The sequence below is a fragment of the Grampus griseus genome, assembly GCF_964374135.1.
Source record: "Grampus griseus genome assembly, chromosome: 12".
In the NCBI taxonomy this organism is placed as follows: Eukaryota; Metazoa; Chordata; class Mammalia; order Artiodactyla; family Delphinidae; genus Grampus; species Grampus griseus.
In genome coordinates, this window is record NC_139006.1 from 50,381,648 (window position 1) to 50,453,736 (window position 72,089).

Sequence of the window (72,089 nt, forward strand, 5' to 3'; positions counted from 1 at the left end):
AATTGATATTTATAGGACATTCTATCTAAAAACAGCAGATTACACTTTCTTCTCAAGTGCACATGGAACATTCTCCAGGATAGATCACAACTTGGGTCACAAATCAAGCCTCAGTAAATCTAAGAAAATTGAAATCATATCAAGCATCTTTTTTGACCACAATGCTATGAGATTAGAAATGAATTACAGGGAAAAAAACATAAAAAGCACAAACACATGGAGGTTAAACAATACATTACTAAATAACCAAGAGATCACTAAAGAAATCAAAGAGGAAATCAAAAAATACCTACAGACAAATGACAATGAAAACACGATGATCCAAAACCTATGGCATGTAGCAAAAGCAGTTCTAAGAGGGAAGTTTATAGCTATACAAGCCTACCTAAAGAAACAAGAAAAATCTCAAGTAAACAATCTAACCTTACACATAAAGGAAGTAGAGAAAGAAGAACAAACAAAACCCAAAGTTAGCAGAAGGAAAAAAATCATAAAAATCACAGCAGAAACAAATGAAATAGAAACAAAGAAAACAATAGCAAAGATCAATAAAACTAAAATCTGGTTCTTTGAGAAGATAAACAAAATTGACAAACCATTAGCCAGACTCATCAAGAAAAAGAGGAGAGGACTCAAATCAATAAAATTAGAAATGAAAAAGGAGAAGTTACAATAGACACCGCAGAAATACTAAGCATCCTAAGAGACTACTACAAGCAACTCTATGCCAATAAAATGGACAACCTGGAAGAAATGGACAAATTCTTAGAAAGGTATAACCTTCCAAGACTGAAGCAGGAAGAAATAGAAAATATGAACAGACCAATCACAAGTAAGGAAATTGAAACTGTGATTAAAAATCTTCCTACAAACAAAAGTCCAGGACCAGATGGCTTCACAGGTGAATTCTATCAAACATTTAGAGAAGAGTTAACACCCATTCTTCTCAAACTCTTCCAAAAAATTGCAGAGGAAGGAACACTCCCAAACTCATTCTATGAGGCCACCATCATCCTGATACCAAAACGAGAGAAAGATACTACAAAAAAAGAAAATTACAGACCAATAGCATTGATGAATATAGATGCAAAAATCCTCAACGAAATACTAGCAAACACAATCCAACAACACATTAAAATGATCATACACCATGATCAAGTGGGATTTATCCCAGGGATACAAGGATTCTTCAATATACGCAAATCAATCAATGTGATACACCATATTAACAAATTGAAGAATAAAAGCCATATGATCATCTCAATAGATGCAGAAAAAGCTTCTGACAAAATTCAATACCCATTTATGATAAAAATTCTCCAGAAAGTGGGCACAGAGGGAACCTACCTCAACATAATAAAGGCCATATATGAAAAACCCACAGCAAACACCATTCTCAATGGTGAAAAACTGAAACCATTTCCTCTAAGATCAGGACCAAGACAAGGATGTCCATTCTCACCACTACTATTCAACATAGTTTTGGAAGTCCTAGCCATGGCAATCAGAGAAGAAAAAGAGATAAAAGGAATTGAAGTGGGAAAAGAAGAAGTAAAACTTGTCACTGTTTGCAGATGACATGATACTATACATAAAGAATCCTAAAAATGCCACCAGAAAACTACTAGAGCTAATCAATGAATCTGATAAAGTTGCAGGATACAAAATTAATGCACAGAAATCTCTTGCATTCCTGTACACTAATGATGAAAAATCTGAAAGAGAAATTATGGAAAACACTCCCATTTACCATTGCCACAAAAAGAATAAAATACCTAGGAATAAACCTACCTAGGGAGACAAAAGACCTGTATGCAGAAAACTATGACACTGATGAAAGAAATTAAAGATGATACCAACAGATGGCGAGATATACCATGTTCTTGGATTGGAAGAATCAACATTGTGAAAATGACTCTACTACTCAAAGCAATCTACAGATTCAACGCAATCCCTATCAAACTACCACTGGCCTTTTTAACAGAACCTGAACAAAAAATTTCACAATTTGTATGGAAACACAAAAGACCCCGAATAGTCAAAGCAATCTTGAGAACGAAAAACGGAGCTGGAGGAATCAGGCTCCCTGACTTCAGACTATACTGCAAAGCTACAGTAATCAAGACAGTATGGTACTGGCACAAAAACAGAAAGATAGATCAATGGAACAGGATAGAAAGCCCAGAGATAAACCCACGCACATATGGTCACCTTATCTTTGATAAAGGAGGCAAGAATATACAGTGGAGAAAAGACAGCCTCTTCAATAAGTGGTGCTGGGAAAACTGGATAGCTACATGTAAAAGAATGAAATTAGAATACTCTCTAACACTGTATACAAAAAGAAACTCAAAATGGGTTAAAGACCTAAATGTAAGGCCAGACACTATAAAACTCTTACAGGAAAACATAGGCAGAACACTCTATGACATACATCACAGCAAGATCCTTTTTGACCCACCTCCTAGGGAAATAAAAACAAAAATGAACAAATGGGAACTAATGAAACTTAAAAGCTTTTGCACAGCAAAGGAAACTATAAACAAGATGAAAAGACAACCCTCAGAATGGGAGAAAATATTTGCAAACGAAGCAACTGACAAAGGACTAATCTCCAAAATATATAAACAGCTCAAGCAGCTCAATATTAATAAAAACAAACAACCCAATCCAAAAATGGGCAAAAGACCTAAAGAGACATTTCTCCAAAGAAGATATATGGATTGCCAATAAACACATGAAAAGATGCTCAACATCACTAATCATTAGAGAAATGCAAATCAAAACTACAATGAGGTATCACCTCACACCAGTTAGAATGGGCATCATCAGAAAATCTACAAACAACAAATGCTGGAGAGGGTGTGGAGAAAAGGGAACCCTCTTGCACTGTTGGTGGGAATATAAATTGATACAGATAGCCACTATAGAGAACAGTATGGAAGTTCCTTAAAAAACTAAACGTAGAATTACCATATGATCCAGCAATCCCACTATTGGGCATATACCCAGAGAAAACCATAATTCAAAAAGACACATGCACCCCAATGTTCATTGCAGCGCTATTTACAATAGCCAGGTCATGGAATCAACCTAAATGCCCATCGACAGATGAATGGATAAAGACAATGTGGTACATATATACAATGGAATATTACTCAGCCATCAAAAGGAACAAAACTGAGTCATTTGTAGAGATGTGGATGGATCTAGAGACTGTCATACAGAGTGAAGTAAGTCAGAAAGAGTAAAACAAATATCGTATATTAACGCATGTATGTGGAACCTAGAAAAATGGTACAGATGAACCGGTTTGCAGGGCAGAAGTTGAGACACAGATGTAGAGAACAAACATATGGACACCAAGGGGGGGAAACCACGGTGGGGTGGGGATGGTGGTGTGCTGAATTGGGCGATTGGGATTGACATGTATACACTGATGTGTATAAAATTGATGACTAATAAGAAACTGCAGTATAAACAAAGAAACAAACAAACAGAAAAAGCAACTAATACTAAACTTTCTTTGGGTTATTTGTATGGAAATATGTTAATATAACTGTTTCAGACATTACGTGAAAATTCTAAAAATCTTATATGTTCTAGTATAATTTTATGTCATAATTCTAGTTATTACTTTAAAATGTATATCTCAGAAATAACTAAATTTCCTTGTCAATTGCATTATTATGAACTTTCATCAAATCTTTAACCGTGGTCATTCTTAAGTCTTTTGTCATTTACAGACAGTTCTGGGTGTACTCTGATGCTTTTGCAAAAATGTTCCTATAAGAGGGTTTCATGTTCAAGGAATTCATGGAAAAGACTGACAAGTACAGGTTTCTGGTAACTGACTATATTGCTGAACTGAATGAATAAGCATTTTCAGAACTCTAATGGAAAATTGATGAATTCATAAAAGTGCTAACAAAAGATCAAGATAAAAAAAAATTAATTACATGGGACCGAGTGAACTGATGAGGATGATTATAATTTTTGTGACTTTCTGTTTGAATATTAAAAAAAAACATTCCACAAGGACTCAGAAGCAAAAAATATACAAATCAATTTTCACTGCAAAGTAAAGGAGCTGTTACAGTGGAGGATTACTGGACTGAATGTCAATATTATGACATAGTATGAGTGTTTCGTGTTTGGTAATTGGAATCATTGTTGATTTTGTTGTGGTCATCCATTTACAATGCTTGGTGTCTGTTTATTTATCTCTTGTAAAAATAAAATACAGTGTGTGTGTGTGTGTGTGTGTGTGTGTGTGTGAAAAAATCTGATAGCCAAAAAGAAATAAAGGATACAGGTATATGTATAACTGAATCACTTTGCTGTACACCTGAAATTAACAAAACATCGTTAATCAACTATACTCCAGTATAAAATAAAAATTATAAAAGACAAACAAAACAAAATCCTTTAGCCAAGGTGAGGCTTTCTTTGACTGCAGTCACCTCACTTTGCAGATGCCTGGGCCTCATCCCAGCCTGAGCTAGAAACTTGTGGGTGGGGTTTTAGATCTGTAAAACATTCCGCAAGTGATTCTGTTGTGTAGGCAGGCTTGAGAACCCTGGGCCAGTCAAGGAGTCATGAGAGACACAATGAAAGAGAATTGCATTCCTTTCCCTCAGAGCACCTCTCTCATTTTGTCAGTATATATACTTCAGTAGGACTATTGGGGTAATATATATCTTCTCCATGATTAGATTGTAAGCTACACCAACATTTTTGCTCACCACTGTATCACCATCACCCAATCCAATATGTGGTATACACCCAATCCAATGTGTGGCATAAGTTGACTGCTTTGGACCAGAAGTGTGGATTTAAGTGTCAGTTGTTTATGGAGTTGTCTAGGGAACCCAGTTGGGGGGCTGGAAGCACCTCTGGGAGATAAGATCCTGGTTCCAGTTACCTCTTAGTCCATTCAACCCAAGAACCTCCACGGCACTTTTGGACAATCCTGCTTACTGCAGTATAATGTATCTGCATTGTCTGCTTACTTAAACACTAATTGAGCTTTTATTATAGTCAAGTGCTGTCTACTTGTTTTAAGTGTCTTCATTTCACCTTCATAGCACTCTATGCTCTACAGTTTTACAGAAGAGAAACAGAGAAGTTATGTAATTTGTCTCAGGTCACATGGCTAGTAAGTGATGTAGTCTGGACTGTTTTGAAACCACATGGTCTGACTCCAGAGTCCATACTCTTGGATGTGTTCTGCTGAACAGCCCTTTCACATCTGCCTTCCCCCACCAAACCAAGAGCACTTCTAAGGACAGCCTGTGGTTTTCGCACATTTCTCTAACAATATTTATTGAGTGTCTACTTTGTGCAGGCACTGTGCTAGGCACTGAGCAAAGAGTTATAAACAGTGTCCCTGCATTACAGAACTTAAAAATAGTAAGGAGAAGCAGATGTCAAACAAAAATCGCACGGAACTACTTGATTTAATCGTGATAAGAACTACAAAAGGGAGAGCAGAAAGTGCTCTGAAAGTGGTAAAAAATCTAACCTAGACTGGGAAGTCAATAAGGACGGCTGAGAGCGGACTCAAAAGCGATCTCTGGGCGCGTGAAGTGGGAGGAGAGATTCCATTAGTGCCTCTCCGACTCCTCTGCTAGCGGCCTGGCACACAGGAGGCGCCCGGTAAGTGCTTGTGGAGTCAGTCGACGCAAGGGCGGGTAGATGAACCGGCAAACGGACAAATGCATGAAAGATGGACGGACGGACTGATGGGCTGATGGACAGATGGGCGGACGGACGGTAGCATCGAGGGGCGGCCACCTGGTGCAGCCGCAGGCTCTGCCCGGGGCCGAGGAAGGCCGAGGCCGGTCAAGGGCGGTTTGGGAAACACCCAGGGCCGTGCTGCCGGACCACCACACTCACCCTTCGCTCCGCGGGCTGCGGGGACCGACCCCAGGCGGGGAGCAGATCGGCCTCTGGCCGCGCGCGCCGGAAGTGAGAGCGGCGCGCCCCTCTAGGCCGCCCGGAGGACTGCAGCTCTGTGGCGGGCGCGCGGCAGGGTTCGGAGAACCGGTGCGGGGTCCGGGAGAAGCAGCGCGTCTCTGGGTGGGACCTGGTGGGGAGAGCACCAGGTCGAAAACGGTTGACAGGCGACTGAAAGAGGAAAAAAGAAATAGAGATAGAGGTTAGTATAGCATCGAGGAGATAAAAATAGAACCCATCATCTGTAAATTTGGGGAGGAGGACCAGATCACATTCACACACCACAAACACGTTGACTGTCTGCAATGACAGTTCTAGAAGTTACGGGGATGACTGTAGGGAAAGAGGCTGTACCCTGGCATGGCGAGGGGACAAGGCGGAGATCAACCCTACCGTCGACTGCAAGGGCGTGGGGACCCGGGCCGAGCCAAAGAAGGTCAGTAATTTCCCGTAGAATGCGGTACCCAAGCTGAGCCTTACCGACCGGCTAAAACGGAGATTTGGAGGAGCGCAGGTTTCCCAGGTAGGGAGCGGCAGGAGCGAGAGCCCAGCGGTGGGACGTACAGGGCACGCTGGGGAGTTAGCCCAGCATCTTGGTTGGCCGGAACCTAGGCTAAGGGATTGGTTGGGGTCAAGTTTGGAGAGTTTCAAATGCCAGGCTAAGGAATTAGGAAAGCATTTAGGAACGGTGCAGACCATTTATATGTGAGATGGCCAGAACTGTACTTCAGGGCAGTATCTGACAGTACTTTGTAGAAAGGATTAAAGGGCAAAAAAGAGGAGAGGCGGTTAAAAATGTGAACTTAGCAAGATTTGCTAGTATCTGAAAATATGATTGAAGATGGGCAAGGGAATGACATTACCAAGGGAGATCTTATGGAAAATAAACAGGGAATTATGAAATACTAGTACCTGGGGGTGGGAAGAGGAAGAGTTGGTAAAGAAGAGGGGCTTCTCAGAGAAGTTGGGCCCAGCTGGTTCAAACATCAAAGCCAGGAGAGCATCTCAGGAGAGGGAACAGGTGACTAGGAGTTGTGCCAGAGAGCTGGAGATGATGAGAACTAAGGTGATGCTGGAATTAAGGCGAAGGGCAGAAGAAGGGTCAGAGAGAGATGTTACCTGAGGAATGTCCTTGCCAGGGGTTAAGAAGTGTATGGTAAGGCCCTGAGAATAGATAATAATTCCTTTTAAGAAATGTGATAATGCAGGAAGGAAAAAGAGAGGACACTGGTTGGTCTAGGCAACAGGATTGAAAGGTGTTTCTTTGTTTTCTGAGGAGGGTAGAGACCTAATTATATTTGTAGAAAAAAGGTAAAGTGTGAATGGGGAGAAAAATTGAAGATAAAAGAAAAGAGGAATAGCTGACAGGGCGAGAATAAGACTGGATAGGTCTCAGAAAATAAGATGAAGCATTATAATAAAAAATGGTGCATTTGGTCTATGTTGTCATGCTTTGAGTGCAGACCAGCCAAGTAGTATCAGTTAGTAATGCTGATTTTACCAGTAAATATGTGCATGTACCGTTTGTTGAATTGTCACAAACTGAACACACTCATGTTACTAGCACTCAGATAAAAAAACAGAATATTATCAGTCCTTAGAAAACCCCCTTGTGCTCTCCTCAAGCCGCTACCCTCCTCTAGCCCTGAAAGATAGACTACACTGAACATTGAGCACGATAGGTTGGCCTTGCCTATTTTTGTATTTTATATAAATGGAACTCAATATGCACTCTTTTAAGTCAGACTTCAACATTGTTTGTGAAATTTGTTCATATTGTTTTATAGATATACACTGTACATTTTCACTTCTAATAATATTATATTGTGTGATTATGCCAACACTCAGACATTTTATTATTGGTGAACATTATTCAGAGTGAAGTATTTAAGTCTCTAAGTACATTAATTTATTTTTGAATATTAAACCAACCTTGTATTACTAAGATAAATTCTACTTGATTATGGTGTATAATTTATTAATATATTAAGGAATTTAATTTACTATTGTTTGATTGAGATATTTGTGTCCATATTGTTAGAGGTATTGGTCTGTAGTTTTCTTTTCCTATGATATCTTTGCTGGCTTTGGTATCAGAGTAATTACTGGCCCCACTTATTTTCTGGGAGAGATTGTGAAGGATTGGTATTATTCTTAAACTGTTTGATAGAATTCACTAGTGAAGTCATCTGAGCCTGTGCTTTTGTGCTTTACTTTGATAGAAAAATTTTTATCACTAACTCAATTTCTTTACTTTTCATATATTTATTCACAGTTTCTATTTCTTTTCAGTTTCAGTCAGTTTTAGTAATTTGTATATTTCTAGTAATTTGCCCATTTCACTTATGTTGTGTAATGTGTTGGCATAACAATAATCCCTTTAAATCTCTATAGGGTTGGTAGTGATGTCCCCTCTTTTCGGATTTTGTTAATCTCTCTTTTTTCTTCGGTCAGTCTAGTAAAGGCTTGTCAATTTTTGTTGGTATTTTCAAAGAACCAAATTTTGGTTTGTTTTTTTAAAATTGTTTTTCTGCTTTTTATTTCATTAATTACTACTCAAATCATTATTACTTCCTTCCTCCTGCTTGTTTTGGTTGTTGTTAAGTTTGCTCTTCATTTTTAAGTTTCTTAAGGTGGAAACTTAGGTTACTGATACGAGATTTTCTTTTCTAATATAGGCATTTCAAAGCTAAAAAATTTCCTCTAAGCACTGCTGTAGCTGCACCCTATAAAATTTTATATGTTGCATTTCATTTTCATTCAGCATAAAACATTTTCTAATTTCCCTTGTGATTTCTTCTTTGAACCATAGGTTATTTAGATATGGGTTGTTTAATTTCTAAATATTTTAGAGTTCCCAAATTACTCTGTGGCTTGATATGCCCTCTGGGTCAGTGAAAACACTATCAACCCCAGTCTCTGGGCCACATAGGTCCCATTGGCCCCTGAGCCACTCTCAGCTGAGGTGGCCTTGGTGTCTCAGCCCTCAGTAGTGGACCCACCCTCTGGGTAGTCCATTCCCTGGATGTAGAATCCCAGAAGTCTGACAGCTTTCCTTTATTTTGTCCTGTCTCTGTCAGGAATTTCCCTGGTTGTCCAGTGCTTAAGACCCTGCGCTTCCACTGCAGGGGGCGTGGGTTCAATCCCTGGTCAGGGAGCTAGAATCCTGCATGCCCTGCAGCACAGCCAAAAAAAAAAAAAAATTCGGTCCAAGATGGCGGTGTTGTTTCTGGTGCTATAACATTCTCAAGAGCCACGTTGGTCTTCCATGGATATCAGGGGATCCACACAATTGGATACAAGGGTCCTCCACAGATCCTTCCTATGGATAACCCCATTTCTATTCCTGGTTTCTGTTGAGATGGTTGATTGGATCCATGAATCACACATCCAACCTCTTCACCAAAAGGTTGTCCAGCTACACTTATGGCCTTGTCTCCAGAGCATGCTATCTGTGTAGGCTGAGGATTTTCCTAATCATCAAGTACTGATTCCTTTTTGCTTAACAGTTCCTTCCTCAATTTATCTCTTCCTCTCACATTTTACTATAATCAGCAAGGAAAAAACATCAAGCCCCACTTTACACATTTTGCTTGGAAATATCCTCAGTTAATTACCCAAGGTCATCACAAGTTCTGTTTTCTGTCCAACAGCAGAATATGATTCAGCAAAGTTTCTGCTACTTTCTAACATCTATCACCTTTCTCCAGTTTCCAGTAATGTTTTCTTCATTTCTGCCTAAGACCTCTTTTTTGGCCACGCTGCGTGGCTTGTGGGATCTTAGTTCCCAGACCAGGGGTTGAACCTGGGCCCCAGCTGTGAAAGTGCTGAGTTCTAACTACTAGATTGCCAGGGAATTCCCCCCACCAGAAGTTTTTTTTTTTTTTTAATTTTTATTGGAGTATAGTTGCTTCACAATGTTGTAATAGCTTCTACTGCACAGCAAAATGAATCAGCCATACATACACATATATCCCCTCCCTTTTGGACTTCCCTCCCATTTAGGTCACCACAGTGCATTAAGCAGAGTTCCCTGTGCTATACAGTATGTTCTCATTAGTTCTCTATTTTATACATAGTATCAGTAGTGTATATGTGTCAGTCCCAATCTCCCAGTTCCTCCCATCCCCCCTTCCCCCTTGGTATCCATACATTTGTTCTCTACATCTGTGTCTCTAGTTCTGCTTTGCAAATAAGGTCATCTATACCATTTTTCTAGATTCCACATATATGCAGTAATATACGATATTTGTTTTTCTCTTTCTGACTTCACTCTGTATAGAAGTATTTTTTTAATGCTCATTATTTCTAGCAAAATTCTGTTCATGACAATATATGTATTCTCTAAGATGACAGAGGATTCCTCTACTGTCCTTTTCACTTCCTTCTGAGACCCTGCCAAAGTCACCTTTAATGTCCGTATTTCTACCAACAATCTCTTCAAGGCAACCTAGACTTTTTGTATCATGAGCCTCAAAACTCTTCTAACTTCTAGCCATTACCCAATTCTAAAGCCACATCTACATTTTTAGGTATTTGTTAAAGCAGCACCCCATTTCTGGTACCACAGACAGAGTGGTTTAATACAACAAAAATTGATTCTGTCACAGTCTGGAGGTTAGAAATCCAAAATCAAAGGTGCTGGCAAGGGCCATGCTCCTCTGAAGGCTCTGGGGAAGGACTGGTTCCATGCCTGTCTCCTAACTTCAGGTGGTTGCTGCCGTCCTTGGCGTTCTTTCCCTTATGGACGCATCACTTCAGTCTCTGCCTCCACATTCACATAGCATCCTCCTCTCTCTGTGAGTCCCCTCTGTGTCTGAATTCATCTCTTCGTATATGGATACCAGTCATTGGATTAGGGCCCACCTTAAACCAGTATGACTTCATCTTTACTTGATTACATCTGCAAAGACCCTATTTTCAAATAAAGTCACATTCTCAGGTAACAGAGGTTAGGAGTTGAACATATCTTTTAAGGGGGGGGGGACACAATTCAACACAACAGTGTGGTAAGTACAAACTAAGAGTTGTTTAAACCACTGTGACTTGGTTTTGAAGTTGAAGACTTCAAATTGTTGCCAATGACCTCATTTGATTGAAGACAAAAGAAATGATTTGATCTGAATTCAACACTAAAGGTCTTGGAGAATTCTAGTGTTTCTGATACAAGCCTACCCATCTCTGCAAAGTGAACCTAGGGAACTCTGATTATATTGGCCATTATTTCCCCTTCTGAATCTGAGTTTTCAGCACTTGTTCTGTTTTTGAAAAGTCAAAGTCAATTGGACACGCACATTAACATTTCAAAGGTGTTGTATTGTTGTAATTCAGGTGTCTTATTCAAAACAAACAGCAGCAGCCTACTCATTAATACATACTTGATCAAAACGAAAGTTAATTTTTTTAAATTTGCCTTCACAATTTGGATTTATATCCCTTTTTTACCTAAACCTAGAGATTGAGTTTTAAGTTGAGGTTCATTCTTTGTGAAGATTGCTTATATAGTCTAAGTATCGAAGGAAATTAATTTCCAATGCAATGTAATACATGGTAAGCAAAAGTTCTCATGTAGGTCTTCATGTTCAACTTTCTGAGGAAGAGGTCCATAGTTTTTGCCATATTCTCAAAGGAATTATATTATCTCAAAGATTAAGAACCACTACTCTACAAACCATGCCTAAATCAGACATATGTTAGTTTGGCCTAGTTTCTCCCAAGAGGAAATGGAATAGGAAATAGAAATCAGGTAGAATATTGGGGGTCGGGGGTAACATATCAGTTTCATTCTTGAGGCTCTGATATCATTTTCATGCCTGTATTACCACCCTGATCTCTCTGGAAACCTCTGAATGTCTTTTACCTTACTGAGATGAGCCTCTTCAGTGTCAGCTGGAGTGGACCACAGTTGGGTCTAGGTTTGTTCTGGCCAATCCATCGAACTGTTGAACTCCAAGCTGGTTTCTCAGACTCACTCACAGAATGTAACATCTCTGGTAGGACTCCACAAAGCAACAAATCTAGCATAATCTGAAAGAACAGTTTGGTTTTCTTGGTTAAACACCCAGAAAATTTATGTTCACTTCATTACTTCTGGGTAAAAGATTAACAAAACCCTTACATTTGTACGTGAGAATTAACCTTTGGTTGACTTTCCCATTCTCTTTTACTGGAAACCTATTACAAGTATGTCAGCTGTGGCATTCTCATACACTGTTGGTGGGAATGCACAATGATTCAGCCACTCTGAAAAGCAGTGTAGCAGTTTCTTAAAATGTTAAACATACACTTAACCAGGAAAGAGAAAAAAGCATATGTCCATATAAAGACTTGTACACAAATGTTCATAACACCTTTATTCGTAATAGTGAAAAAACTATAAATAACCCAAATGCCCATCAGCTGGTGAATGGATAAACAAATTGTGGTGTGTACATCCAATGGAATATTATTCAGCAACAAAAAGGAGGAGTGGACTATTGATACACACAGCAAGATAGACAAATCACAAAATAATAATGCTTAGAAAGAAGTCTGAGTTCAAAACAGAGTGCATTCTGTTTGATTCCATTTAAATAACTCTCTAGAAAATGCTAATTAATCTATAGTAACAGAAAGCAGAACAGTGGTTGGGGGCTGTGGTAGGAAAGGGAGGGATTATCAAGGGAAGGAGGAAACTTTTGGGGATGTGGTCACAATTTTCATTGTGGTGATGGTTTCACAGTTGTATACATATGACAAAATTTACCAAATTGTATACTTTAAATATTTGCTGATTATTGTATGCCTGTTATACATCAGTAAAGCTATTTTTTAAAAAGCATCTGTACTCCCTACTTGGGAGGGCTGGACACAAACGAGCTCCTTACATTTTATCAGGGTCTCATTCACACATCCCTAAGATTTCATAAATCAGAACAGGGTCTTAGGCTGGAACAGAAAACCCTCTTCCTCTACCTCAATCATTACTTCAGCCAGTCACCATTTTCTCAAACCTATACCTTTTCCTCCGACATCTTAACCCAAGTCACATGTCTCACCGGTCTCAATACTTCTATTATTTCTTATTTCTATATCTTCCCCCCCTGCCCCCCGCCCTTATTTCCCAAGATATTTCCAAGGAAACAGCAATATCCTTTCCTACCCTGATGCCCTCCCCCACCCCCTTTCAGGTCCTTCTCACCCTGATCCTTTAGCCACAATGAGGATTGTATTGGCAAGCAAACATTTTAGGAGACCCCATGGCCTTTCTTGATAGCAAAGTAGGTGAAAATCCAGCTTCGCAGCAATTTAGGGATTAATTCCTGAGCATTGTTTATTTTTAAGGCAGTGGTTCTCAAAGTGTGGTCCCAGGACCAGCAGCATCAGGATCACCTGAGAACCTGGGCTCTCATGACAGACTTACTGATTCTAAACCGGCGTGGGGCCCAGAAATCAGTATTTTATTAGAGGCATGCCACTGTGCTGGGGGGAAAACCAGAGAGGACAGGAAGAAAGTTAGAATGGAAGCACACCAGCGAATCTGATTGACAGGTTTGGGGTTGGGTGGGTGGGGGAAGGGATTAAAAAAAAAAGAGAGAGATAATTAAGGAAGAACTCATTTTGTAGTCAGAAAACCTACCCTGCCCCCAGGGAGCTTTCTAGAAAGATGTTTTCTGACATTCACGTCAAGAATTGGCAGATAGGGGGACTTCCCTGGTGGCGCGGTGGTTAAGAGTCCGCCTGCCAATGCAGGGAACACAGGTTCGATCCGTGGTCTGGGAAGATCCCACATGCAAGATCCCACATGCCGCGGAGCAACTAAGCTCGTGCACCACAACTACTGAGCCTGTGCTCTAGAGCCCGCGAGCCACAACTACTGAAGCCTTCATGCCTAGAGCCCGTGCTCCGCAACAAGAGAAGCCACCGCGATGAGAAGCCTGCGCACCGCAAGGAAGAGTAGCCCCCGCTCGCCCGCGACAAAGCCCGCTCACAGTAACGAAGACCCAACGCAGCCAAAATAATTCATTTTTAAAAATCCGAAGTGATTAAGTTATGTGTGTGCATGTATATATACACACACACACACGTATTTAAAAAAAAAAAAAAAAGGAATTGGAAGATAGTGCCAGCCAGGCCCCTCGCTACGGCTCCGCTAGGGCCAGATCCGCAGCTGTTCAGGGTTAAATCTCGGCAACTCCCGGCCCCCAGCTCACCTCGCCGCCCCCCGCCCCGCGCGTGCGCACGTGCGAAGCTACGCGCCATAGAGCTGAGCAATCCTCCCAGATTCCTAGAGCGGTCGGCGGTGATGGCCGGTTTACAGGGTGTGAGGCTTGACGGTGACTTAGAGAATACATCGAGGTATGGGTGATGTCGGCTCACGGAAGGCGGAGGAACTCGGGTGATCTGCCCTCCCCAGCGGCCTTGCAGCGCCACCGGGGAACCGTATGCTGTTTCTTGAGTCCGTGGGGGTTCGAGGCTGCCGACGTGGCCCCCAGGCGCGGCTCCTGGGCACTGCGAGCTGGTCGGTTCTCGGCCTGGTGTGCTTTTGGTACGCGGTCAGCCCTTGACTAGCGTTGGGTTCAGCTGAATGAACACCAGAAACTTTGGGGGCGGGTGGAATCCAGAGCTTGGATGCATTCACACGAATCAGCGGACGAATGCGTGAGTGTGATAAGAACGGAAGGAGGGAGAGACAGATCATGATGATGGATCAGTAGTGTCATTTCGGTGTAGAAGGGGCAGCGAATAACATAGAGCTAGCTAATCGCTAGGGCAAAATTCTGAAATTCCCTCCCCTGCCTTATCTTTACAGTTACATCCTGATTTTGGTAGCATTAACCCCCTGATTATCTTTGAAGATCTCTAGGTTTGGAATGGAGAATGTATGTCCAAGAGGGGTGATGCCTGACTCCTGAATGATAGGGAAAGAAGCGTAGTAAATTTGAAAGAAAAGCGCTTGAAAGTTAAATGAGATTTTGTTTTCTCTTTAACTTCTTTTATATCTAGAGGATGCTCCTGGTGGTCTAGTCTCAGAACTTATATCTCCAGTCTCCGCAATGATTCCCTTCCAAGTCCAGTGGTGCCCAGTTGCCTGCAGGTCTCAGACTCCTACGTGGACAAGAAAAGCTTAGTGAGGAAATGGTAAATCTCCAGTTGCTCCCTGAGGTGTCAAGTGTCCAGTGGCAGTCTATGGAGATCCAATTCAATTATGAAGCTCAAGAACACTACCTTCTGTCAGGTGAGAAGCAGTGTGTATCTTTCTTAGTGGTTTGGGTGGGTTGGGGGGTGGGCGCCGTGTTACCTTGCTATGTTAGTGTCTTCAAGTGCTATTGGTATGCCTCATTGCCTACCCCTCACTGTATTATGCAGTACCATTTCTTTTGTGCTCCAAGCCCATGGCTTTATTGTACATTCTGTCAATCAAATTCTCTTGGTTTTCCTTCCTCTCCTTAAGTACCCAGTGTCATCCATTTTTCCCATTATAATCACCTTATTACCAATCTGTCAGTGTTTGGTATTTGCCCTTTAAAATCTTTTCAAGTCATCTTTCTCATGTACTGTTGGGGCATAGTTAAAAGTTTTGGAGTCTGACACCTGGATTCAAATACTAGCTTTGTTATTTACTAGCTTCAGTAAGTTACTTACATTTTTTAAAAATAATCCTGTTTCCTCACTTTATAAGTGTATAATAACTCATACCTTGGAAGTTATTTTGAGGGTTGTGTCTATCTATTACTCCATAATAAAGGACCCCAAAACTTAGTGACCTAAAACACTAAGACATTTTTCAACCATGTTATTTTCTTATGGTTCTGTAGGTCATTGGCTTGGGCTGGGTTCAGCTGGGCAGTTTTCTTCTGGAATCACTCATGCTCAACTAGGGCCAGGGTCTATGTTGGTATCAATCATAACATGTCCAGCTGTTGGTGCTGGCTATAGCTTGGGTCATGTGTCTCCGGCAGGCTAGCCTAGACTTCTTCACGGGGCAGCTAGTCTTTAAAAAGAGAGAGGGATGCTAAGCACTTTTCTAACCTGTGTTTGCGTTACATTTGTTATTATCTCATTGACCAAAGCAAGTCACATAACCAATTCCAGAGTCATTGTGGGAGAAAACCACACAAGGATATAGATATTAGGAGATAGAATCATTGGGGTCCATTACTATTATAACAGATACCACAAACACTAGATAAGATTCCATATATACGGCTCTGAGCAGATACCTGGCTGGTAGTAAATTCTTTACGAATGGTAGTCACTGTTATTTTTAGTAAGATAATCTTGGTGCTGACTTTGTTCAGATGTTCTGCAGGCTCTCATTTCCACATCATATTTTGCTGCTTTTTGATTTTGGTCTTTCCATTACTGCTGTTTTGCCTATGAAATTAACCTGTTGTCCTTTTCTTTTACTCTAAATCTTTTGCCTGTCTTTAGTTTTGGAGTATCTTTTTTTTTTTCGTACGCGGGCCTCTCACTGTTGTGACCTCTCCCGTTGCGGAGCACAGGCTCCGGACGTGCAGGCTCAGCGGCCATGGCTCACGGGCCCAGCCGCTCCACAGCATGTGGGATCCTCCCGGACCAGGGTACGAACCCGCGTCCCCCGCATCGTCAAGTGGACTCTCAACCACTGCGCCACCAGGGAAGCGCTGGAGTATCTTTTATTTTATTTTATTTAGTTTCTCTCTCCTGTATTTAGAACTTGTTTTTCCTTAAGAGTCTATTCTAAGGCATCTAGCTGTCTTCTTTCCTGAGAATCACTGCCTCCTCCTTGTTGTTTTACTTAAATTGACATACATACTATATGTGTTTGTGTCTCTTAGAATGTGTATAAAATACTTTTTTTATGATAAAGAAATATAATTATATTAAAGTGCATTTATAAAATATAGAAAGGCACAAAATAGAAATTTTAATAACCTACAACTCCACCATTTAGAGGTAGTCACTGGATACATTAATACATTAATGTATCCTTCAAATCATTTAATTAACTGTTCAACAAATATTTATTGTTGATAAATGTTTATTAGTTCATAAGATCATAGCTTATTAATGATTATTAACCATTAATAATAATATTATTAGTTACTGAGGGTTTACTTTGTATCAGCCACTGTTCTAAGTTCTGGGGATGTAGCAGTGAACTAATCAGAGAAGCCTTTGCCCTCAAGGACTTTACATTCTAGTAGGGGAAATAGAAAATATATAAGTATACAGTGTAGTGTCAGATAGTGATAATGGTTATATAAGATGTATCAGTCAGGATTCTGGCAGGAAACAGATGGCTCATTCAAATTGGGTAATTCAAAGTTTCATAAAGAGGATGGGAAGGATTACAGAAATCAACAAGGGATGGAGAACAGCATACGCAAAGCCTAAGCTGATAGTTGTAACTATCCTCTCCCATCACCCACTCCATATTGCCCTTACCTTCTGCCAGAATCTCAGTGGCACAGAGTTCTTTATCTAGTCAAATAAAATAAACCTTTTCTAGATGACCTGAGTCCTTGGTGATCCTGTCTCTTTCAGGTTACTTCCGTGAACCATTGACTGGGCCTATTAGACATGAGAGAACTACGAGGCACCCCCACTGAGTCCTCTGAGTTCCAGTAGCAGCAACCATTTCCCCACTGGTGATTGGTATCAGTCATTCTGGCCGGTAGAGGGACCCCATCTCTGCGGGCTGGTTTGGCAGTTTGAGGAACCCAAAATGCTGAAGCAGGAAGCAGTCTCAACTTCAAATTTAACAAAATTATGACTTTGTCCCATGGTAGAAGTATTTTTCCTTTGAGAATCAGAACCCTGAACCCACCAAGCCCAAGATCATAGGGATAGGAAGCAAAAATAATATAAGTGGATTATGAGGTATATAGTAAGAAGAGACATTATTATTTTCTCTACCACCCTTCGTTCCTATACCCATGTATTATGGCCATGGGGGAGACAACACTGTTTATCACCCTTTAGTTTAATGCGTATATTGCATCCTGTATGACAGCACCCCAAACTTATCAAGGTGTTGTTGTCTAGCTTGTACTGTAACTAAGCCTACATTTAATCATTCCACCATTATCACAATCCACTTACTTCTGGATGATGGGACATGTGGTAAGACCCATGAATTATATGTGTATTAGATCATTGCTTAACTTCCTTCCCTGTAAAATGACTCCTTTGGAGGTAATATTATAGAGAGTACCATGATAATATATACGGCATTCTCTTAAGTCAATGCAAATTTGTATCTAGACTATGTATTTAGTCCTTTGAAGTTGCTGCCCTTTCCATAATAAAAGGGGTCAGATGTAATAAATCTGTCCCCAAGTGGCTAGCTGTTTCCTCTCTAGGGAATGGTACCTTATTAGGGCCTTAGCAGTTGGCTACTTGGGCACATAGCAATGATTATAGGCATATCAATCTTGATAAGTGGAGGTCCGTATTGTTGAGCCCATATATAGCCTCCATCCCTGCTGCCATGACCTCTTTGTACATGAGTCCATTGGGCAAACATGGGTAAAAAGGCTGATTAACATTCATAATATAGATCACCAAGTCCATCCTTCTGATTGAGAGGCTTCTCCACAGTGGATGCCCTTTGGTGAGGATTCACATGGGCCACAAACATAGTCATTCTTTGGTTTATCCTCATACTTTTCCTCCAGAATTCTTATTTCTTGTCTTCCAATCTTGTTCTTTCCAGGTACCTAACTAATCAAATAACCCATTAGTCACTATCCATGGATCAGTATATACATGTGTCTTAGACTATATTGCCTTCCATGGAAAGTAGACCACCAGGTGTATACCTGAAATTCTGCCCACTGGAAGGATTTGCCTTTACCAGCATGTTTAAGGCCACCCCTGAGTAGGGGTGTAAGTGAAAGGTACTCACTTTCAGGTGGTGCCCACACACTGGGCAGGCCCATCTACAAACCAGTTCTGTACATTTTCCTCCTCTGTTAACTGGTAATAGGGAATTCCCATAGGGCCATGAATATAGGTTGAGGGGGAGAGGTAGTGGAGCAGTAGGAACAAGTACCATGGGAATCTGAGTCACTAGCACATGGAATATACTTGTCTTCCAGATATGCTTTTATAATGGAATACTGGTTTGTATGTTCAGTTTTATGAATTGATGGGTCAAATAACAACTAATACATAGTGGTCAGTTTGCAATAGTTATTTGGTGCCCTGTGGTCAAGCATTAAGTTTCTGTTAGTGCCCAAAAGCAAGCCAGGATCTGCTTTTCACTTAGAAAATTGTTGGCAGAAGACAGTATGGCCTTACTCCAGTGTGGTTCTCTTATAGAGGCTTGCAAGAGGCTTCATACAGCAACCGTGACTGCTGCAGACACTTCCAATACCATTGGTTATCCTGGTTAATAAGGGTCATGTGACAGGACAGCTTGCATTGCAACATGGTCCTACTGCAGAACGTTTTTTTACTCTAAGCCTCACTCAAAAGTAGCAACTGTGCAAGTTACTCAAATTGGTCATTTCAGCACATTTACTGTGGTATCTGTTGCCTCAAAAATGCAGGGCCCACCAACATTGTGCCTTTCTGAGGTGGTAACAGTTGGTTAGAGAGATAACCAAAGTGAAAGCATAAGCCATGTAACCATCTGAGAGAAGAGTCTTCCAGGTGGAGGGAATAGCAAAAGTCAGAGGCCCATAGATATAGCAGGAACAGAGTAATAAGCCTGGGGTAGACATGTGATAGGGGTGGTTTAGAATGAAATGAGGGCAGAGAGAAAGAAAGGGACCAGATCATATGGAACCTTCTAAGTCACGGTAAGGACTTAGAATTTATTCCCAGTGAAATGGGAAACCATTGGAACTCTTTACACAGGATAACATGTAAAGATCACTCTGACTGTTGTATGGAGAGCAGGAGAAAGGTAAGTTAGCAGGAAGAAAGCAAATGATTTAAGAGAGTAGTCAACTATGTCAAACAAATCAAGAATAAGATTGAAAATTGACCACTGGATTTGTCAAGATAAAGCATATTAGGGACTTTAATAAGTGCAGTTTTGATGGAGTTACGGAGATAAAAGCCTGATTGCACTGGGTTAAAAAGAGAATAGACTTGATGTTGGTTAGAATATAGAGCAATGTGAACTATATACACCTGATGGAAGTGTGAATTGGCTTAACCACTTTGGAAAAGTCTAGTTGAAGACCTAACAGTTCTGATCCTAAATTTATATAACGTAGAGAAACATTTGGATATGTGTATCAAGATAGACGTACCAGCATATTCATATCAGCATTGTTTGAAATAGCAAAATGTTCTTATCCATTGAAGAAGAATGGATAAATCACTTGTGGTGTATGTCACACTATAATAGTGAACATGAATGGACTACGGCTACACACATGACTGTGGATGAATCTTCCAAACATAATGTTGAGTAAAAAAACAAGTCACAGAATACGTGTGGTATGATTCCATAAATGTATAAAGTTAAAAAACATGCTGTATTTGCCTGCTAGGGCTATAACAAAACCACAGACTAGGTGGCTTAAACAACACAAATTTGTTTTCTTAGTTCTGTGCATTAATTTTAGTCATCTATGCTTTGCTTTCTTCTAGAAGTATTATAGTTTTAGCTTTTATATTTAGGTTTATATTACATTTCTAGTTAATTTTTGTGTATAGCATAAAGAAAGAGTCAGAGTTAATTTTTGTTATTATGATATCCAGTTGTAACACTTTTTTTGAAAAGAGACTACCCTTTCACCCTTGAATTATATGGGCAACTTTGTTGAAGGTCAGTTGTACATATATGTTTGGATCTATTTATAGACTCTGTTCTGTTCCATTAATGGATATGTCTGTCCTATGCCAGTACCTCGCTGCCTTGATTACTGTAGCTTTGTAGTAAAGCTTGAAATCAGGGAGTATAAGCTCTCTAATTTTGTTCTTCTTTTTCAAAATTGTTTAGACCCTTCTCTGCCTTTCTACACAAAGTTTAGAATCGGTTTGTCAGTTTCTATGAAGAGCCCTGCTGAGATTTTGATTGGGGTTGCATTGAATCCATAGATCAGTTTGGGGAGAATTTCATCACTTTAACAATATTAAATCTTCCTATACGTAAATGATGGCATATATTTCTATTTATTAGATCTTTAATTTCTCTCAGCAACATTTTGTAGTTTTCATTATGCAGATACTGCACATATTTCATTGAATTTGTTTCTAATTATTTCATTTTTTTGGTGTAATTGAAAAAAATTGTTTTTAATTTTAGGTTCTAATTGTTCATTGCTAGTATACAGAAATACAATCAGGTTTTGTGTATTGCACTAATAAAACCATTTACGAGTTCTAATAACTTTTTAAAGACACTTTAGTATTTTCTGTATATGTGACTGCATAGTCTATTAGACAGTTTGACTTCTTGTATGCCTCATTTATTTTTCATGTCATATTGCATTTACTATGAATATTGAGTAAAAGTTGTACAATATTGAATAAATGTAGTTAAGAGAGGGCATCCTTATTTTCCTCCCTTGTTCCTAGGACAAAAGCATTTAATGTTTAACCATTAAGGATGATGTTAGCTGTTGGTCTTTCTTTGCTTTTTATTGAAGTAGTTAATTTACATGTAACATAGTTGATGTTTGGATTTAAATGTGCCATCTTATTTTTTGTTATTTTCCCATATTTTGTTTCTTTTTTGTTTTTCTTTTTTCTCCCCTTGTGCCTAATTTAATTATGTTATCAAGTTTTTTATTTTTCTGTTTTTTTCTCTATTAGCTTATTGTTTATACATCCTTTTATTGTTATTTAATTGTCACCTAATAGCAGCCTTTCTCAAATGTGATTCTGTGAGAGAATTAAGCCAAAATGCTCTGAGGCATCCACTGTAAGTTACATGTTAATGTTTCTTCTGTACATCTATTGATTTACTTGCTATCTACCATCTTTGGGAGAATTAAGAAAATAGTCAGGCAAATTATTTTCTTTTTATTTTCTTGTGGAACCCTAGTTGAAAAAGGCTGCCTTAGAAGTTACAACATACACATTTGATTTATTACAGTTTATCTTAATTTATTATTTCTAGGATAACCCAAAGACCTTGTAATATTATAGTTCTATTTACCTCCCTCCTCTTGTGCTATTTTTGCCATATATTTTAACTCTACATATATATTGTAAAATCCATGAGACATTCATATTGCTTATATCATTCAGTACATACACATTTAGATTTACCGCAATACTTTACTTTTTCCAGTACCCTTTGCCTTTGGCAAAGACGATAAGCCTCCACTTGGAGGCTTGGGATTTTGGACTCTAGCCCTTGAAATTAATCTTTGTCATGTTTTCAGCTCTCTAGACCATTTGCAGTCTGAGAATGGTGTGCCTTTTATAGTAAACACCACTTAATAATGGACTGATAGTCTCAAGAATTTCAATGGAGCGCCCATGTTCTCTACCATTACAGGCCTCTGGTATTGTTGAGCAGAGGAATAATCTCCTCAAAAATCAACTCAAAAGAGATTTCTGATCCTACCTCCCTAACCTTTTTCTGGTCCACATACCTTAGTAAGGAAGTTTGGTCACTGAATATGGCTGTTCCCAAAAGGATCATGTTTTCTAGGCCACTTCTTTCTAATAATCAGGGCAAAAGAGGTGGAGGACTATGTAGACCTCTTTTTGAAAATTCAGGCTTCTTTTCTAACCATTCCTGAGCTTGATGCTTCTTTCTTTCCACTAATGACAACATGTGACCAGCCTGGTTGGTATACACTCACAGTGACAGCCTGGCTGCCACTGCCTCCTCCTCCTCTCCCTCCCTTTCACCTCCTCCCCCACTCCTTCACCCAAGTATTCATTCATACTGCCTACTTTATATATGTCGGTAAGTTGTTTATGTATTAGCTCTAATATAGTCAAACTTTCCTAATCACTGTAATTAGGTTTCAGTATTCCCAGATCTCCTGTGACAGACATATACAGAACATATCTGATAAGCCACTTCAATAGACGATTATCCATTACTTGTTGATTCTTCTTAGTTTCCCTCTCAGAAGATAATTTTCAGTATTTTCATAGGAAAATACTAATATATTTCACCTGAAACTTTCTTACAGTATGGAGAACATATTCCATTTATATTTTATTGTTCTAGATGGTGAGACTAAGGCCAAGGTTGGAGAGCTGGCTTCCGAGGAGGAAATTACAGCAAAAATTGAACCATTGACTGAAGAGTCTGGTAACCCCAGAGATGATGTTCTCCAGGATTCTGAATGCAGGGAATTCTGTGGATTTGGGGATAAATTCAATGAAAAGGATCAGAACCTCTTCAAAAGAAGACAATATAACTGTGATGAATGTGGGCAAAACTTTGCTTGTAGTACAGGCCTTATTAGGCATCAAAGAACCCATTGGGAGAAACCCTATGAATGTGATAAGTGTGGAAAGGCCTTTAATGTGAGCTCAGCCCTGGTTCTGCATCAGAGAATCCATACTGGGGAGAAACCCTATCCTTGTAATTGGTGTATTAAAAGTTTCCGTCGGAGCTCAGACCTTATTAAACATCAAAGAGTCCACACTGGTGAAAAACCTTACAAATGTGATGAATGTGGGAAAGCCTTCAGTCAGAGCTCTGATCTTATTATACATCAGAGAATACATACAGGAGAAAAACCCTATCAGTGCAGTCATTGTAGTAAAAGTTTTAGCCAGCGCTCAGACCTGGTTAAACATCAAAGAATACATACTGGAGAGAAGCCTTATACATGTAACCAGTGTAACAAACATTTTAGTCAGAGTTCTGATGTTATAAAACATCAAAGAATCCATACTGGTGAGAAACCATATAAATGTGATGTGTGTGGAAAAGCCTTCAGTCAGAGCTCAGATCTTATTCTACATCAGAGAATCCACACTGGAGAGAAACCATATCCATGTAATCAGTGTAGCAAAAGTTTCAGTCAGAACTCAGACCTTATTAAACATCGAAGGATCCACACTGGAGAGAAACCCTATAAATGTAATGAATGTGGGAAAGCTTTTAATCAGAGCTCAGTCCTTATTCTGCATCAGAGAATTCACACTGGAGAGAAACCCTATCCATGTAATCAGTGTAGCAAAACCTTCAGTAGACTTTCAGATCTTGTTAATCATCAACGAATTCACACTGGAGAGAAGCCTTACCCATGTAACCAGTGCAATAAAATGTTTAGTCGAAGATCAGACCTTATTAAACATCATAGAATTCATACAGGTGAGAAACCCTATGAATGTGATGAGTGTGGGAAAACCTTTAGTCAAAGCTCAAACCTTATTCTGCATCAGAGAATCCACACTGGAGAGAAACCCTATCCATGTAGCGATTGTACTAAAAGTTTTAGTCGTCGTTCAGACCTTGTGAAACATCAGAGAATACACACTGGAGAGAAACCGTATGCATGTAATCAGTGCAATAAAAGTTTTAGTCAAAGCTCAGACCTCACTAAACATCAGAGAGTACACTCTGGGGAAAAACCCTATCATTGTGATTGTTGTGAGAAAGCCTTCAGTCAGAGTTCTGACCTTATTCTTCATCAGAGAATTCACACTGGAGAAAAACCATATCCATGCACACAGTGCAGCAAAAGTTTCAGTCAGAACTCTGACCTTATCAAGCACCAGAGGATCCACACTGGGGAAAAACCATATAAATGTAATGAATGTGGGAAGGCTTTCAGTCAGTGCTCAGCTCTTGTCCTACATAAGAGGATCCACACTGGGGAGAAACCATATTCATGTGATCAATGTGGCAAAAGCTTTAGTCGACGCTCTGATCTTATTAACCATCAAAGAATCCACACTAATGAAAATCCATATAAATGTGATGTGTCTGGGAAAGCCTTTAGTGCATGCACTGATCTTACTGAACACCAGGGAATCCACATTGGAGAGAAACCCCACAGGTGTGTTCAGTGCAGCAGAAATTTTAGCCAACTCTCTGATCTTATTAATCATGAGAAAGTCCATTCTGGGGAAGACACTCTAAATGTGATGAATATGGGAAAACCTTTAGTGTATACACCAACTTTATTCAGTACCAGAGACACTCTGCCAGAAAAAAATCTTATGAACGCTATGGATGATTATGAAAAAGGTTTTAATCAATGCTCAACTCTTGTGCTACATTAAAAAAGACCACACACACTAGAGAGAAAATATATTAATTCAATTTTTATAATGAAAGTTTAACTCAGAGCTCAGACATTACTAAAGAAAAATTCTGAGGAGGAATCCTGTGAGTTGTTGGAAAAACCCTCAATGTGAAAAAATTTTTACTGAATGTCAGAAACAATGGAAAAAAATTCTATCTGCTGTAATGTAAGAAAAGCTCTAGTCTTTTATTCAAACACTGCACAAGAGGAAAGTTTTATCATTATAAGAAATGTCTAACCAAATTAATGCAGAACCTTATCAGATATTGTAAAAACCAGTGTGGTGGTGTGTGCAATCAGAAGGAAATGTATTAGTGTTATAATCTCAAACCTTTTGTGAGCCCAGATCACCTATTGCATATCACAGAAGTTATTTTAGCGAATGTAGGGAAAATTTAAACCCTTCCCATATCTTAATTGGCATTCACTCTGATAATTCGCATACCACTTATCTCCTGAAAGCTGGAGAATCCTACCTTATGCAAACATTAGTTATTAAATTCCCTCTGTGTGAACATGCTATGCTATTCTGGAATTAAACTTATTAACTGCATAACTCTAGTGCCCCATTTTCTGAAATATCCTTTTTTTTGTGGGGGTGGCCAAGTTTTGGTCTTCCTAGTGAGCATGAGTTTTCAAGTTCCTGTGGTGTTCACAGCAAACATGAATTTATTTTGCTCTTAATAATGTAGCCCATCCATAAACTTTAGTGGTTTGGAATTACTTCTTCAACACTACCATTTAATTACAGTTTCTAAATATGTGAAACAATTTTTTAAAAAATAATTCCATATGTTAAAGTGTGAATATTTCTCTACTACTATGTTTATCCTGTCTGTCATCTATAGATTGAACAAAAATGTTAGCTAAAGTAACACCCACATGACTAATTGATATTGCATATTCTGTCTAAAAATAAAAAGACCTATTGATCTTTTTTTTAATGGCAACATTCATCAGACTTTGTTTTGTTTGTTGATTTCTGACATATATATTGATAATATGCCATGTGTACACAATGTTTTCAACTGAAAAACAAATAGTTTTTAAAAATAAGAAAAATTGTCTTTGTGGTATTAACCATTTGTTAAAATCCTGCTACTGTCATTTACTTTGACTATCCCCCATAATTATCCAATTAATATTTTAATTTAACATACATTGTTAAATTATTATGTGCAAGGCATTTTTTTAGGTTTTGTAGTATACACGAAGAATATACTGTCCCCAAAAAACATGTACTGTACAGTGATAAAGGCTGTTGTATACAGAAAATATATGGCTCAATATAATCATAAAGTTAGGCAAGACGCTTATAAGAGCTCACAGGAGGTAGGGTTCAATTCTGATTGGAAAGAAAAGGAAAAGCTTTGTGGAGCTCCTGAGATTTGAGTTTTGAAGGATGGGAGTAGAGGCATAAAGGCAGAGGGAATAATCAACAAAGGCACAGAAGCAAGAAAATATAAGAAGTGATGTAGAGTATGGTGCTTAGTCATTAATTCAATAAATATTCAGTGTCAGGCACTGTACTGAGTGCTGCTGAAGAAAAAATGATTCCTGCCCTCATGCTTAAGTGTTTAGGAAAATAATGACTGAAGCATGTACTTAAAAGAGTAAGAATAAAGTGGAAATTAAAATGAAGGAGAAAAGACAGTTAAGAAATGTGATGCTAGGGCTTCCCTGGTGGCTCAGTGGTTAAGAATCCGCCTGCCAATGCAGGGGACATGGGTTTGAGCCCTGGTCCGGGAAGATCCCACATGCTGGGAAGCAACTAAGCCCATGTGCCACAGCTACTGAGGCTGCACTCTAGAGCTCTCAAGCCACAACTACTGAGCCTGTGTGTCACAACTACTGAAGCTCGTGCGCTTAGAGCCCGTGCACCTAGAGCCTGTGCTCCACAAAGAGAAGCCACTGCAATGAGAAGCCCATACATCGCAGCGAAGAGTAGGTCCCGCTCGCCACAGCTAGAGAAAGTCCACACACAGTAACGAGGACCCAACGCAGACAAAAATAAATAAATTTTTTTTAAAATTAAAAATATAAGAAATGTGATGCTAAACAAGCAGACACTTCAACTTTCTGGGGTTTAGTGTTATGTGTAAAACAGAAAAGTACTAGGTATGGTTGGAATAGATTTCATATTTCTGCATTTTATTCTCAAGGTAATGAGAAGCCATTAAGATCTCTCAACCAGGGAATGGCATGATCATCTTCCTGCTTTCAGAAGAGTCTAAAATTAAAAGGAGGATCAGAAAGGAAAACTATTTGGGAAGTCTGGAAATAAAATCACAAGGTCCAGAAGTACAGGAGCTAAAATGCATAGACATGATGATAGGTTGAGAAGTGAGTAGGGAAAAAAAGCGTACAATCAATTATCGTCTGTTCCTTAGGGAATTTTTTTTTTTTTTTTTTTTGCGTTACGCAGGCCTCTCACTGTTGTGGCCTCTCCCGTTGTGGAGCACAGGCTCCAGACATGCAGGCTCAGCGGCCATGGCTCACGGGCCCAGCCGCTCCGCGGCATGTGGGATCTTCCCAGACCGGGGCATGAACCCGTGTCCCCTGCATCGGCAGGCGGACTCTCAACCACTGCGCCACCAGGGAAGCCCAGGGAATTTTAAAAGTGAAGAAGAAAAAATAAGATGATCAAATTTATATCTGAAGGTTAGCCATCTTTCCTGAGAATAAACGTTAAGAGCCAACTGCTTACTACACGTTACTATCTAGTGTCCTACAGGTAAACTCAAATTCATGAAGTTGACACACACCCATGATATCTTCCTCCTGAATCCCCTACTAAACACCTTGCCATCCAGATAAAATAACTGGTTGCTATCCTACACTCCTCACTCTCCTCCTGTTTTCTAAATCTACTTGCTCACTAGGTCATTTCTGAGTTAAAAAAATAACACTACCTACTGTAAAAATTTAAACAGTAGTGAAATATACAGAGTAAAATGGGAAGAGAAACACAGAGAATTGTGCCAGTTGATTTCCCCCAGGCATTTATTTGCTGATTCTCAAACTGGCAGGGCAAAAGGCCAAGAAATCTAACCAAAGGACACTGGAAGGTTAAGTGGAATTCAGCAGACTCACTTTGATAGTGGATAAAAATTGGGAATACAAGACATGCCAAGTAGGAGGTGTTCTTATAAACACCCCACAATTTCAGGATAAACATTAAAAGGCTATATATACCCTCAGAATAAGAATGAAATATGTGTGAACCAAGTCTAAAAAAAGTCTGAAATGCAATCTCAAGTCAGGTCAGCCTTTTAGTGAATTAAGTTATCTACTCCTAATCTAGCTGCCAACAAGAAGAGAAGAGGGTGAATCCTGTCTGGAGAATGACAACCTCATCCAGAGACTATAACTTTTCATGCACAATGTCCAGTGTTCAAATCAAAAACTACCAGAATCATTAGAGTCATAGACATTAATATACATTTACACACCCACACAGATGGATAGACCAGAAACAGTTATAGAATGTGTGTATACATGGATTAGTAAACATATATATATATATATATATATCTCTCTCTCACATATACATACATATATAACATAGCTCTGTTCTCTGAGAGGATCCAGGGCAATGATACTCCAGTATCAATAGGCATACCTAGATCATGGTTTGTAGATAGCATTCTACAAATAAAAGGAACCAGTGCTCCTTTGAGAAATGGCTGATTCTAGGGCTAGGGCAGGGAAAATACAAGATGAGCCAGGAGCATGTTATAGCATCAGAAAGTAAGCAAGAACTCAAGAAACAAACACTGGGAGCAGGTCAAAGGAGCATAGGAGCCAACGTGAAAGTGTTCCCAAGGCCAAATAAATATACATGGGTCCATACTGATATAAATAAATATGGCAGAAGAGACAAATCTTCCTTATGGAAAAATTTCAAATAATATATGTAGATTTTCCCCCCTCAGGATGTGAAGTTTAATCCCCACCTCCCACTCCTAGAAGAGGCTGGACCTGTTGACTTGCTTCCAAGGAATAGAGTATGGGAAGGGAAAACTAGTAACCACAGTGGAGAAACCTGGCAAAAACTACTTTAACCTAAGTTTTCTTAACCTCAGTACTATTGACATTTGGGGCCAGATAATTCTTTGCTGGGGATGGGGGCTATTTTTTCTGCTTATAGGATTTTAAGTATCATTCCTGGCCTTTCTCCGCTAAATACCAGTAGCAATCCTCCCCCTGCCCCACCAGTTACAACAACCAAAAATGGACATTGCTAAATGTCCCCTGAGGGCAAAAATTACACCTGCCAGAGAAGCACTGCTTAAAGTTTAACAGCACCAGTGATGTGTGGATATCATGAACCACTTGGTATGATGTAATAAGGTCACTTCAGCTCTGTATATTCTTTCCAAAAACGTATAATCTCAAAATAACTAAAGTCAGAAATGAAAGAGGGCACATTATTGTGAATATTATAGAATTAAAAAGGATTATAAGAGAGCACTAGGAACAGTTGTACACCAACATATTGGATAAACTGGACAAATTCCTAGAATCATGCAACCTACCAAGTGAATCATCAAAAAATAGGAAACCTGAATAGAACTATAGCTAGTAACGAGATTCCCAACAAAGAAAAGCCCAGGACCAGATGGCTCCACTGGTGAATTCTACCAAACATTTAAAGAAGAAACACCAATCCTTCTCAAACTACTTCAAAAAATTAAAGAGGAGGGAATGTTTTCAAACTCATTTGATGAGGCCAGAATTAACCTGACACCAAAGCCAGACAAAGACACTACAAGAGAAGAAGTCTACACACCAGTATCTCCTATAAATATTGATGCAAAAACCCTCAGCAAAATATTACCAAACAGGGCTTCCCTGGTGGCACAGTGGTTGAGAGTCCGCCTGCCGATGCAGGGGACACGGGTTCGCGCCCCGGTCCAGGAAGACCCTACATGCCGCGGAGCAGCTGGGCCTGTGAGCCATGGGCGCTGAGCCTGCGCATCCGGAGCCTGTGCTCCGCAACGGGAGAGGCCACAGCAGTAAAAAAAAAAAAAAAAAAAAAAAAAAAATTACCAAACAGAATTCAACAACATATTAACAGGATTATACACCATGACCAAGTGGGATTTATTTCTGAAATTCAAGGATGGGTCAATCAATGTAATACATCATATTAACAGAGTAAAGGATAAAAACCACATGATCATCCCAATTGGTGCAGAAAAAAAATTTTTTTTGACAAAATTCAACACCTTTTCATGATTAAAAAGTTAAAAACACACTCAACAATCCAGGAATAGTACTTCAACATAGTAAAGGAAAGTACCTCAACATAATAAAGTCCATATAAATAAAACTCACAGTTAACATCTACTCAGAGGTGAAATACTGAAAACTTTTCCTCACAAGAATGCCTGCTTTTGCCACTTTAACGTAGTACTGGAATTCCTAGCCAGAGCAACTGGCAAGAAAAATAAATAAAAGGCCTTGAAATTGGAAAACAGGAAGTAAAATTATCTCTCTTTGTAGATAACATGATCTTATATGCAGAAAATCCTTAAAATTACACACACACACACACACAACTTCTTAGAACTAATAAATCAATTCAGCAAAGTTGTAGGATACAAAATCAATAGGCAGAAATCAGTTGTGTTTTAATACACTAACAATAAACAACCTGAAAAATAAATTAAGAAAGCAATTCCATTTAAAATAGCATCAAAAATAATAAAATACTTAAGAATAAATTTAACCAAGGCAACAACACTAAAAACTACAAAACATTCTGGAAGAAATTAGACACCAATAAGTGAAAAGATATCCCATGTTTAATATTACCCAAAGAAATCTACAGATTCAGTGAAATCCCTATCAAACCCCCCACAATTTTTTTCAGAAACAGAAAAATCCATCCTTAAACTGATATGGAATATCAAGGGACCCTCAATAGTCAAAACAATCTTGAGAAAGAACAAAGTTGGAAATCTCACACTTCCTGATTTCAAAACTTACAAAGCTACAGTAATAGAAACAGTGTGATACTTGCATAAAGACAAATGTATAAACCAATGGAATAGTATAGAGAGCCCAGAAATAAACCCACCCATAAACGGTCAAATGATTTTCAACAAGGGTGTCAAGACCATTCAATGGGTAAAAGACAGTTTTCTCAGTAAATGGTATCGGGAAAACTGTATATCAACATACAAAAGAATGAAGGTTGACCATTGCCTTACATCATATACAAAAATTAACTCAAAGTGGATCAAAGGGGACTTCCCTAAACGTAAGAGGAAAACTACAAAACTCTTAGAAGAAAACATTAAAGAAATCTTCATGCAATTGGATTTGTCAGTGATTTATTGGATATGACAACATAAGCATAGGAAACAAAAGAAAAAATAGATAAATTGGACTTCATCAAAATTAAAAACTTTTGTGCATCAAAGGACACTATTAACAGAATGAAAATGCAATCAATGGAATGGGAGAAAATATTTGAAAATCGTATATCAGATAAGGGATTGATATCCAGAATATATAAAGAACCCCTACAACTCAACAACAGCAAAAACTAACCAGATTTTTTAATTGGTCAAATGGTTTGAATAGACATTTCTCCAGAGATGGTATATAGATAGTCAAAAAGCACATAAAAAGATGTTCAACATCACTAATCATTAGGATAGCCATTATTATTATTATTATTATTATTATTATATTTTTTTGCGGTACGCGGGCCTCTCACTGTTGTGGCCTCTCCCGTTGCAGAGCACAGGCTCCAGACGCGCAGGCTCAGCGGCCATGGCTCACGGGCCCAGCCGCTCCGCGGCATGTGGAATCTTCCTGGACTGGGGCGCGAACCCGTGTCCCCTGCATCAGCAGGTGGACTCTCAACCACTGCACCACCAGGGAAGCCCAGGATAGCCATTATTTAAGAAAGAAAGGAAGGAGGGATGGAAGGAAGTAAGGAAATAATATTGTTGGTGAGAAAGTGGAGAAGTTGGAACACTTGCACAATGCTGATGGGAATGTAAAATGTTGCAGCCACTGTAGGAAACAGTATGGTGGTTCCTCAAAAAAGTGAACATAGGGTTTCCCTGGTGGCGCAGTGGTTGAGAATCTGCCTGCAAATGCAGGGGACACGGGTTCGAGCCCTGGTCCAGGGAGGATCCCACATGCCGCGGAGCAACTGGGCCCGTGAGCCACAACTACTGAGCCTGCGCGTCCGGAGCCTGTGCTCCGCAACAAGAGAGGCCGCGGCAGTGAGAGGCCCGCGCACCGCGATGAAGAGTGGCCCCCAATTGCCGCTTTCGCTCGAGAGCCCTCGCACAGAAACGAAGACCCAACACAGCCAAAAATTAATTAATTAATTATTTTTTAAAAAGTAAACATTGAGGGCTTCCCTGGTGGTGCGGTGGTTGAGAGTCCGCCTGCCGATGCAGGGGACGCGGGTTCGTGCCCCAGTCCGGGAAGATCCCACATGCCGCGGAGCGGCCGGGCCCACGAGCCATGGCCGCAGAGCCTGCATGTCCGGAGCCTGTGCTCCGCAACGGGAGAGGCCACAACAGTGAGAGGCCCGCGTACCACAAAAAAAAAAAAAAAAAAAAAAGTAAACATTGAATTACAATATGATCCAGCAATTCCACTTCTGGGTGTATACCCAAAATAATTGAAAGAAGGGACTCAAATATGTGTACACTGATGTTCATAGCAGCATTATTCACAATAGCCAAAAGCTGAAAGCAACCTAAATGTCCATTGACAGATAAATGGATAAACAAAATGTGGTGTATACATACAATAGAATATTACTCAGCATTACAGAGAAAAGAAATGTTGACATACACTACATCATGGAGGAGCACTGAAGACATCATGCTAAGTGAGATAAACCAGGCACAGGACAAATATCTTATGATCCCACTTACATGAAGTACCTAGCAGCTTGGATACACTGAAATGGGAGTTAGTGAAAGCTACGTAAGTAGAAAACATGAAGGCTGAAACATGGAGGGAAACAAAATTATAGAAGAAGATACAGCAAAGAGCCTAGGAATCATATCTGATACGGAAAAAAAGGCCTAACGTACACATATCTGAGTCTCAAAATGAAATAAGAGATGATGGAACAAAGGCTATATTTAAAGAAAGAGTGGTCAAGAATTTTCCAACTCTCATGAATAATCAAATCATGCATTAAAGGAGCACCACAGACAACAAAAACTACAAAGAAAAGTATACCTGGGGACATCATAGTACCTAACAAAAACAAAGAAAAAGAGAAAAATCGAAAAAAGGGGAAAAAACATTATATTCAAATAAACAACAAATAGACTGAGGTTTAACTTCTCAACATAAAGTCAGAAGATAATGAAATATCTTGGAAGTATAACTTTCAAAAGCAAAGACAATATGAAGACATTTCCAGACAAACAAAAATGAGAGAATTCATTGCCCACATACTCAAACAAAAAATACTAAAAGGAGTTCTTCAGGCACAAGGAAAAAACAGTTTAGGAAGAAATGAAGAGCCATGGAAAGTGTAAATCTGAAGGTAAATGTAAATGAATATTAACTGGAAGAAAAGATAATAATGCCTAAAGTTAGGAACTAAATACATTCTCAGAGAGATTGTAGAAGTACTAATTTATATTAGGTTCTAATAAACCAAGGGTGCATGTTGTAATCGCTAGAGTAAAAGAGGAATATAACTAACAAATTAACAAAAAGTAAAATGGAGAAATAAAAATTGTTGATTAGGGCTTCCCTGGTGGCGCAGTGGTTAAGAGTCCGCCTGCCGATGCAGGGGACGCGGGTACGTGCCCCGGTCCGGGAAAATCCCACACGTCGCGGAGCGGCTGGGCCCGTGAGCCATGGCCGCTGAGCCAGCGCGTCCGGAGCCTGTGCTCTGCAACGGGAGAGGCCACAACAGTGAGAGGCCCGCGTACCGCAAAAAAATAAATAAATAAATAAATAAAATTGTTGATTAATCTCAAAGAAGGCAAGGGAAAAAGAATATAAATAGGCAAGACAAATAGATAACACATAGGATCATGACAGATGTAAGCCCAAATACACCAGTAATTATATTACATGCAAGTGGACACAACACAAAGATTCTTGACTAGAATTTTTAAAATTAATCATGTAATACTTACTTGAGATACAACTACCAGAATCCAGGAAATTTAAAATACAAGTATGGAAAAAAGATACTGCATTCAAACACTAACCAAAAGAAAGGTGCTAATCGCTGTACCAATATCAAACAAGAAGTAGACTTTAAAGCAAAAGTCTTACTAGAGATAAAATGGGACATTTCTATTGATGAGTCAATTTACCAAGAAAATAGAAATATTCTAAAAGTGTATACATCTAATAATTTTGCTTCAAAGTATATAAAACTAAAATTGACAAAACTAAAATGAGAAAGAGATAAATCTACAATCCTAGTAGGAGACTTTTACACAACTCCCTTAGTAAAAGAGGACAAGCAGAAAAAATGTCTAAGAATATAGTATATGTGGACAATATGATTAACAAAATGACCTAATGGACCTATTAGATAACAGTACAACCAACAATGACAGAAACCTTGATTCTTTTTAGGTGCACAGAGAACATTTTCCAAAACTGAGCATATGCGGGTTTGTATATTCAACAAGCCTCAACAAATTTCATCAGATTGAAATTGTTTAGAGTAGGGCTGTGCAATTGAATTTTCTGTGTTCTACCTGCATTGTACAATACAGTAGACACCATAGTCAACACAGTGGTCACTAGCCACATGTGGCTACTGAACACTTAAAATGTGTGCCTGATGAACTACATTTTATTCATTCTAATTAATTTATATAGCCACATCTGGTTAGTGACTACATATTGGACAGCACAGACTTAGCACATGTTTTCACATAACAATGAAATTAGCTAGAAATCAATAACACACATACTTAAAAAAATTCCCAAATGTTTGGAAATTAAGAAAAACAATTTAACTTACCCATGGGTAAAGGAAGAAAGCACAATAGAAATTAGAATATATTTTTATCTGGATAATAGTGATATTATTAGGGGAAAAAAAGGCTAAAATTCAATGATTTGAGTATCCATCACAAGAAGTTAGAAAAAGAATAACAAGTAAATCTAAAGGAAGTAGGATGAGGTCCATAAGCGTTGTTGTGGTTTCTCATCATAACTTAAAGAGAAATATTCACAATGTCCAGAGCCCTTGATGTCCTGCAAATGAAGGAAGAGGAGGTCCTCAAATTCCTTACATAAGGAACCCACTTAGGGTGACACCAGCCTTGACTTCCAAATGGAGCAGTGCCTCTACAAAAGGAAAAGTGATGGCATCTGCCTCATAAATCTGAAGAGAATCTGGGAGAGGGTTCTGCTGGGAGCTTGTGCCATTGATGCCACTGAAAACTCAACTGATATCAGTGTCCTCCAGAAGTACCAGCCGGCAAGCTGTGCTGAAGTTTGCTGCTGCCGCTGGAGCCACTCCTACTGCTGACTGTGTCACTCCTGGAAGCTTTACTCACCAGATCCAGGCAGCCTTCCAGGAGCAGAGACTTCTGGTGTTTACTGACCCCAGGGCTGCCCACCAGCCTCTCACACAGGTGTCTTATGTTGACCTGCCCACCATTGCTCTGTGTAACACAGACTCAACTCTGTGTTCTGCGGGCATTGCCATTCCCTACAGCAACAAGGGAGCTCACTCAGGGGGTCCGAGGTGGTGGGTGCTGACCCTGGAAGTTCTGCACATGTGTGGCACCATCGCCCGTGGACACCCACGGGAGGTCATGCCTGATCTCTACTTCCACACACACCTGGAAGAGACTGAAAAGGAAGAGCAGGCCACTGCTGAAAAGGTTGTGACCAAGGAGGAATTTCAGTGCGAATGGACGGCTCTAACTCCTGAGTTTACTGCTACTCAACCTGAGATCCCAGACTGGTCTGCAGACGTGTAGGTCCCCTGTGTGCCTATTCAGCGGTTCCCTCCTGAAGACTGGTCTGCAGCTCCCACTGCTCAGGACACTGAATGGGGAGGGACGACCACTGATTGGCTTTAAGCTGTTCTCCCATAGCCCTTAAAGAGAAAATGGAAATGAAGTTGATGAAAAAGCAACAGTTTCTTTAAAAAAAAGAAAATAGAAGGAAGGAAATAGTAGAGCATGAATTAATGAAATAGAAAGCACACATTTTAAAAAAGAAAAGCCAAAAGCTCATTTTTGAGAAAGAATTAAATTGACAATCCCCCAGCAAAACTGATCAAGAAACAGAGAGAAGTCCCGTTTGTCAACGTAAGGAATGCAAAAGTGGCCATCAGCACAGATCTACAGCCACTACAAGTGTAATATAAAGGATATGATTCATAATTTCACCTAAAAAATTATAAAATTTACCCAAAATTAACACAATAAGAAATATAAAATCTGGGACTTCCCCAGTAGCACAGTGGTTAAGAATCCACTTGCCAATGCAGGGGACACGGGTTCGATCCCTGGTCAGGGAAGATCCCACATGCCATAGAGCAACTAAGTCCGTGCACCACAACTACTGAGCCTGCACTCTAGAGCCCGCAAGCCACAACTGCTGAGCACGAGAGCCACAACTACTGAAGCCCACGCTCCTACAGCCTGTGCTCCACAACAAGAGAAGCCACCGCAATGAGAGGCCTGCTCATCTCAACGAAGAGCAGCCCCTGCTCACCGCAACTAGAGAAAGCCAGTGTGCAGCAACAAAAACCCAACACAGCCCAAAACTAAATTAATTAATTAATTAAATTTAAATAAAATGTCCAGCTCAATGGCTTTAAAAAAAAAAAAGAAAGAAAAGAAAAGAAATATAAAATCTAAATAGCTCTGTGTCTATTAAGGAAATTATTGGGAATTCCCTGGTGGTCCAGTGGTTAGTATGTGGCATTTTCACTGCCGGGGTGGCCAAAAAGAAAAAAAAAAAAAGGAAATTATCTGTAACTTAAATTTTTCCCATCAAGAATAGTCCAAAAAAAAAAAGAATAGTCCAAGCCAGATATCTCAGCAGAGAAAAGTTCCAGACATTAAAGGAAGAAATAAAGCAATCTTACACAATCTCTTCAAGGTAAAAGAAAAAGACAATACACTACCCAACTAATTTTATGGAAGCTGTGGATTATGTTCCTTACAGAAGAAGATTTCCTTCCTGGAACTAGACCAAGAGGCATGGCTTTCCCAAGGATTTTGGCACACGCATTTCTCCGCATCTCCCTAGGATGCCTTTCAGGCCTTTGATCACTCCAGCTGTCAGGCAGCTGCATCCGAGCCTCCAGGGCACATTAAAAGGAATCTCTTTCTCACAGTTGGGATCCAGTGGCAGGCAGACTGAATCTAATTATCTACAATATCATACAATGCATATTTATCACTTACACTACACTTCTCCAGACAAGGTGTTTGTTATTTGTTTATAAATGTGGTTCTGTTTAAATGCTTTCATTAAATTTTATTTAGTCAGCTTACTCAATGATATAACTAATTACATGGAGCCAGTGGAATTCCCAGACTGTCAGTTGGTCAAGGGGGCCCTATAGAAAACTCCAGAAGAATGAGAATATTCCTTTCCTGTAAGCCATGCTTTAGGGAAAAAGTATTCTTCTAAATCAGGGGTCTACAAACTACTGCAGGAAGACCAGCCAGCCACTGTTTTAATAGAACACAGCCTCACCCATTTGTTTGTGAGTTATCTAAGACTGCTTTCTGCTACAAAGGCAGAGTTGCATAGTTGCAGCAGAAACTGTGTGGCCCTCAAAGCTGAAAATATTTGCTATCTGGCCCTTTACAGAAAATGTTTGCTGACCCATGATCTAAATGAAAATTTTTTTTAACTTTTATTGATTTTTTTTCTTTTTGCTGATTATAAATGTGCTGCTAGCTTGCTGTTAAAAAAAAAAAGATACTATGTAAAAGAATAAAGATAAAAGTCATTTATCTCCGGAAGCCTACTTAGCAAACTTAGTATTTTGATGAGTGCCATTCTACATATATATTTGTGTACTTTTTTCCAAAAATGATATTGATGATGGCAAATGAAAATTTTCCCATTGTTGTATCATAAACATTTTTAAAATAAATTTATTTATTTGTTTTATTTTTGGCCGTGTTGGGTCTTTATTGCTGCGTGCGGGGTTTCTCTGGTTGCGGCGAGCGGGGGCTACTCTTCATTACGGTGCGCTGGCTTCTCATTGCGGTGGCTTCTCTTGTTGCACAGCATGGGCTCTAGGCGCGTGGGCTTCAGTAGTTGTGGCTCACAGGCTTAGTTGCTCTGCAGCATGTGGGATCTTCCCGGGCCAGGGCTCGAACCCTTGTTCCCTGCATTGGCAGGCAGATTCTTAACCATGCGCCACCAGGGAAGCCCTATCATAAATATTTTACACATCCATAAACATAGCTCTTCATCTTCTTTTTAAATATGGCTGTAGGGGATATTTATAACTGCTTTCTCAATATTCCCTTCTCCCTCTCCCTGCCCCAAGCTTTCTCGATAACAGCACCTTACCTGATTTTCCTTTAGTAATTCACTCTCTCCCTTTAGGGGCCATTAAGTTTTCTTTAACTTTGAATTTTGAGATAATTTCAAACTTATAGAAAAATTGCAAGAACAGAACAAAGAATTCCTATATTTGCTTCACCCAGATTCCCCAAGTATTATTTTATCACATTTGCTTTATAATTCTCTATCTACTTATGCTATATGCCCAGATATATCTATATCTATAGCTATGTTAAGTTTTCCCTGAATTGTTTGAGTAAGTTACAGACACAATGCCCCGTTGACATTCAAACAGAGCGAGGAGGAAGAGGATTTTGAGCAGAGAAGTGACACAGTCTGAACATGATCTGGATGCTGTGGGGAGAGCTGAGTGAAGCAGAGCAAGCAGGAAATCAGGGAGGCTATGGCCTGACCAACTGGGAGGACAAAATTGCCACTTTCTAAGATGAAGAAGACTACAAGAAGAACATGTTTGGGGAGAAATTAAAAATTTGATGGGGGCATGTTGGGTTTAAGATGCCTAATTAGTCACTGTACCAAGCCCAGTTTATAAGCCTCCTCCTATTTGCAGGGCCAGAGTTTCTGCTCTGTGATACTGACGACCCTCTAAGAAGACTGCCTGCACCAACCCTTGAGGTTGCAGGCCCACCAGGCTGCAGGCAGAGGGAGCAACTGACTCCCGCTGGATCTCTTGCCTGCCACTCCTCCTGTGCTATGGCACTGTCTTGGAACCTGACTGCTGGAGAGGCTGAATGGTGCACCTGGAAGTGTGGAATTGATGTTCTGTGGTGGAAACTGACCAGAGGGCGAGCGAGGGGAGCCTGCAGAAAATTCTTCTCCCTCCTCCTACCCCATGGTGAGGTGAGATGACATAGTTCATGCCATTTGCCCTCTGAAGATAGTCAGTGAGACTAAGCAAACAGCTGTGCCCAAGCTGTAGACACTCAGTAACACCCACCTGTGTTTGTTCTCTCTTTTCCCTGCTTCACCGCCCATTTACCTTCAGTCATCCTGTTCTGGGATTGCATCACCCCAATAAAGTATTAACAATAAGGTTTAATTTTATGCTGTTTTCTTAGGAACCCAGATTAAAGCAGGTATCAAAGTGGAGATGTCTGGTAGGCAAAGCGATATATGAGCCTGTAGTTCAGAGAAGAGATCTAGGCTGAAATATAGATTTTGGAGTCCTAGGTAATAAAGATCTAAGACCAGATGAGATTACCTAGGAAGTGAACATAGGTAGAAAAAAGAAGAGATTTGAACACTGAGCCCTCAGGCACTCCAGCATACTGAAGTCCAGAGAGGTGAGGAAATACCAGCATCGAGACTGAAAAGAAATGTCCCATGAGGTAGAGAAAAACCAAGCATGTTGTTTCTTGAAGCCAAATGAAAATACATCAATTATGCAAAATACTGCTGATGGCTCAAGCAATATAAGTAATAAATGAATATTGAAATTAGCAATATGGAGGTTAGCAAAGTTGATTAGCACTCTTCTTTTGTTTTGTCTTGTTTGGCCACACCATGCAGCTTGCGTGCGGGATCTCAGTTCCCTAACCAGGGACTGAACCTGGGACACGGCAGTGAAAGCGCTGAGTCCTAAGCACTGGACTGCCAGGGAATTCCCATTGATTATCACTCTTTATGTGGAGAAGAATTTGTGTAATATACAGTAATGTCACACCTCTCATTCCTGTTATAATTTGTATCTTCAACTTTTTTTCTTTCCTGATCAGTCTGGCTGGAAGTTTATCAATTTTATTAATCTTTTTTAAAAGTTAGCTTTTGGTTTAAACAGAGTACAGAAATTGATTTTTCTCCTGTTTTTCTGTTTTCTATTTTGTTGATTTCCAATCTAATCTTTCTTCTCTTTACTTTGGGTTTAATTTATTCTTTTTCTGGTTTCTTAAGGTGGAAGCTGAAGTCTCAAAAAATTGAGACTTTTTTTTTTCTATTATAAGTATTTCATTACTAAAAGTTTACCAATAAGAGCTGCGTCCCAGAGATTACTTTTTTCAAATATTTCGCTATTCCTCTTCCCTCCCCTCACCTTCAGGAACTCTAATTACTCTTACACATATTAGGCTGCTTGAAGTTGTACTACAGCTCTGTTCAATTTTTCTTAGTGTTTTATTTGCCTGTTTTTCATTTTGGATGGTTTCTTTTGTTATGTCTTATCTACCATGATTTTTTTTATTCTTTTCTTCTATTATGTTTAATCCACAGTTAATCCCATCTGTGCATTTTTTTTAAATCTCAGACATTGCAGTTTTTATCTCTAAAAGCTTAATTTGGTTGATTTTTTTATAGCTTTCATGTTGCTACTGAGCATGTTCAATACTTCCACTAGCTTCTTGATCACATGGAATAGTTTAATAATTGTCTTAATGAGCTTGTCTAATTCTTTGTCATTTCTGGGTCAATTTGATTGAGTGGTTTTTCTTATTATGGGTTGTATTTTCCTGTTTCTTTGCATGACTTATGAGTTATCCAATTTTTGATTGGATGCCAGTCATTTTGTATTGTATGTTGTTGGGTACTGAATATTTTTAATATATATATTCTTGAGCTTTGTTCTGGGATGTGTTTAAATTGCTTGGGCAGTTTTACCCTCTTAGGTCTTGCTATTAAGTATCTTTCAGGCAGTGTTTAGTCTAGGGTTCATTTTTTTCTCCTATGCAGGCAAGACTCTACTATTCGAACCCAGAGTTTCTCAACCTCAGCACTATTGATATTTAAGGCTGGATAATTCATTGTAGGATGTTTAGCAGCATCTCTGGCCTCTACCCAGTAGATGCCAGTAGAGCCCATCTTCTCTGGTTATGAAAACCAAAAATGTCTCCAGATACTACCAATTGTCTCTTGGCGGGGGTGGGGCGGGGCATAAAACTGCCATCGTTTGAGAGCCATTGCTCTGACGTCCTGTGACTTAGGAGGTTTTCTGCCCTCGCCGATGGTACTATTACTGGCACTTTGTGAGTTCCAGTGATTTTTTTCCCCCTAATTCTTCTGGATGATTCTTTCCCCCACCTCAGGTAGTTTCTTTACACAGGTGTTCATCAGCAATCAACTGAATACTTGTGAGGGACCCTCTGCAGACCTCCAGCGTTTAGGTCTCTCCTCTTTGGTACTCTGCCCTGCCAATCTAGTCACTTGGCCTCTCAGGGCGCCTTGCTCCGTCATCTCAACTTAGGGATACGGTCAAGCTCTGCTTGAGTTCTCCCTCCCTGTGCTGTAGCCTAGAAACTCTCTCCAGGCAGTAAACTGAGGGAACCCAAGTTTGCTTCATGTTTCCCATTTCAGGGATCACGTCTCTCCCATCCTTTGCTTCTGATATATTTTCTCTGGTATTGTACTTGTTCAGGCAGGTTAGTCATCTTGGTCCGAAGGCTATGTGAGTGACTTTTAAAAAGTATGTTTGCATGCTAATTAAAAAATTCAGGAGAGGAAAATTTGATAATTCAAGAGGTGAGGATTATTGGGGTATGTCTTTGAGTAGGTGTGAGAGGGTGGCTTAGATCCAATGAAGATGCTAGCCTCAGGCAGAAGCACAGTTGATCCAAAGTTAAGAGGAAAGAAGCACTAAGATTAGCAAACCAAGATACGGACATTTTGTTTACTGTTTTCTAGATTTTTCTTTCTGTTTTAAACATGGTATAATAGGTATAGATGGGGATAGGTATATAGAGAATAATATAGGCATAGAGAGAACATAAAAATGTTAATGTGCTGTTACTATGTGGACTCATGGGTGACTTTTGGGGTGATTTCTATTTCTAAACTTTTCCTATATTAGTTTATATATTAATAGTTATATTATAGAATTATATTTTTTAAGAATTTAAAGAAACGAGATAGCTAGACACTGCTTTGTTCTATTCTCAGCACCTACTCATTACACTCCTTTGCCCAAAACCTCTAATAGTTTCCCATCTCATTCAAAGTAAAAGTCATAGTCCTTACCAATGGCTAACCAGGTCTTCCATGATCTGGCCCTACCCTCCACCCTTAACTCATTTCTCTGGCTTCATCCACTACTTTCCCCCTTTTCATTCTGCTCCAGCCACACTGGCCTTCTTGCTGTCTCTTGAACAAATCAGGCATTGCTCCTACATCAAGTTCTTCGCACTTGCTGTTCCCATGCCTAGAACATCTTTCCTCCAGAGTCTCGTGGACTTCCTTATACTCATTCGTATCTTTTCTCAAATTTCACTATCAGTGAAATCTTCCCTGGACAACCTATCTAAACTGCAATACTCTTCCTCTTTGATGTTTTGTGATCCTTTCTTTCCCAATATATTTTCTCTTTACCATTCATCACGTCGAACAATATGCTTTCCTTTTTTTCCACTGCCATCTATAGTTTCCAAAATCAATAGATGTAAACCCCAGAACACTCTTGGACCTGAGCAACTTCAAATCCACAGGCCTGAAAATTTAAAAAAGAGAACTCCGGAGAGCCTTGTTGGGGGGGAGGCAGGGGAGTGGAGGCCATGGGGAGGAAGTCCAAGGGTCACATACAGGGGATGCTTCAGGGAAACATCCCAGGAGCAATGGTTGGAGGTGGGTACAGCATAGACTCAGCAGTGTAATCCCGTCTGAGTCCCAAGTTAATGAATCTGTAGGAAGTACAGAAGAGAAATGCCAAAGACCTGATTGTGTGAAGTTTTTCATCTACAGACAATGCCAACACCAATGTTCAGTTATTATCGGAATTTAAAGTATATGTGTGTGGTGTGTGGTGTAGAGTAACAAATGGCAGAGGTTGACAGAGGTCAAATCATGGAACGCCATGCTAATTTTATTAACCTATGTGGTGCATTAAGTATAAGTCTAGAATTTAAAATTACAAAGGTTTTCTAAAAATTGATATGAAAATACAAATAACCTATATTAATCAGGACAGAAATCCAATTCAATTATCTTAAACAAGAAAGGGACTTTATTGGCTCACAAAACATTAAAGTCCAGAGGTAGGGCAGGCTTTAGGCACAGCTGGATCTAGGGCCTCCAGAAAATTGACATCAGAACTTAGTTCTCATTCCTTTCTGCTAGCCTCTGAGTTTCCCCTCAGACTCTCTTCACATGGTACAAATTTTCAGGCTTACACAGTCATTAGTTCGTGAGATCTCTGTCGAGCGTTCTTTCCAAGAGTTCCAGCAGAAGTTCTGTTGAGGACTTTCTTTAGCCTGGCTTGAGTTACATGCCCATTCTTTAATCACTGTGGCTAAGGAGCTGTGGGACTCAGGAGGGCCAGGCCTGGTTATGTACTCACCTAAGCCACAGGGAATGGGTTCCCCACAATAAATAAGGATTCTGTTATCACAAGATGGGGAAAGAGATGCTGAACAAAAACAACATATATCCACACATAACCCAACAGAAGAGCAGGTAAAGGATACAAACAATCCATGATAAAACTATAAACGGCCAATAAATATATGTAATCAACCTCACCATTAACCAGGGAAATGCAAAATGATCCTTTTTTTTTTTTGCCCATCAGATGAAAATTATCAAGTGTAGGTAAGGCTATATGGGGAAATGAGCACTTTCTATACAGTTGGTGAAAATAGAAAGTTATGAGGGCCTTTGGGAAGGCTAAGGTGGGTCTACCAGAGCGCACCCTTTGTCCCAACAATCTACCTTATACTCCATTCTAAAGACATATTCACACGCATGCACAAAGAGATATGAAAGAGATCTTTACTTCGGCAATGTAATAGCAAAAGAAAAAATAAGGGAATAGTTAAATAATGGTATTTTCATAGTACTGAATACTATTCAACCATTAAAGAAATTTAAAGACCTCAGGATCTGAGACAAAAAAAAAAAAAGCAAGCTGCAGAATACATATATATGATCCTATTTATGTAAAAACAGCATTTATATGTGTATATTCACATGGAAATTATGGAAAGGAGATCAGAAGAACGTATACTAAACTGTGGGCAGTGGAATGTGATAGGAAACGCTGCAGAAAAGGGTCTCTCTTCAGTCTTGTGTAAGAGTTAAGTACACTGAGATGGTAGTCATTTATACTTCCATAATTAAAAAAAATGGGGAAATGCAATTCACAATAGGAAATGAAAATGGCCAATAAACATATGAAAAGATGTTCCTTCTTATTAACAAAGAAAAGAAAGATAAATTTTTGCCTATCAGAGTGGCAAAAATATTGAAGGATTCAGTGTTGGTTGGGAGTGTAGGCAAAGAGGCACTCTGACTACTGATGGAGTTGTAAAGTGGTACAATCTTTTTGATGGTATTTCTCAAAATGTTAAATGTGCATGTTTTCTGACCCAGTAATTCCACTTCTAGCTATTTATCCCACAGAAATACCAACACAGGCAGCAAAATATATACGGATGTTAACTCTACCTTTACCTATAATAAAGAATCAGAAATAACCAAATTACCTACCAATAGGGGTTGGCTAAATAAGTTACAGTGTATTGATGCAATGGATTAGTATGTAGCTATAAAAAAACATCTACATCAAAGTGGGAGGGAGGAGGCAAGTCTCAGTGCAGTTCACGTAAAATAGGGATATGTACCTACCACACTCATATGATCGCTGTGAGGATTAAGAGTTAATCCATGGTAAAGCACTTCCAACAGTGTTTGTATACAGTGACAAGTGTCAGCTATTAACACATTTTTGCTTAATTATGTATATGTCTAAGTCTGGAAGAACAGCAAACCAAATAATTATTACTTCTGTGTGCAGACCATGAAAAGGAATGTCCTTTTTCATTTTACATTTCTGTGCTGTAGAAAACTCAAACGAGCATGTTTTAATAGCTTTTACATTTGTTAACCATAAGATAAAAGCATAAAATTTATCAATCAAGGTTTAATAGCCATCATTCATTGCATTGTGAAAAAATATACATCCCTGGAATTCACAGAACTAGATTTTGAGTTTTAGCTCTAATTGGCCACATGCAAGTCACACAATCTCTAAATCTTGCTTTCCTAGTCTACAAATCTAAGTGAGATAGGTAAAGTGTCTAATCCAATGTCTGGCATGCAGATTACTTCAGTACATAGAACTCTCCCTTGAACTTACACAAATGTATTAGACATATTGCTAAATGATCAAGTGCCAACTGGGTGTGAATGTGGGGAGTTCAACCTCCAAGAAAACCAAAAGAAAATTTAGCAGTAATGAGCAAATAAATGCTCAGTGGCTACTGGACAGGCATCAGCAGTCTGCATGCTGTTAACAATGACTGCTCATTTGATAACCCAACAGATGCCACTGCTTGGCAACTGCCAGATCACCACATCAGAGGCTGGGCACCCCCCCAGAATCGCCAATATGATTATCTGTGTTAACGTATATGAATGTCTGGATGAAATCTTAAATCACCAAATAGTTATTTAAAATCAAATTGTCTAGCAGGAACTTAGACTAACCAGAGATGGCGAGTACACAGACCATCACTTCCTTTTCATGTGTATTATCACAGTTTTTTTGGGTCCAACCCATTTTCCCCAGAGCCTTGCCTTAGTTTCAGAATCCTTTCTAAACAACGTACAGGTATCGGAGATGGCAAGACAACCTCATATTTGCCAACTCAAATACTTTCTCTAAGCTCTCACATTATACCAAACATCTTTGGCATTTATGAAAAATGTACCACAGGGAAGCTTCTTTGTATATAGGAAAAATAAGATCTAAAAAAACCCATGAAATTCTAGCCAAGAGGTTATTCCCTTCTTACCTACTCTGATAAAAGAATTCTGTCATCCCAGCAGTATTCCAAATATGCCACCTCAAAACCTACTTGGAAAGAAGCCAGTTATAAATAAATAAATCAATCAACCCAAGACCGTTTTATCTTAGAGTGGAGGAATTTATAGCTTTATTGGACATTGACTTGTTTCCTCTCAGCCACAAAGAGAAGACCCAAACAAAAGTCCCTACATATTCTTGTATAACTTAAAATACATTATATCATTACTACATATTTATACTTCAATAAATCTTAATCTATAAAGCACATTTCTTATAATTGTTATCAGAAAATCTATAGACAAGCTCCATTCTGCCTCACTTCTCCACCAGCTGGCCTCGCATTAGTATGCTTTTTAACAGGCTCATGCAAATCTCACCTTCCATTTTTTAATTTGATCCAAGTACCAGATGTAACCAAAACCTCTGGAACTATGAAATATTTTTATTCACATGGGTCATTTTCCACACAATTATGCCCACTATAAAAAAGCCTTTTCTCATATCTATATTTTAACTTTCAGAGTTTTCCACTAAACAGAACCACAGTACTTGGGATTCTCAGACAAGGAGTATAGATCCTACTACTACAATGTGTATTATTTTTATACATTAAAAAAATGTGTTAAGACTTAAAATGAAAAAAAAAAAAAGTTCCACAAACTCTGACAGTTAAACTAGTTGTTATAACCTAGTTTTTTTTTTTTTTAAATAGAACCCATTCAACTTAACATGTAAGTATAACCTCAATGCTACTAGAGATTGATTAGTTTTTTTTTTTTTTTTTTATAAAAGACCCACAAACCTCCAAACTGTGATAGTTATCTTGGACTCACCTCTGAAGATTGCTGAAGAGCTGGCTAGCTCTTTGAGCTGAGTCTTCCTTTACCCAAATACAACACCCTGGTAAGACAACTATGGCTCTAGGAATCTCAGAGGTGGGGGAAGAGGCTAACTCACATGCAACAGCTTTGTACCAACCCCCAATGATTTACAGTGGAAGAAATACCTACCTAATTATGGCAGGGTTACAGTACCTAGCACAGTGCCTTGTCGGTAGAAAATTTAATAAATGCATGGCTGCTTTGTTAGCCTGGTGTTCAATCCTTTTGTACCAAAGGAGTAAAATCGCAAACCTGATACTCATTGCCCACCTGTCATGGATTTTTCTGTCCTTAAAAATGAAGGAAAAATAATGACTTAGATCTTCAAGTCTTTTGTTTTCTAAAAGCCAAGAAAGACCATCACTCTTATTTACATTTGCCCTTCAACACTGCCATTCACTACAAATCTTTCCCTAGTGTTATAATTTCTACCTTCATAGTTTTATAACTGTTTATTGTTTAGACTGTCCACTTTCTAATGATACATGAGAGGACATTATTTTCATTAGTGGGATGCTTCCCAATTACAGGTAAGATGAGCTATTTTTGAGTTTTCCTGCAGGCAGGAAACTAACTACACCTAGATAAATTCTTGATATACTTCAATTCTTGGATCAAAGTATTTGTCAATCTTCCCCAATCTAGGTGTCCCATTCACTTTTTGATGTTTCATCACCATCACTTCTTATCTGAGTTTTAAGGCTCATTTCACTTTGAGGTTTTTGGTCATCCTTTATCTTCTATTTTCTGAAACGCATATTCAAATTAGGTAAAAGAAAACTGGTAAATTTGGAAAAAATGGTTTCAGTTTTCAGATTTTACAATTCCTACATTGCTTTTCAATGTAGAAAGGAATGTATCCTTGTAAAGAACATTTCAATGATCAACACAAATAACATATCTGTCTAAGAAGGAAAGTTTTAACAAAGGGACAAAGAATCAAGTAGTTTATCATTTGGAAAAATAATAAGAATATAAACATCACATGGAAGATTTAGGCATTAACACCTGAATTAAGTTTAAAATTTCAGTTTCTAGGCAGGTATGACACCATTTCTTTCAAGATAAGATAATAATAGTGGGTGAAAATTTTCTACATTTCCCAGTGGATTTTCTAAGTCTATAGGAAAACTATTATGTATCATTTCATGTTTTTAATTTTGTCTTCATTTCAGAAGAAAAAGACCTGAGTGCTGATTTTTTTTTTTCATTTCTTAAACTTTCACAACATTGAGAAGTTTCTCTGCATTGTGTCTTCGTTGATGTCTAAAAAGATTTGAGCTTTGACTATAGGATTTCCCACACTGAACGCATTCATAAGGTTTCTCCCCAGTATGGATTCTCTGATGATTAATAAGCCCAGAATTCTGGCTAAAGGCTTTTCCACATTCAAGACATTTGTAAGGTTTTTCTCCAGTATGGACTCTCTGGTGTTGCACAAGGATAGAACTCCTGCTGAATGCTTTCCCACACTCAACACATCCATAGGGTTTCTCCCCACTGTGGATTCTTTGATGAAGAATAAGGGCTGAGCCCTGACTGAAGTGTTTTCCACATTCATCGCATATATGTTGTTTCTTTCGGGAGGGATTTCTCTTTCTTTCAAACCTGCCCTTGGGAAAACAGGTTTCTCCATATTTAAAAATTTGAGGAACACCTATATTGAGAGTGCCAGGAACTTCATGAGATTCTACTGCTGAAGGAATCTCCTGCTTTGGAGCTAGCGCTCCATTTTCAGTCCTAGCATCATCATCTGAAATAAACAGAAAATGTAAATATCACTCATTTCCTATTCTGAGAGGAAAGAAACTTGAAGAAAAAATTTTTTAAAAAATGAACTAAAAGTAAATAGCTTGCATATGTCTATAAACAGCACTATGAAAACTGGTGATAAGGTTACCTACTCTCAAAAAAGAAAAAAAATGAAATGGCTGATTATGAGGTTAATGAAGTGAGAGCATGGGAACATGAGAAATTAAAAGGTTGTATCCTAATAAAAGTGGTAACATAAGGGAGTGGGTTATACAGTAGTAGTCAAAAACCAAAGGGCAGAAAAATGGCAGATTTTTTAGAGAGTCTAAGTTTGTTACAGACAGTCAAAGTGATGCAGCTAGGTCTGGAGAAAAATAAAATAAAATTGGCCGTTTTAAATCATTTTAATATTCTTTTACTTGGAAAAAGGGAGAAATTATATCAAAATACAATGTGCAAATAACCACCAATCTGTCAGAAAGTGACTATTTCTAAAATGAGCAGGACAAGGCAGGTCACAGCCAAGATCAGACTAAAAGGAGAATATAGGAGTCCTGACAAAAGCTGAAGGTAAGCCGAGAGTGTCCTGTGTTAATTTGGGACGTGACACTTACAAATTCAATGCACCTTTAATAACTGAAAGTTTTCCTTTAAAAGCAGCCTCATGTATTTGGTATTTGTCATGGTTTTTAGACAAGTTGTTACTTCCAGGCCTCAGTAAGATGTGTTCAGTGAAAGAACGGCCCAAATTACCAACATGAGGTACCATGACCCACCTGTAGGCAGGCAGTGATTATGAGCGAGTCTCATTTCAGACCTTCCTGAAACTTCAAGCCTTAAAGAATAAACACAGTTACTAAAGGGTGAACAGCACTGCTCAAAAAAGTTATAAACAGTGAGCAAATCTGTAACAAATGATTAAGAAAGGGATAGTCAGAAAAAAGGCTGACAAAGAGATGCTGAAGAGTTAGAGGGGATCAGTGAGGTCTGGAGACTTGAAGAACAGAGAAGTGAGTGTGAAGGTGACAAATGGCACACAAAGAATTGAGCTCCCAAGTGTGGTAGAGACCAGACTGCTAAAATGAGGCTACTTAAAAAGAGGCGAGAATTATCCTAAAGTTCAGGCAGGGGAGAAGTTCCTAGGAAGATACCACCTCCAACAACCAAAGACAGTGGTTCTCAAACTTTATTGCACAAAAGAATGCCCCATAATTCAGAGGGGAAGCCTGCTCAGAGCTCATTACACTAGCATTACCTCCAACTACCTCAAGGAATGATTCCCAAAGCAGTCTCAAACAAAATTTCATTTTAATTCATATAAATATGAAAAAGAAATGTAGCGGTTTTAGGAATATATGGGGTTGTATCAAAATAAGTAAGTATGTGGCATTAACTGCCAAGATACTGGGAAAGAACAGCCTTAGTGAATTATGAGCTTTCTACTTAATTTTTCTATACTTGTATTTATTATAGCTAGGAGCCATATTTTTCCATAAATACTTAGAAAAGGTGAAGAATTTTCTCTAAATGTCATTTCTACAAAAGAAGCTTCTTAGGAAACAAAAATGACTTTAGGTAGGATGTTTGAAGAAAAAAACACATACAAAAAGCTAAAAATTCAGAAGAGGCTTCAGTAATAAACTATAAACAAAAAAACTAGATTTGAAGAGGTATCAGGTAAGCTTATTGTACCAGGAACACTAGGCAAGAGACTAAAAGGATGTGAAACAGATGGCAAATAAGCAATATGGCAAGGTGAAACAGAGCGACCCGGTCTACAGGTGGGTGCTGGCTCAGAGTAAGGCAAATCCAGCCTGAAATGGATAGGCCTTCAAAGAATGAAGTAAAAGAGAAGAAAAGGCTGATGATGTTAATGTTGAGGAATAAAAGACCTGAGGTTAGCAAACCAACTGTTATTAGAAAAGAATCGAAACCCTACAGTGTGTCTATGTCTAAGCAATCAAGTTAAGGTGATTATCCCCCTCCTCCCTCACAGTAAAAATAAGCAAAGAGTTCCAGACAAAAGGTCCACACCCTCTTTCATCCTCCTGCCCACATGGGGTCCTCACCACAGTGCCTTAGGGAATGGAGCTCCCAGGATGCCCACTTGAGCTGGTTTTCCACTGCATCGAGCTCAGAACTTGGTAATCCCTGAGCTTCTTCTTGAGATACCATCTCCTCTACTAACACTTCCCGTTTTCGTCGTCGAAGAGAAACCTGGAAATGAAAGGGTTTGGTTCAGTTGAGAACGAACGTGATGAGAATCAAACCTAAATGCACACAAAAGAAACCATACAAAACATATGCTGCAGAGGCCTAGATGGCAAGCAAGCATAGATAATGCGGGGGGGGGGGGAACGACACAGAAACATAATTTTAACTTAGTTGAGTGGAATTAATTCAGCAGCTGCGCCTACTGCCATGCCAATGCTCCTGACCCAGGAACGTGACGCAGCAGGCTTACCGGCTGTCCAGGGTCGTCCAGTTCACTCTCTAAATCCTCCAGCACCGTCACTGCCTCCTCTCCATTCTCTGGATGATGCTCTCGAACCCAAGTCTGTAGCTCCTTGGGTAGGATGGCAACAAACTGCTCCAGTACTACCAGCTCCAAGATTTGTTCTTTTGTGTGTGTCTCTGGCCTGAGCCATAGACGGCAAAGTTCCCGAAGCTGGCTCACAGCTTCACGGGGCCCAGGTGAATCCTGGTATCCAAACTGCCTGAATCGCTGCCGGAAAACCTCCGGGTCAGGGAGATGGTTCCAGGGGATACTTGACCCCTCTTCGCCATCAGGATCCTCCTCCAACTTCACTCTCAGAATTTTTTCCTCTTCATCTGGAGTTGGGATGATAAGTATTGAATCCTCTTCCACTGACTGTGCAGACATCCTGATTTATAATACTTCAAGAAAAGACAATCAAGGTAGGATACAGGCCTCAGGGAAATACCCCGTTTTCTTCACAGGCACTCCTGAGGCACAAGAAATGAAAAATATATAAATGACCAAATAGTCTAAGAATTTGGACACATACCGATTAAAGGAAATAAAAATGTATTCTTTTACTAGGTTAAAAATTCCAATCAATAACCTAAAACCAGAAGTTGGCAAACTACAGCTCATGGCCAAATCTAGCCTGGTGCCCATTTTTGTACAGTGCTTGTACTAAGAAGAGTTTTCACATTTTGACATGGTTGAAAGAAATCAAAAGAACACTCCATGACATGTGAAAATGATACGAAATTAAGTTGTCTCCATAAATTTTATTTGTTCACACTACAATAGCAGAATTGAGTAGTTGCAATAGACACTATAGGGCATGAAAAACCTAGTATTTACTCTGGCCCTTTAGAGAAAAAGTTTGCCTATCTGTGACCTACAAAACCTATTTCAACAATCAAAAGAATCCAAGTAAGCACCAGACCACTTCAGTGTTATTTAAATGCATCTGACCCTTGAATACATTATTTGCAATTCATAACTGGTGTTCCCTGACACACTTAGGTCACCTCAAAAGCAGGGACTGCTTTTTCATTATCCGCTTAAAAAATTTCTTTTGACAAATGTTTTTTAAGGGCTAAGAAATATTTTCAAAATGTTTAAGAACTCCCTGGAGTTAAAATATACGTGAAAAAAACATTCACTTGCTCAGTAACAGATACATAATGTTGACAAAAATTAACCACTATGTGCCATAAAACTTAAGTATTATTCAGTCACCCACCGCGCCGTAAGTACCTTTACATTTGTAATGACAGGCATTAATCACAGTAAAATTTTTCAAAGAAAAGGCACTCTCATAACACCGTAACTTCGTGCAGTGGTGTAGACTCTTGTCCTTACACTGGGTGACTCACAGGCTCCCCGGCTTCTACCTTCAGGGAAACCTTGTACTATTTCTGATCCTTTCCTTAGTATTTGCACAGTCATGCCCATGCCATTGTTTACAATACCCATTAGGAATGAGCCATGCAGCTACTCAATGTACCTATTCAGGACCCGGAATGTGAAAGCCAGTAATTTCCAAACAACTTCCCGTAACCCCATGAGACTAGGAATCGGAAAATATCTTATCAGGTAATATACATACAGGTGTAATTAAACACTCTGGAGTGTGGCGGCCCTACAAACACGTAGGTTTGGCCTACAGATTCGTTTGTTCCTATTCCAAGACCCTACCTTATCGACGGCTCAAACAGTCTACAGAAAATAAATTTCTCTTCCTTTTACGTTCTCATACAGCACCCTGCCCGTGGGACGTGAGGAGGTGCGGGGAGGGCAGCCTCGCTGTCCCGACGGCGCGTGGGCGGGGAGCCCAGTTCCCCACTCACTCCTGCAGACTGCCGCTGCGAACCCCGCCCCCACCGCAGCGATTCCAGCCTTCTTCCCCGCACTCGCGGCGGCGGCTTTCGTTAGACCAAAAGCCACCCTGCCACAACAGCGTCGAAGCCACGGTACTTCCGCCCGCGACCGGCTGAACTACAAGTCCCGGCAGGCCCCGCGCGAGGTCCGCCCACTCCCACCTCCGCCCGAAAAGAATCCCAGAACTCTCCGCGAGATACCAGGGCCTCGAAATAGAACAAAACCGCCCGATGGGGGAGGGGAAGGCAAGGGTCGCGGAGGACACAAGGGATGGAGGAGTCTCCGAAGGTGCTGAAAGCCGAATCTGGCTTTCCGTGTACCCCTCGCCGTCCCCCAACTGCCGGGCATGGAGTCCGCGGCCTGCCCCCCCGCGCCTCCCGGGAAGCCGAGAAAGGTCCCCGCCAGGCTTCTTCGCTGACTCTTGCCAAAGCGGTCCGCAGCCCGTAGCCCAGAGTCTCCCTCACGCACTTCCCCCCACTCTCGCGCAAACCTCGGGCTCGGGAACCGCAGCCGCTTCGCTGTGCACGGCGGACGCACAAACGCCACTCACGAGCGGTTTCCCAGCAGCCCCCGGCGCAGACTGCTTCCGGTCTGCGGGCCCCAGGAGGCGGGGGGAGGCGAAGCACCGCGTTACCATGGAGATGCGCTCCGGGCAGGGGGAAGGGCTGTCCGACGACAATGACTGCTTTGAGGCTACGCTTGGCCTCGCGCCTCTTTCCTCCGGATAGCCCAGCCTTCTGTGTTCCGCTTAGAAGACAAGGAAAAGAAAGAATTCAGCCACTAAGATAGTCTTACGGTTTCATAAGCCTTTTCGCATGCATTATCTCATGTGATCCTCACAGTAATCCTCTGACAGAAGTAACAAAAGCTAATATTTATGAATGCTAACTACATCGTACCAGGCACAGTCACCATGCTTTACATGTATTGTAATTTAATTTTCACAACAACCCTAAGATGGTAAGAACTTTTATTATCCCCATTTCACAGCTGAGATAATCGCGGCACAAGTAAATAGCTTGCCCAGAGCTCATAACTAGTAAGTGGGAAGCAAGATTTAAAATCAAGGCATGACTCTAACCTTTGCCTCCCCACTTGCTGTGCTATAGAGCTTTAGTATGACCAATTTATGTGTCAGGGAAACAAAATGAGACTCTTAACCAAGAGCTTTGGCAATGATCGCACATTGAATTTGCAGAATGCGTGGTCACCTTCTGACTTCAGGCTTGACATTTTATACTACAAAACAGCTGCCAAAGTGATCGTTTAAAAACATGAATCAGATCATTTCATCCCCTATTTAAAGGCCTTCAGTGGATCCCTACTGCCTTAATTATGACATAAAAACTCCTGACGTTTGTCTGTAAGGCCTCCTGTAATCTGTTCCTTGCCCCCAATCCCATCTCCACCCCACCCCACTCCCCAGCTCTTAGGCTCATTGTGACCCAGGATCCTCAGCCTCCCTGACCACCTTTCCTCCCAGAAGCCTCCCCACTCTCAAGCACTGGGTAGAAGTGAGCCCACTTATTCATTTCTCTGGTTTTTGTTTTCTTTTGTTTTTCTCCATAAGTCTCCTAAGGGCAGGGACCTTGCCTGTCTTGTTCACCACAGTATCCCCACCTAGTAGTCCCAGGATGCTGACTGCCTGGTACATAGAGAACCCAATAAATATTTATTGAATAAATGAATGAAGCATGGGCTGCTCAGATTGCTGCCTTTGCTAGATCACATGTCAGGCCTCAGAAACCACACAAAAGAGCCCTGTTGTTTAAGTTCTGTGTTAGAAGTGCAGGTCCAGCCTTCCAGAAGCATTCCAAGATCCTCAGGCTTCAGCTTTCTGCCTCCTTCAGGAAAGTGTCCTTTGCAAAGAGCCCTCAAGTCTCTGCTGGATTCATGAATGAGAGAGCAAGTGAGTTAGAAGCTGATGGTATAGCATTACTCTACTCTCTGACTAGAGCTTTGCCTCCCCAGAAGCCCTGCGACTTCTGATGCCTCTTCTCTCTTCATTTAGGCAGTTTCCGAAATCCAGACTTTTTTCTCTCCTGCTTGCCTACTGCCACCAACCTACCTGGCTGCTCTTCCCAACCTTTCTCTCTTCTGTGACTCTAAAAGCTAGCTCAAGGCATTTTTGTTTTGCTTTAAGAGTTCTTTTTTTTACATCTAATTAATGTTGGAAAACTTAAAGGATACACATCAAACAGAAATACTTGGGGAGATTAAAAATGTTGCAAAATTTTACAAAACCCTTTGCCTGGGATTCGTTCTATCATTCCTAATTCTGAGAGAATAAATGGTAACCACGATGAAGTTTTCCTCTCTAATTTACTCGTTTGAGGGCAGGGACTACCAACCCCGGTTTTGAAACACCATCCTTCTGAGCCCCACTATGTGAGCTCTTTCCTGAATGGTGGACCCTGTTGCTATCTTAAAGATCTAGTCTTAAAGATCTAGGACTTCCCTGATGGCGCAGTGGTTAAGAATCCGCCTGCCAATGCAGGGGACACGGGTTCAAGCCCTGGTTTAGGAAGATCCCACATCCCGCATGCCACAGAGCAACCGAGCCCGTGCACCACGACTACTCAGCCTGTGCTGTAGAGCCCTAGGGCCACAACTACTGAAGCCCGCGCACCTAGAGCCCGTGCTCCACAAGAGAAGCCACCACTCTCCACAACTAGAGAAAAGACCATGCGCAGCAACAAAGACCCAATGCAGCCAAAAATAAATAAATTTATTTAAAACAAAAAAGATAGAGCATCATGATCCTCTGGGCAACCTGAGTGTAGGGAATAGCTCCGTGCCAGTGCCTGACGACCTTGCACATAGCTACAGAGGCCACAGAGACGAGGCTTGTGCTGCAGCTGACCTGAGTCTTGGCAGAACACCTTGTGATCCCCCTGGAACATGAGAGGCTCATGAGGAGCTGCTATAGGCCACTTGCCACTCAGCTCCCTGTCCTCCCAGGAGGCTGTCAGGGAAGTTTCTCCAGGCTTCCCAGGTTGTGATGAGGCTTTCTGCCTCACCAGCCTAGAGTACAGCTGGAGATTATACACAGGTTTAGATATGCAGTGTGGCATTAGCCCCTCAGCAACAAGGGGTCCCACATCTCAGGTTGCAGTCACCCAACTGTTGTTTTGGTGTCATCCTTTTGGTGTGTGAGACAAAAGCTCATGGGGAGCTGAAACCTTTGGCTACTCTTGCTTTGTCTCTGTAAGTAATAATCTAAATCTAAAAACGGCTTGTTGTTTCTTTACCAGCCAAATCTTTTAACCTTGCCTTGAAAGCATCTCATCCATTAATTAATGGTAAAAATTAAAAGCAAACAAACAAACAAAAGCAGACAGATGCTACCTGGCTGAGTTCCAAAGACCTAGAAATGATTAAAATGAAGTCATGATTTCCTCTTTTAACATTACCGTCTCGTTCAGGAGATAGACATAGAAAACAAGGAGATAGACATAGAAAACAAGAATTTACAAGACAATGTAGAAGTGCTACAGTAAAAGTGCTTAAGAATACCAGCAGGAAAAAAAAAAAGAATACCAGCAGGGGCACCTAAATGAATTAGTATGCTGAAGGGGAACGGAGGCACCCCGAGAGCGAGGAAGTGGAGTAAGAAAAGTTTTCATGCTGAACAAAAACACAGACCTTCAGATTTGGTGTTACCATATTTCATCCCAAAATTATCTTTTCTAGGATTTTCTCTAACAATTATTTTGGAGCTCTCATACCTTCTCCTCAGCTCAAAAGTATCTCCCTCTGGGCACTTAAAGTACACTGGTTAAATATTCCATTTTAGCTAATAAATGCACTGCACCAGGAATCTTTTCATTGCAAGTGACTAAAAAGGTAACTGTGGCAGGCACTGTTAGCTTCCTACATAAAGCACTCCCCCTTACTTCTAATACGCCCCTCATTTTTTTGATTTTGGGGGCCCAACACTGTGCCCAGCCCATAGACAATAAGTTATGATTGAGCTAAGCCATCCATGACTTCTCTGTTTCTCTTTGCCATGTATTCACTTTGCCTTCCTAATGGCTAGGAATGGCCAAATGATTCTGTTCTGGTCAATGAGATGTAAGGGGCAGTAGTTTGTGTATTTCAAGAAATTTATCTAATTCATGTAAGTTGCCAGATGTATTAGCATAAAGTTGTTCATAATATTTCCTTAATATCCTGTCTACAGGATCAGTAGTGATGTCCCCTTTTTCATTCCTGAAATTGATACTCTTGTTTCTTTTTCAGTTTTGCTTGAAGTTTATCAATTTTATTAATCTTTCAAAGTAACAACTTTTGGGTTCATTTGCTCTATTACTTTTGTTTTCTATTTCATGGAGTTCTGCTCCTTTTAAAAGAAATTAATATACGGTAAAATTAGTTCTGTTTTAGCAGATAGCTCCAGGAGTTTTAAAACATGTACAGATTGTAAAACTACCACCAAAATCATGATACAGGATAGTTCTATCATTCCACAAAACTCCCTCAAGATGTACTCACAACTTTCCTACTCCCTAACCCATGGCAACCACTGATTTATAATCCATCAATGACTTTTACACGATGTAATACAAATGGAATCATAAAGTATTTAACCTTTTACATAACTTTCATCAAACATACTACCTTTGAGATTCATCTATGTTGTTGCATGTCTCAATAGTGCATTTCATTTTATTGCTGAGTAGTATTTTACTGTAGATGTCAGTTTGTTTATCCATTCATCCATCGAAGGACTTTTGGGTTGATTCCAGATTTGGGCGATTTTGAATAGAGCTACTATAAATACTAATGGACATGCTTTTGTGTGACCATAGTTTTTATCTCTCTAGAGTAAATATCTAGAAGTGGAATTGCTGGGTCATATAGTATTATGGACTGAATATTTGTGCCCACCTCCCAAACTCACACGTTGAAGCCTTAACCCACAGTGTGATGGTATTTGAAGATGGGCCCTTTGGGAGGTAATTAGGTTAGATATGGTCATGAGAGTGGGGCCTCCACAATGGGATTAGTTCCCTTATAAAAAGAGATGTAGAGAGTTTGCTTCCTCTGTCTCTCCACCATGTGAAGACAAGGCAAGAAGATGGCCACCTGCAAGACAGGAAGAGAGCCCTCACCTGGGAACCAAATCAGCTGGCACCTTGACCTTGGATTTCCCAACCTCCAGAACTGTAAGAAATAAATTCCTGTTATTTAAGCCACCCGGTTTATAGTATTTTGTTATAGAAGCTGGAGCTAATATATATGATTTTTGCTTTTTTTAGTTTGAATACATTGAATTTTAAAAAGTGAAAAAAAGAAAGAAATATTGAGCCAAAATCAATATTTGGTACATAAAGTATGAATCTGGAAAAGCACTATTAAAAATTATATCTATCTCTATATTCTTTTAATAGTGTGTTTCACAGAGAAAAATGTTTAATTTTGATGAACTCCAATTTATCCATTTTAAAATTTTATGGCTAGTCCTTTTGGTGCCATAGCTAGGAATTCCTAACACCAGGACCTGAAGATTCTCTCATATTTTCTTCTAAAAGTTTTATATTTTTACATTTAATATTAGATGTATGATTTATATTACATTAATTTTTATATAAGGTATGAATTATAGGTTGAGAGTTTGTGTATATGTCTGTTTCCATATAGATGTCCAGTTGTTCTATTTGATAAAAAGGTTTTGTTTTTATTGCATTGCATTTCCATCTTTTTTTTTTAAATTTATTTTTGGCTGCATTGGGTTTTCGTTGCTGTGCGTGGGCTTTCTCTAGTGCGGCGAGGAGGGGCTACTCTTCATTGCAGTGCTCAGGCTTCTCATTGTGGTGGCTTCTCTTGTTGTGGAGCACGGGCTCCAGGCATGCAGGCTTCAGTAGTTGTGGCACACGGGCTCAGTAGTTTTGGCTCGAGGGCTCTAGAAGGCAGGCTCAGTAGCTGTGGTGCACGGGCTCAGTTGCTCCATGGCATATGGAATCTTCCCGGACCAGGGCTTGAACCCGTGTCCCCTGCATTGACAGGTGGATTCTTAACCACTGCACCACCAAGGAAGCCCTCCATCTTTATAAAAAAAAAAAAATCAGTTAGCCATATTTGTGTGGATCTTTTTCTGAACTCTCTAATATGTTACATTGATCTCTGTGTCTATCTCAATACCACATCTTTGATTACTATAACTTTATAATAATTGTTTAAAATCTGGTAGTGTGAGTCCTCCAACTTTGTTTTTCTTTTCAAAATTATTTTAGGTATATATATATATATATATTTAGCATTCCATAAAACTTTTAGAATTAGCTTGCCTATATCTACACAAAATATCCTACTGAATTCTGTCAGAATTGCTTTAAATCTATTGATCAATTTTATGGACAACTGGCATGTTAATCATATTGAGTCTATCAATCCATGGATACACATTATATCTCTCCATTTAAATTTTCTTTGATTTTATTCATCAGCATTTTGTATATTTCAGTGTGTAGATCCTGCCCATGTTTTATTCAATTTATTTGTGAGCATTAACTGATTTTTGGAGCTATTTAAAATGATATTTTAAAATATCCAGTTATTCACAGCTGTATTTATAAATATCATTGATTTTTGTGTATTGACTTGTATCCTAGAACCTTGATAAATTCCTGTATTAGCCAAGGTTCTCCAGAGAAACAGAACCAACAGGATATATATCCATATATCTGTATCTATCTATCTAAGATATGTTCTAGAAGTTGCCTTACAGTTATGAAGGCTAAGAAGTTCCACAATCTTCTATCTGTAAACTGGGGAATCCGGAAAGTTGGAGATGTAATTCATTCTGGCTGATGTCTGAGAGGCAGGAAAAAATGGATGTCTCAGTTCAAGCAGAGAGAGCAAATATGCCCATCCTTTGCCTTTTCAGGTCCTCAAGAGATTGGATGATGCCCACCCATACTGGTGAAGGTGAACTTCTTTTTTATTTTATTGAAGTGTAGTTGACTTACAATGTTGTGTTAATTTCTGTTGTACAGCAAAGTGATTCAATTACATAGGTACATTCTTTTTCATGTTCTTTTCCATTATGGTTTATCACAGGATTTTGAATATTTCCCTGTGATGTACAGGAGGACCTTGTTGTTTATCCATTCCATATATAATAGTTTGCCTCTGCTGATCCCAAACTCCCAATACAAGGGTGAACTTCTTTACTTAATCTACTGATTCAAATGCTAATCTCTTCTGGAAATACCTTCACAGGAACACCCAGAAATAAGGTTTTACCAGGTATCTGGGCATCCCTTAGCTCAATCAAGCTGACACATAAAATTAACCATCATAACTCCATCATTAGCATTTTGAAGAGTTTTTATAGAGTCAGTGAAATTTTCTATGGAGATAATCATGTTATCTGTGAATAGGGAAAATTTATTTAATTTCCAATCTGTATTATTTTGATTTCTTTTCCTTTGCCTTATTGTACTGTCTAGGACTTCCAATTCAATACTGAGTAGGAGAGGAGAGAGTAGATATCTCTTAGGGGAAAAAGTATTCAGTCTTTCACAATTAAGTATGATCTTAATTCTAGAGGTTTTTGTTTGTTTGGTTTGGTTTTTTTGCTTTATGTAAAGACTATTTTTGGAGCAGTTTTAGGTTTACAACAAAATTGAGAAAAAGATATCCCCTGCCCCTACACATGCATAGCCTCTCTCATTACCAACATCACTCACCAGAATGGTATATATATATATATATATATATATATATATATATATATATATATATATATTTAAACCAAGGATGAACCTACATTGACACATCATAATCTCCCAAAGTCCATAGTCTACCTTAGGGTTCATGCTTGGTGTTGTACATTCTATGGGTTTGGACAAATGTATAATGTCATATAACCATCATTATAATATCATAAAGAGTATTTTCATTGCCCTGAAATCCTCTGTGCTCTGGCTATTCATCTCTCTACTCTCCCCCACCCCTGGCAACTTTTTACTGTCTCCATAGTTTTGCCTTTTCCAGAATGTCATACAGTTGGAACCATACTGTATATAGTCTTTTCAGGTTGGCTTCTTTCACTTAGTAATATGTATTTAACGTTTCTCCATGCCTTTTCTTGTCTTGACAGCTCATCTCTTTTTTAGCCCCAAATAGTATTCCATTGTCTGGATATACTGCAATTATCTTTTCGAATTAATATTTTCTTTTTTTTGGATACATACCCACAACTGGAATTGCTGGGTCATATGGTAGTTCTATTTTTAGTTTTTTGAGACATCTCCATACTGTTTTCCACAGTGGCTGCACCAATTTGCACTCCCATCAATAGTGTACAAGGTTCCCCTTTTATCCACCTCCTGGCCAGCATTTGTTATTTGTGTTCTATTTGATGATAGCCATTCTGACAGGTGTGAGGTGATATCTCATTGTGGTTTTAATTTGCATTTCCCTGATGATTAACGATATTGAGCATTTTTTTCATGTGCCTGTTGGCCAACTGAATGTCCTCTTCGGGAAAATGTCTGTTCAGGTCTTCTGCCCATTTTTAAAATGGGTTGTTTGTTTTTTTGATGTTGAGTTCTATGAGTTGTTTATGTATTTTGGATATTTACCCCTTATCGGTCATATCATTTGCAAGAGAGTATGTTTAGTTCTGTAAGAAACTACCGAACTGTCTTCCAATGTATCTGTACAATTTTGCATTCCCACCACCAATGAGTGAGAGTTCCTGTTGCTCCATATCCTCATCAGCATTTGGTGTTGTTGGTGTTCCAGGTTTTGGCCATTCTAATAGGTTTGTAGTGAATTCTAGCTTTTTAATAGATGTCCTTTATGAGTTTGAGGAAGTTCCTATTTTTTCTTATCAGTGGGTGGTGAATTTTGTCAAACACTCTTTCTGCATTAATTGATATGGCCATGTGGTGTTTTCTCTTTGCAACTACTAATCTGGTGTGTTTCTTTGATTTTGAATACTGAGTCAACCTTATAGTCCTGGGATAAACCCCACTTGGTCCAGGTGTTTTATTCTTTTTACACATTGCTGGATTCAGTTTGATAATATTTTGTTGAGGAATTTTGTGCCTGTGTTCCTTAAGGATTTTGGATTGTGGTTTTCTTTTTTTATACTGTCTGGTTTTTTTTCCTGTTTTTCAATCTTTTATTCTCTGTGTTGTTTAAATTGGATGATTTTTACTGATCTATAGCTATTTCCTCTGTCATCTACATTGTTCCATTAAGCTCATCAAGTGAATATTTTATTTTGGTTGTATTTTTCAGCACTAAAATTTCCATTTGGGTCTTCTTTATACCTTCTGTTTCTTTGCTGATGTTTCCTGTCTTTCCATTCATTCACCCTTACTTCCTAAGCAGGGTTATAATATCTGATTAAGGTCTTTTTCTGATAACTCTAAAATCTATGTCATCTAGGCCTTGATATAATTTGATTTTCTTTCTCTTTGCAAATTGAGATAGTCTGGTTCTTCCTGTGCTTAACAATTTTGCATTGTATACTGCACATTTTGAATATTATGTTATCAGATTCTGGGTATCATTTAAACCCTAAGTTGAAGGTTGACTTGTTTGTTTGTTTTAGCAAGGAGCTGCCCTTGTTAGGGTCAGGTTACAAGGTCTGATCTGCATTGTTTGGGCTTTCCAAAGTCAGTTCAGTTTCCAAACATTTCTAGTCCTATGTGTATGCCACTCAGTGGCCAGTCTGGATTCTGGGAGGTAGTCTGCCCCGTAGCTCAGTTCGCAATGCCTGTGCTCTGATGTTTAGGGTCAGATCCATGCATGCATAGTTTAGAGGTGAGCAGAGGAGTTCATACACTACTTGTGGGAATTACTCTTTATCTCTCTAGTCTCTGCAACAAATGCAACACTTTCTCACTCCTTGAGGCCTCCCTTACTAGTCTTCCAGCTAGAAAGCTGGGGTTTTATTTTCCTTGCTCTGATATTTACTCCTCTCAACTACATCTGCATCCTGGTCAAAGGAGTGATAGGACACCAAGAGAATAAAAGTAATGGGGATTGGCACCATGCTCTTGGGACCAAAGCTCCTCTGATCAGAGTGAAGGGTTCCCCTCTCTCTTAGTTGAAGGTGACTTCCCTGTGACCCCTGCCATTGCTGTGCTGCTGCTGCTGCCACTGCCACTGCCATAGGGAGAGAAGTTGAAGGAAAAAAAAAGATGCGGGATTTCCCCTATTTTCTGGACCCTTAGAAGCCCCTTTCCCATCCCTTGGGCCAGACACAGAACACCTCTCTTGGAGTTCTTCTCTGTGTGCACTTCAGGGTTTCAGGCTCCCTTTGAGTCCAGGCCAGGTGATACCAAAAGGGAAAAAGGGTAAATTCAGTGGAACTTGAAATTCTAGTCCTCTTCCCCAGTCTGCTTGCTATTATTTACATTGAGGAGTCCTCAGCATGAAAGTTCCATGCTTTCTGTCCAGGATTCTGTGGGAATCTCTCTTTAGAGAGAGACAGGTTGGAGTGTACTTACTCCATCTTGCCTAGAACCAGAGCCTCTGTTTTTATTCTGATCATTTTCCCCCTTTGGCTTACTTTAGTTTTAAATTGCTCTTTTGTTTTTTCCCTGACTTCTTCTACTTTTTTTTTTCTTTAATTAATTTTTGGCTGCGTTGGGTCTTTGTTGCTGTGCAGGGGCTTTCTCTAGTTGCGGTGAGCGGGGGCCCCTCTTCATTGTGGTGCGCGGTCTTCTCATTGCAGTTTCCTCTCTTGTTGCAGAGCACGGGCTCCAGGTGTCAGGGCCTCAGTAGTTGTGGCTCACGGGCTATAGAGCACAGGCTCAGCAGTTGTGGCGCACGGGCCTATTTGCCTCTTGGCATGTGGGATCTTCCTGGACCAGGGATCAAACCTCTGTCCCCTGCATTGGCAGGCAGACTCCTAACCACTGCGCCATCAGGGAAGTCCCATTTCCTGGCTTCTTAAGGTAGATAATCAGATCACTGATTTTAAGTCTTTTGTCTCTTCTAATATAAGTATTTAAAGGAATGGTACCTCAGGAAAAAAAAAAAAACTTGTTACCTCAGGGCTTCAGTCCTGTTTGTCTGTAGTACTCTTGGCTCCTTCCTCCACATGGGTCTGCTTCATCTTCCAGCTGTTGCAGCACTGCCTGCTGTCATAACCAGTCACAACAACATCTGGAGATAGAAAAGCATCATCTCTTCTTCATGTCTCTCTTTTTTTTTTTGACCGCGCTGCACAGCATGTGGGATTTTGGTTCTCCAACCAGGGATTAAACCCTCGCCCCCTGCAGTGGAAGTGCAGAGCCTTAACCACTGGACTGCCAGGGAAGTCCCTATGTCTCTTTTTTAGAAGAAAGCAAACTTTTCCAGAAGCCATGCAGCGGGCTTCCCCTAATGTCTCATTGGTCCAAATTGAGTGATATGCCTGTTCCTAAATCAAAATTACTTGCAAGTGGAATCGGATTATCATAATTGGCTTAGAGTAATCATTTGGGGTTGAATGAATATTTTAAAAAATCAAACTGTAAAACACCTAGGTGACAAGACTGCTAATAGGCAATGAATCAAAAGTAAAATTTAATGGACTAACTCAGTTCTGATGCAGCCTCACTGACATGTCCAGCTGGAGATATTCTACCTAGAATCCTGACAACTCCTTCTTCAAAAGACTGGAGCCAGCAAAGCTGCATAGGAAAAGACTGCAGATGTCTACCTGGCTGATCATTAGCTCTGACAGTAGAGTTCCTTAGTTTAGCTGCCACTCAATGTCTTTGTAGTCTTTGAATAAAAATAATCCTTCATTTGAAGACAAACCAGTTAATCTGAGCTAAGTTCAAACACAAGTATGATTAAGAGAGCCAGCTAGTAAGATACATCCATTAGCTTAAAATTTCAGAAATCAATAAAGTAATTAACTTAGCATATGGCTTTATATAAGGAAATACATTGAATCCAAGATGGAAATTATAACTAATTTTAATATTATTTACTAGCCATCCAGGATTTGTAGCCCATATAGTCCATTCAAATCTTCTTTTAGGGCTGCTGGGATAGTCTCATCATTGCCTGTCCTAAGTGTTAGTGGCAAAGAGAAAATTATTTGTTAGTCCCTTCACCAAACACTCGTCTGGATTTTATCTTCCAGATCTTCTGCTTTTCAGCATTCCATAGAGTTTCTTATTATTATTATTCCTTTTTTTTTTTACTAGAATATAAATGTTATTAGGACAGGATTATAGAAAAGTGATTTCCTTTTTGTTTCCTCCAATGCTCTTGTGGTAAAATATACATAAAGTTTACCATTTTAACCATTTTTAAGTGTACAATTCAGTGGCATTAAGTACATTTATAATGTTGTACAGCCATCACAATTATCCATTTCCAGAACTTTTTTATCACCCTAAACAGAATCTCTGTACCCATTAAACAACTCCTCATTCCTCTCTCCCCCCAGCCCTGGTAACCACTATTCTACTTTGTCTCTATGAATCTGCCTATTCTAGATACCTCATGTAAGTAGAATCATACAATATTCATCCTTTTTTGTCTGGCTTATTTCACTTAGCATGTTTTCAAGGTTCATTCATGTTGTAGCATGTACAAGTTTCCTCTGCTATCCCATAGCAGGGAGTTTCTATGAAACCTTTCGGAAGCCGAAATGGTGTAAAGCAAAGAATCGATTACTTTACATCTTGCTGACGGATACGTGAAATAAATCAAGATAAAGCACATATGCTCACAGACACAGTTCAAAGCTATGGCAGCTTGATGCTGAGATGCTTGGTGTAGTTCCAGGGAAGGAGCTTGGCTGTGCCAGTCTTGCCGTTTGGGGAGCATACTGCCTCTATTACAGACCGTTAAATAGGTACTAATGTAGGTCTTTCATAAAAGTGAAGTGATGGAAAGCAAACTTTCAAAAAGCAGAGGATACCTGTACCTGTTTTCACTAACTGAAATAAATCTGAGGAGGATTTTCACTTTTAAGGAAAAAGGCAAAAAGCAATGATAGCATTCAGCCTTTGTTTTGGTGGCAAGCTGTTACAGAGGCAGCAAGCAGCCCAAGCAGCTAGAGTGGCACTGCCAAGCTCCTTCCTGGAGAACGACTCTCAGCATCTCAGCATGAAACCGCCATAGCTTAGAGCTGTGTCTACGGTAACTGCTTCTTTGCTTTACACCATTTCGGCTTATGAAAAGTTTCATAGGAACACTCTACTTTCAGATAGTGGGAAAAACCTGTACTAATGTAGGTCTTTCGTAAAAGCGAAGTGGTGTAAAGTGAACTTTTGAAAAGCGGGGGATACCCGTATCAGAATTTCATTGCTTTTTAACGTTAAATGATATTCCAATTGTATGTGTATACCATATTTTTGCTTACCCATTGATTTATTGATGAACACGTGGGTTGTTTCCACTTTTTGGCTGTTGTAAATAATGCTGCTATGAACATGAGTGTACAAGTATTGGTTTGAGTCCATGCTTTCAATTCTTTGGGGTATATACCAGGAGTGGAATTGCCATACCATGTGGTAATTCTATGTTTAGCTTTTTGAGGAACCACCAAACTGTTTTCCACAGTGGCTGTACCATTTTACATTCCCATCAGCAGTGCACAAGGGTTCCAGTTTCTCCACATCCTTGCCAACACTTGTTATTTTTTGTATTTTTAATCAGCCAGCATGATGGGTGTGAGGTGGTATATCACTGAGGTGTTGATTTGCATTTCCCAAATGATTAGTGATACTGAACATCTTTTCCTGTACTTACTGGCCATTTATATATTTTCTTTGGAGAAATGTCTATTCATGTCTTTTGCCCATTTTTGAAATGGGTTGAGTTTTGTTTTTTTTCCTGTTGAATTATAGGCGTTCTTTACATATTCTGGATATCATCACATTTAAGATTTGCAAATATTTTCATTTCACAAATATTTGAGTGCCTGTTATGGGCATGTACTGTGCCTGATGCTTGAGAAACATGTGAATGAGGCAGCTCATGCTCTGGAGAAACATAGCATAGTGAGGTCAATACAGGAGTAGATATAGTATCAATTTAGTGGATAAAAAGCTACCACATTGAAAAGAAAAGTGGAGCTTATTTTTTATAACTGATGTTTTTGCTTCTTGAATTCCCACCCCATTGAGTGGGGAGTGGTAGTGATGAAAGAGTTGAATTAAATTATTCAGTCCATTTTAAGTTCAACTCCCTATCACGGCTATTTCTCCCTCTGCCCTTCTCTGCCATCTAGATGTCTGGGAAGAGAGTTTCTATTCCCTGTGGTGAGGTGGTGCTGTGGATTGGGTCTCAGATGGCCTTGCCATCCTCCTGAGCCTCTCTGGTTTCTATTCTGGGCAGCTAGTCTGAGGTGCTTGCTCACCAAACCTGCAGCAGTTAAGTGATCTGTTCTGGTGAGGCAGGAGGCCAGTGTCCCTTCCTTCATGATTTGCCTCCACCTTGGCTCTAGCCACCCCTCTAAGGTGTAGCTGAGACTCACAGTTCTGGCCACAAGTTCCACAAAGTTACTTTGTCCAATGATCCCAATTCTCCAGGTGGTTCAACCAGCTCCTTTCCAAGGTCCCCATCAGGTAGGGGGAACGGCTACATATTTTCGAAATCACATGGTAGCTGGTAGACTCTTCACTAACTCTGTATTGCCATTTTTACAATAGTCCAGTGTTGGAGCACAGGAAGTCTGTTGAGCAATTGTTTCCCAATGCACCTCAATGCACTCAATGACAAGAAAGCCCAGCTTTCTCCCCTTTCAAGTTCTCTCCCAACCCCCTCCAGCATTTCTGCAGAGGTGAAATGTCACCTGTGTCTGACCTTCTCTTTGTCTCACCATTCCCAGGATCAGGAGGGCTTTTTTTTTCTTTTACTATTCCGTGACTTCTTTCTTCTCAAAGTATCATTCCTCCTCTTCCTTGGGCCATATCTGCAGTTTGATATTTTATCTTTTAAAAATTATTGGAGCGGTTTTCCCTGGTGGCGCAGTGGTTGAGAGTCTGCCTGCCGATGCAGGGGACACGGGTTCGTGCCCTGGTCCAGGAAGATCCCACATGCTGCAGAGCGGCTAGGCCCGTGAGCCTATGGCCACTGAGCCTGCACATCCGGAGCCTGTGCTCCGCAACGGGAGAGGCCACAACAGTGAGAGGCCCGTGTACCGCAAAAAAAAAAAAAAAAAAAATTATCGGAGTATAGTTGATTCACAATGCTGTGTTAGTTTCAGCTGTACAGCAAAGTGAATCAGTTATACATATACATATATCTACTCTTTTTTAGATTCTTTTCCCGTATAGGTCATTACAGAGTCCTGAGTAGAGTTCCCTGTGCTATACAGTAAGTCCTTATTAGTTATCTATTTTATATATAGTAGTGTGTATATGTCAGTCCCAATCTCCCAATTTATCCCTCCCCTGACACTTCCCCTCTGGTAACCATAAGTTCTACATCTGTGACTCTACTTCTGTAAATAAATTCAACTGTACCATTTTTTTTTTTTTTTTAGATTCCACATATAAGCAGCATATGATATTTGCCTTTCTCTGTCTGACTTACTTCACTATGACAATCTCCAGGTCCATCCATGTTGCTGCAAATGACATTATTTTGTTCTTTTTTATGGCCGACTGTAGTTTGATATTTTAAAAATACCGTATTTCATGTGATAAATGTAATGCCAGGGTGAGAACAGATTACTATGGAATCAACAGAAAGGTGTGGAGGTGGTCCCAACCTATTCTTAGGATGTTACAGTAGGCTTCCTGGAAGAAGTGGCATTTAAGCTAAAACCTGAAGAATACACAGGAGTTAAGATAAAGTGCAGAAGCTGGATAAGAGTTTAAAAGGAACACATACAAAGGCCCAGAGGCAGGAGGACTTCTAATTCAGAATGTCCTTGGCATAGAGTATTAAGGAGGCAGTAACAAAAGAGAAAGCTGAAATGGTAAACTGTGGTCACATCATGAAAAGCCTCAAAAACCTTGTTTAGGAGTTCTGATTTTATATTAAAAGCAATGGGGGGAAATCCCTGGCGGTCCAGTGGTTAGGACTCCATGCTTTCACTGCTGAGGGCCCAGGTTCAATCCCGGTGGGGGAACTAAGATACTGCAAGACTTGCGGCTTGGCCAAAGGGGGGAAAAAAAGCAATGGGTGGCTTGTGTTTTAAGCAAGGAGGGTACATGATCAAATTTATGTTTTAGAAAGATCACTGTGTTTGAAAGAGATGGATGCATATGAAGGAGGCAAAACTAAGGGCCATTTTGCTCCCCCCGACTCAGGGATTAGCCACCATCTTGAATTTTTAAGAATATGCTAGAAAAGTCACATCAGCATATTTGAATGTTGAAGAGATGGATCCTGAAGGAAAGCAAAAGGATGAATAAAAAAGAGAATAACTGATGGCAGCCAACATCCTTCAGAGGTGGGAAGGAATGCTGAGGGACCAGAGAAGAGAGACCCCTCTTTCATTCTGAAAGGAAGGGGAGAGGAAATGATGGGTGAGATGTAGATAAGTTGACAAACTTGGTGGAGTTCTCATCTTTTTTTTTTTTTTATTGATAATGAAGGAGGCAAAATCATAGCCATCTGCTCATGAAAAGGAAAGTGGCCAAGAAGGAGTATGGCAAACACTGTTGGCTGACTCAGTGTGGTTCCCAATCCCCATCTGCCCTGCTGCTTTCCCTCTAGGAGTTGAAAACACTGGCTTTACTAGACACACCTGCAACAAGGAAACATAAGCAGAATTTTGCTAGGGTTTCTTGGAAAGCTTTCCCTTTTCCTAGTAGAGGACATGGCCATGGCTGGAGTCCCTCTTCCTCTCTGACTTGACCCCAAATGCCATTCCCAGAGCTGAGACAGCTCTCTTGCATATCTGAGAAAATAAGTATGAAGGAAAGGCCCAAAGAAGTGCAGAGACAGCAGCCAGACAAGTCATTGTTCAGCTGCCGATTGTTCAGCAGCAACTCGCCTCCAGATTTCTGGTTGCAAAGTCTAATTTGTTTAAGCCACCAAAGGTGGATTTTGTATCCAGAAGCATTCCTGATACAGGAAGTTTCAAGGACAGTGACAAACATCTGATCTGGTCTCTGAAGAGAATGGGAGAAAAAGAGGGAACATAGGATTAGAGATAATAATAAAGGCTCAGATGAAGTGAAATTCATTTAAAAAACACCAATTTCATTTTGGAGTATTTACTATCTGTGGAAATTAATCAGTTTGATGGGGTGCTAATATGCTAATTTTATCAAGGTTATACCAAGTCATATTAATTCTCCAGTTAGATAAACTAGCACCTTCTACTTATTAGGAGACCTGTGTAAGTGCAAGATAACTTAGAGTACTCAGCGACACCCTTTAAAGATTCGTTATTCTAAGATGATATGATTCACATCACTGTCTGGTGGAGAAGTTCAGATTATTCACACTGAAGACAATGTAATCTTGCAAAGTTTATGGCAGAAGCAAGTGAAGAAAGACGCTTCCCTCAGAATACTTGATTTAGATTCTGTCATTTTATTCACATAGCACCCAAAAAACTTTCCATGATTAAGCAGTAATTCACAATACATGTATCTTTTGAGGCATTTGCTGCTTTAATAGATGGCTTGTTCCTCTCTTTAATTACAAAAAGAATGAGACCCAAATAAAAAGACTCCTACATTTTTAATAAATGAAAATGTACAAAACTCAATACTCATTCATATTTACTAGAGCTACAAAGTATAATCACTATCAGAAAATTCTAAAATTAAAATTTGTATTCTCCTCTCCCCTTACTAATCTAATATTTATCAATATTCTAACTAAGCAGAGCATGTAATCCCACATTTGTCTCAGGAGTTACTCCAAGCACTAGATATGACTGGATTTTCTGATAATGAAATGTTTACCCTTCATGAGGTACAAAGTTCACCATGAGGCCTATCCTCCCTTCTCCTTCTAAGGACTTTCATTTCTCATGGTTGCCTCCATATTGGGTAACGGTGGCACCATGGGAGACACGACAATCCATGTATTCTTGTAATACATACAGAGTTTTATTAAGAATCCCTGGAAAGGGGGACATTATGTTATATATTGTCAGAATACTTAAAAAAAATACCAGTCATTTACTTTTTAAACAAGAGAATCTGATTGAATTAAATGTGGGTTAAACTCAATGGACTCTTTAAATTGAACTTTAGTGATTTTCTCATTTGTACAAGAGTATCAAAATCCAAGGTCTTAACATCATGATGAATTGTCTAGAAACTCATTTACTAAGAATGCATAAGACCCTGAAAAGGTTGTCCTGGGATGCCTGAAACATGTTCACAGCTGATTTATGCCAGAACAGAGGCCATGAAGAACTCTGAAGGATAGTCACCAGCTGTTAAGGGTTCCCATTTCCAGGTAAGTACAGTTCTCCATTATGTGCTGCACTTACCAGGTAACATCAGTCTCATTTGGACAGTCTTTTCTTCATCTTCCTTATTACTTTATGTTAAGGTGATCATCAACTTTATATAAGCACCCACAGATAACTGTTCATTATTAGAACACTCATCATATTTAGGCCACTTCCTAAAGACACGTAGAGCAAATCTTAATGCTTTCACTGAGATATTTCCAATATAAATTGTAAAGGAGATATTTTTTTTTTTCCTACACAGGAAATTACTTAGTATCATCAACAGTACGTATAGATGATATTATACATCAACTAAACCTCAATTTTAAAAATTGAAACAAAACAGTATGTAGGTTCTCAGGTTTTTGTAAGAGACGAGTAAAGT

At 39.6% G+C, this 72,089-nt stretch overlaps 2 protein-coding genes and 1 pseudogene across 7 annotated transcripts; 2 read left to right on the plus strand and 1 right to left on the minus strand.

Annotated features, from left to right (window-relative positions):
* The first annotated feature begins 6,039 nt into the window (after positions 1-6,039).
* Positions 6,040-26,014, plus strand: LOC309830785 (uncharacterized protein). 3 transcript variants are annotated; one of them, XM_082667581.1, is made up of 3 exons: positions 6,040-6,160; positions 14,944-15,175; positions 23,075-26,014. In XM_082667581.1, the coding sequence occupies exons 2-3, from the start codon at positions 15,076-15,078 to the stop codon at positions 25,084-25,086; spliced, it is 2,112 nt and encodes a 703-aa protein (XP_082523707.1). In that variant the 5' UTR covers positions 6,040-6,160; positions 14,944-15,075; the 3' UTR covers positions 25,087-26,014. The 3 variants fall into 3 exon arrangements, with proteins under 3 accessions (XP_082523707.1, XP_082523705.1, XP_082523706.1); XM_082667579.1 differs by lacking the exon at positions 6,040-6,160 and adding an exon at positions 14,230-14,295; XM_082667580.1 differs by lacking the exon at positions 6,040-6,160 and adding an exon at positions 14,244-14,485.
* ZNF24 (zinc finger protein 24) lies at positions 15,002-53,917 on the minus strand. Of its 3 annotated transcripts, none has more exons than XM_082667584.1 (4): positions 53,852-53,917; positions 51,469-51,971; positions 51,074-51,221; positions 15,002-15,045 (listed from the first exon to the last, which is right to left on the minus strand). In XM_082667584.1, exons 2-4 carry the CDS (start codon positions 51,886-51,888, stop codon positions 15,038-15,040), a joined length of 576 nt encoding a protein of 191 aa, XP_082523710.1. In that variant the 5' UTR covers positions 51,889-51,971; positions 53,852-53,917; the 3' UTR covers positions 15,002-15,037. The 3 variants fall into 3 exon arrangements, with proteins under 3 accessions (XP_082523710.1, XP_082523708.1, XP_082523709.1); XM_082667582.1 differs by lacking the exon at positions 15,002-15,045 and adding an exon at positions 43,408-49,005; XM_082667583.1 differs by lacking the exon at positions 15,002-15,045 and adding an exon at positions 48,909-49,005 and having other exon boundaries at positions 51,039-51,221.
* LOC309830975 (small ribosomal subunit protein uS2-like) lies at positions 35,313-36,067 on the plus strand (annotated as a pseudogene). Its single transcript has one exon. The product of its transcript is annotated as a small ribosomal subunit protein uS2-like (transcript).
* Positions 53,918-72,089: the final 18,172 nt, after the last annotated feature.

Bases quoted from the DNA above. Each gene is read 5' to 3' on its own strand.
- ZNF24 (XM_082667582.1), bottom strand. From the start codon at position 51,888: ATGTCTGCACAGTCAGTGGAAGAGGATTCAATACTTATCATCCCAACT. The intron at 51,222-51,468 runs GTAAGCCTGCTG...TTTCATTTCCAG, and splicing joins TGGACGACCCTGGACAGCCG to GTTTCTCTTCGACGACGAAA. The intron at 49,006-51,073 runs GTGAGGACCCCA...TGTTTATTTCAG, and splicing joins CCATTCCCTAAGGCACTGTG to ATGATGATGCTAGGACTGAA.
- LOC309830785 (XM_082667581.1), top strand. From the start codon at position 15,076: ATGGTAAATCTCCAGTTGCTCCCTGAGGTGTCAAGTGTCCAGTGGCAG. The intron at 15,176-23,074 runs GTGAGAAGCAGT...TTATTGTTCTAG, and splicing joins AGAACACTACCTTCTGTCAG to ATGGTGAGACTAAGGCCAAG.